Here is a 60,948-nt window from a genome sequence, read left to right as displayed (position 1 = left end):
AAAAATTCCTACACCTGTGTCAGTGCAGGGCAGATGATTGCTGATGTCTAAGGGCAGCGCAGGTAGCACCCAGTGGATTGGTTGTCAGGTAAAAGCATGAGGAGACGTTGATGATGCTGCAGGCGGAATTGGAAGTCACACACCATGGTTCATCTTTATGGCAATGGGAGACTTCTTCCACCATCGTGAGACTTCTTCTGCCATTACCAATATCATTTGCAGTTTCCCCAAACTTATCTGCAGAGTACCCCCATTGGTGCGAGTGCCCCAGGTTGGGAACCGCTGTATTAGAAAATCCGAGGATGATGCAGAAGGAAGACATTTCTTAAAGAGGTCAAGTGCAATATCATGAAGGCTGTTATTCGAGACTGTTTCAGGAATCTCACGTAGTTTAATGTTGTTTTGGCACGGTCTGTCTTCTAAATCGGCAACTTTGTCCCAAAGGGCAGACGCCTCCACTTTCAAAGCCTCATGAGAAACAATCAAGTCATTGTCAGAACTGACCAACTAGCATGTGAGGGGATGTGCACGAGAACACAGGACAATGCTAGTGACAAAGATGTGCAGGACACCATGGAAAACTGGATCGGTCAGCAACCCAGAAGTTTCTACACAGAAACCATCCACTGCCATCCTACGTGCTAGGATCAGTGCATTAAATGTCAATTATGGGGAGTTTGTAATGTTACACATGAACTGTAATTAAATATTCTTTAATAAAAATATTCTTTACATACAACTGTAGTCTCATTTTCATTTGGGCACGCGTTATAGAGTATATATAAAGTTAAGAAGCAATAAGAATCACCTGACACCCGCTATAAAAAAGGGAGGCAGGAGAAACAATCATACCCCTGTGCAGGCAGTACTGTGAGGCAAAATGGCTGCCTGGCATCTCATAGTGGGTGAGATTGGCCTTTGGTGAGTAGCCTAAGTACAAGACATGCCAAAGGGTGGAGAGGTGGTAATAGGGTAATGCGCCTCCTCCTCTGGCCAACCCCAGGTACTTGCTACCAAGCTAGTGCAGTGCCCAGATTGCAATACCTGTCCCTGGTGGTCTAGAAATAAATTTCTTTCAATAGAACCTTATTTACGTTCACATTTCAAATTTATAAAAATAAGTAATCAGATAGAGGTTGATGACAATTTTATTCTGAAGTCTCCACGATGCCAGCAACAGCCTTGGACCAGTTAGATGAAGTTGGACACATGAATGTGGCCAAGTCTTAAATTATGGAAAGCAGCACTGTTACAATGAGGCAACATGTATCATTCCTCCTTCCTGGCAGAAATGTCAAGTAAGGCAAGTACTGTGGTATATAAAAAAAAAAATAAACCAAAAAAAAAAAAAAAATAAACCCCGAAAAAAATAATAATAATAATTTGAAAAAAAAAAAAAATACATGCAACAGTAACAATAAATGACATAGGTGTGCAATAAATATTTTTGTCCTTGGTACCAAACACATTTTTGTAAAAAAAAAAACGAAAAAAAAAAAAACAATTTGGGCATTTTTTTCCAATATTAAAATTCTACAAAAAATTCATAAGTATTTTGCTTTGCACAGATCTATGAACAGCTTGCATGTCAATGTGAAATTACCACCTTCTCTGTAACACAAAATGATTCTGGAGTAAAGAGATTCTAAATATGGAACATTTATTTCACACCCAAAAAAAACAAAACAAAAAAAAAAATGCCTAAAATGGTAAATGTCATCATTGTTCAGTCTCTTCTTCTTCAGTAGCTGCGATTCGCCTGGGTCCATACAGAAGAACATAAGCTATGTGCCAGTCTCCTCCGCCTGACAACCGTAGTATATCTTCAGGAGACACAATGCTCACTTTGTCATCATCAAATTTAATCCATTCATCTGAGGATATAAAACACAAACAAACATTCTTATTAAATGACGTGTATGATTTGACACCGCAACCAGTCAGATTAAAGCAAAAGTGAGCAGATGTGACATTTTCATTTTATGTTGCACTGTGAGCACTTCCAAATGATCAAAGCCTGTATTAACCAGAGCATCTGCTGCCGAGAAGTTCAAGGGAAATCAGATGCAATACATTGAGGGTGCTAAAAAGCACCCACGATGTGCACCCCACAGCTGCACATACTAATTATCCTTTGTGCAGCACGTCCGACCTCCAACTCGCGTCAATTTTAGTCTTCATTCTAGCACCCTGCTCCTTGAAAAATCCTTGCAGTTCCTCCTTCCTGCCTGGGGTGTCACTCTCTGCTGTGATGTTTCTTCAACAGTCTGGTTTGTATCTCAACATTGAGATACAAACCAGACTGCTCTTGAAGTACCACAGCAGATAGCGACACCCCAGGCAGGAAGGAGGAACTGCAAGGGTTTTACAATGAGCAGGGTGCTAGAATGAAGCACTAAATTTGGATGTCGAACACATGCTACTTGGCCTGATCCGTTGAAATCGGGTGAACACAGGCCAAATCGGGGTCCTTTAGTCTAGGACAGATCAAGAGTGAAGATTTTATTGTATGAGGAAGTGGAGAACAGAGCTGAGGACTACTCAGCTGGTTGAGGCGTACAACTCTGTCAGGGGATGTCTTTTGTCCTCAGACACCTCCTGCAGTATAGAAATATTTTCTCACTGGTTGTGTCGAAAAAAGGCATAAGAACTTCACCTTCATATACAAAACTTCACACTGCTGGACAGTCAAATCATGCAATTGTTAGTGGTAGGATGTGTAGCAACCGTGCAGTGTTTAAATAAAAAAGGAGATTAAACAGTTTCATAGCAGTCATTTGTCTAGCAGAGGTGTGGAATAAATCAAAATGTTATAGTTTTGAAACGGTTTACCACAGCATATAATATTAAATAATATACACCTGGGGCCCACTAAGAGGCCAGACAACGGCAAAGAAACCTAAAAGCCACATACCGTCTTTCCTCTTCACCCAGGAAACATAGTGTCCTGAAGAGCTGGATCTTCCCTGGTGAGTGAGAACTGCCTGCAGCTCATAGTATCCACAGTTATTAGAGCCAACATCTACAAGACAAGCAACAAAGTACATACTGGGTTGGTGTAGGGAACATGAACAAGGGTTTTACATACCTGGATATGAAGGCGAACTGCAAAATAAAAGAAGCATGGCCGAGCTCCATGTCGAGGCCAAAGATCAGTCCAACAATTATAAAGTTTTGAAAACATTAATTTAGACCAGTTTCAGCATGGATAAATAGTAAAACTGATGCAGGGCATGCTGGGATGTAGAGTTCAACTAGTGTTCCCGCTAGGCTGTTTTTAAAGGGCAAAATGCGCCCTGCCCTCTGGAAGCACCCCGCTAAAAGTCTGTCTCCGACCCCTCTGGTGTGACCGGGGAAGCCAGGCGCCGCTGTAGATAGCGATGCCCGGCGCTTACCCGACAGTGTAGAGCCTTCGGGGTAGCCAGGCCCACCCCTTTCCATCATGGCGTGGTCACGCCCCTTTTGTGACGTTGGCGGCCAGGGACTGCCCAAAACGGTGATGTCGGCGGGCCCGGTCCATCCCCCTTACGCTGAACCCATGCAGCGGTGCCCTGCCCGCCCTAGTACCTAGAAGGAACACTAGTTAAACAACAGCTGGAGTGTCAAGGTTAGTCATCACTGAGTTAGACTTTCTGCTGGTATTTGGTTTTCTTAAACGTATAAGACTTGCTACAAAATTTATGCTTAAAATATTATTCAGGAGTGTTTTCTATTTGTGGCTACTGAACACCCTTAATGTACATGGTTGGAAGCACGTTACATACACATTAAAACTTAATATGTAAAAATGTATGCAATATATCATTGTAGAGCAGTGGCAGGCAATGTGCAGCACTCCTGCTGTGGAACTACCCATCCCAGCAGTATGAAAATAAAGGCACATGGATCACACAGCAAAATCAAGGACTGCCTCACACCATCCCCTCCATTACCCACAATACCAAATGGCGCATGCCAGAAACAGGGTCACGTAACCCAGAAACTGCATAGACTCCAGTGGCACGCTCAGAGGAAGCAGCACTCTGATATTAAGGTAAGGCTCTGTAAGGGAACTGAAGCACCAGCGAGGACCATTAATAGACCACCACCAGCATTGTCATCTCTAAGACTAGGACAGGCCCGCTGCAGTTTCATGACCCAGGTAGATACCTATGCAAAGTAATGCCCTGGTAAGTCCCATACCTGCAGAGTCCAGTCTCAAAGTCCAGAGCCCCCAGCATTCAAGTACTTAGCTGAACCCCTGACCCTAAAGCCTGAAGAAAGCGGTACAAACCCCAGAGTAACACAGGTGAAGAGGGGGCGGCATAAATCACTGAACAAACAGAGGATAAAAACAGGACTCTGCTCTCCACTCTATTTGTAAGACAAAACATTATATATTAAGGTCTATACCTGAAGCCTAATCTAACCATCTTGCAATAATTGATAGACACACAATACCAAATTGTTGTATTTTGAATTTAAATATCTGAATTGCATGCACGGTTTCATTCTATGTAATTCTATATATGCAATTGAAAGTCACATTTATGGGGGAATAAATTTAGTGCACAGGCGGTCCTATTTCTTGCGTGAACATATAAATACGGTTGCAAGACCATAAGAAAAATGGTAAAAAGTTTAACAGAAGTAACTCATCACTCTTCTATTGGACCTGATGTAGCACACCCCAGGGTTCGCAAATACGCGCTATAGCGCGTATTTTACCCTAAAACGGCCACCGGGGACTCGGTCCCCGAGGACGCGCTGAGCTGCGCCTGTGAGCCTCCGTTAGCCAATCACAGCAGCGGCAGCGCCGGGACCCAATCATTACACAGTGGCCGCCCGGCAGCCAATCATTGCAAGTGCGCGCCCTGCAGTTACTAAAGCCGCGCGCCTTGACATATTTTGTGAGAGCAGGTTCACCGCGGTCAGTGTCTGTGTATCCTTCTGCCGCCCCCCGTTCATTCTGCTGCTGAGAGCGGGGGACGGGATGGCTGTAACAACTGACAGCCACTCTCGGCATAAGAGGTGAGCGGGCTGTCAGCCCAGTGGGGGACTGGATGTGGCTGGAAGAGCTGACACGCTGCTCAACTCAAAGCAGCGTTTCAGCTCTTCCAGCCACATCCAGTCCCCCCGCCTCGCAGACAGCCCGCTCACCTACTCTTTCATCAGCTTCACCCATTGAACTGACTACAGTTGACCTTGCCCAAAAATTGAGCAGACTTAATGCCAGTCTACTAAAGCAGAGATTGCATATGTTGGGTATTAGGACTGACATAAGCATCAGAGCCGGTCATAGATTCTCCACTGCCACAGTAGGAAGGCAACATTAAATTTCCATAAGGAATTGTGTTACTGAATATAGGCTGAAGATGGATCAACACAGTATGTCAGGCAAAGCTCCAAAATCCCAAAATTAAAGATGCAATCAGTGCAAGAGGGCTCGCCCTTAAACTGCCATGCCAACACTTCATCCACTCTTCTTTAAGACACATTTACAGCAAACTGGGCACCAACAAATCACAGCTCCCTCAAGAATAAAGCTCTCTGTGCCAACTGCTTGTATTCCTTGATAATGTAAAAAACTTGTATTATCTGTATACCATAGTCAAAAAAACACACCTATTAGCATTTATATAGGTTATAAATATTGTAAAAAAGAAACAAAACAAAAAAACAATAAAGTCCATTGCACTAAAGGTGTGTACACACGGTCAGATGTGCCTTAAGATGCGATCCACGATTCTGATCAGATCGCAAGGCACATCCGATTTGCATACAATCTCGACTATATAGTGCAGATCTGCACTATATAGTCAAGGCAGCCAAGACTTTCTGGCTTGCGATACGTAAACGTGCATCGGAATCGGATCGGGATCACAAGAGTTAAAACCCTTGCGATCTGCATCCGATTCCGATCCGATGTTGACTATATCGTCAACATCGAAAGGGAAATTGAACTGTGTGTACACACTAATAGTCTGAAAAGGACGGAGGGGGTGGGAGTTTCCATTACAGTATTATTTATTTACAGTTTCTTATATAGCGCAGCAGATTCCGTTGCACTTTACAATAGTAGATGGTGATAAAACAAACTGGGTAACAACAGACAGACTTAGGGGTTAGAGGGCCCTGCTGCAAGCTTACAATACCAGCTGATGCAATTTGTAAGTAAAATGACTCTCTAAATCATGGGTCTTCGAACTGTGGCCCTCCAGATGTTGTGAAACTACATGTTCCAACATGCATTGCCACATTTTTTCTTATAAGAGCATGCCAAAACTGTCAGGGCATGCTGGGACATGTAGTTTCATCAACATCTGGAGGGCCACTGTTGCCCAGCCCTGCTCTAAACAATACCCAATGAGGGTTTTCTAATGCCGTAATAAAACGGTGGCTATAACAAGAATCAACAACTTTGAATTATTCAATTATTATTGTTATTAAAAATATCTTGTTTGTGAATATTATCAGATTTAAGCTGAACTGTAGAGAAATTCTATTAGCTACATTTAATTTTCCATTATAATCACCACCAATTAATTAACATAATAGGTTTGCTGACTTCATAAAAATCAAAATTACATTTGTGGATTGTTATACATTTTAACACTTACCATCAGGAAAAGCAAAAGGCTCATATTTAACTTCTTTTTTTGCCACCACTTTGACTACCTAAAAATATAAAAATCTAAGAATGTAATATGCTACAATATCAAGTGAAATACATCAACCAGGCAAATAAAATAATTATTAGTAACATACGAGGTCTTTGTTTAATCTATCAGTAAAACTGCAGAGTAATATGACTTCACACTAGGAGGATGTGGAGACGATACATTGGTTGTTCTGAGTTCCGTTCATCCCAGTACAAGCGATGTAAAGCGCACACAATAAGAAATCATCCTAGCACAGATACAATATATGGCTAATGCTCAAACAATCCTTATCTGAATGCTGGGAATGTACTGTAATGGGGAAATCACCATTTTCTTTCCTTGCGGTACTGCTTTCTGTTTGCCTGCCTACTGCTTCGCTTTATTTTACAAAGTGATTATTTCCTATGTATGAACGATGTTTTCCTCTTCCAAGCGGTGGTATCTGTGTATAAGGGGTTGCTCCTTGCAACACAGGAGGCAAGGAAAAGGAGAAGAGCGCAGAGATCCTGCTGGACAAAGCGGCGGTTGCTGGAGAGGGATTCTCTGTCTCACATGCCCCTGTAACTGGAGATTGGTGAAAACAACGGTACTCTTTACCTAGCACGGCGCCCATCGCGACCATCGCGACCATCGCATGCACTAAAAAACGGGTGCGATGCGATGCCTGCGATTTCCCATAGGGACCAATGTTAAAAATCAGATTGGTCGCGATTTTAGTGTTAAAAGTCAGATTGGTCGCGATTTTGACATAGGAAACAATGTTAAATGGGCCACAGAGCCCTAATAGTCCCCCCTGAAGTGTTAAATGGCCCCCACAATTTTTAACGCCACCCCACGATCAACGTGAACCCGAAGCGTGGCGAGCGCAGCGAGCCCGCGAGGGGCGGCGGTACGCGTCCTCCGACCTTTTCATACCCCCACTATCCACGTCGGCGTGGAGTTGAGAATAGAATAGTGTGGCGAGCGCAGCGAGCCACCGAGCCCGAAGCGTGGCGAGCGCAGCGAGCCCCGCGAGGGGACGCGGATACCTTCACAGGTAAACGCGTCCCCTCGCGGGCTTCACAGGTGTCCGCGTCGCCACGGACACCTGTGAAGCCCGCGAGGGGACGCGTATAACTGTGAAGGTATCCGCGTCCCCTCGCGGGGCTCGCTGCGCTCGCCACGCTTCGGGCTCGGTGGCTCGCTGCGCTCGCCACACTATTCTATTCTCAACTCCACGCCGACGTGGATAGTGGGGGTATGAAAAGGTCGGAGGACGCGTACCGCTGCGCTCGCCACGCTTCGGGTTCACGTTGATCGTGGGGTGGCGTTAAAAATTGTGGGGGCCATTTAACACTTCAGGGGGACTATTAGGGCTCTGTGGCCCATTTAACATTGTTTCCTATGTCAAAATCGCGGGCATTGAGCCAATTAACGCTAAAATCGCGACCAATCTGACTTTTAACATTGATCCCTATGGGAAAATCGCGGGCATCGCGTCGCACCCGTTTTTGATTTACCCGCGATGCCCGCGATTTTTTACCCCCGACACCCGCGATTGTAATCGCGGGCGCCGTGCTAGGTAAAGAGTACCAAAACAACTACACTACAGGAATTTCCTGTGTATGGATTATGCCACCTTTCAGTAGTCACTCCGTACATAAAGAGACCCGATACCAAGTTAAGGAGGGTCATGCCCGCTGAGGAGAGTCTGGTGGCAGACTGCCTGACTGGTCTCAACTTAGGTCTCTCATCTCCCCTCAAGCTTTGGGACACATACTTGAGACCTGTAAAGCCATAATTCACATACTAACGCAGCAGAAATTAAAGAGTAGTAAAAAGGAGTCTATTGTACTTTTTAATTTAACAAAACAACAAGAAACACAATTAGTACCATATACATCTCTGGAACAAAGTTTAATAACATTATTATACTGTTTTTTTTTTTGTGGGTAAATGCGGGGTACAAGCGGTGCGATTTGCACCATTGATTTCAGCTACATAGTCAAAATATCATAGCACAAATCACACTGTGCTACACAGAACCCAATCCAGATCTGCGGGATGGTCAAAGCAGCATGCCCCCCCACCTCCCTGATGATGCCTGCTTACTGTGTAATTGCAGGCATCAATCATAGGGAAAGAGCCCAAATTGCAGGTGAATGGAAGCAAGTCCAATGCAAAGTGTGGTCCCATGCACAACGAACCAAAGCCTGCGAGTCGCATTGGCTGCACAAGCAATTTCTTGGATTGCTTTCAAAACAGGAGGCTTGGCTGGGATCGCATGCAATAGATCACATGCAAAAAAACTGCCCTGGGGATTCTGGGCAACTTCTGAGGGGAGAAGTCACCCTAATGTATGGGGGGAGGGGGTAAAACCTACATTTCGAGATTGCACTGGTGCAGCAGTCATGAATCTCTTTACAACATGCGCAGAACCCACAGGCGTTTCTCATGCCATGTCATTTAACTTTGAACATGTTTAAAGTGAATTCCTGTATGGATAAAGTTGCAGTCCAGGTGGAGCAAATGTGCAGAGAGCGTTATATTTGAGTGGGGTCTGTTCAAACTGAAATCTAAATTGCAGTGTAGATGATAAAGCAGCCAGTATTTACCCTGCACAGAAACAAAACAACTCACCCAAATCTCACCGTAACTTATCATGTTTTTAACTTACTTTTGGTGCCTGATCTGATACTTTCTTATCGTCCACATCCTTAAACTTTGATCGATATGGGACCATCTTTTCCTGAAGCTCTGGTGTGCATAACTCGTAAATATCCAACATAAGAGGAAATTTCACATCCTGCGTAGTAAATAAGTGTGTAACGTTATATTGTACGGCTCTTTAGATTTCCAGAAAACCTAGCTTTCCCAAAAGGGCATGAGTTGCATGCAGCGACTGTTTTCCCAGAGCTCAACATTATTTAGCTGCTGCACATTTGGAAAAAGCCTTAAAAATTCTGACAGTGTCTGTACCCCACAGTGTGCGAGCACGGACCTGCAGTTTTGATTGGAAAGGGCTGATACTAGCAATACATACGAAGGCAAAAGACCTAAATCATTGTGTGAAACAATTAGTAAATGAAAGAGGTTGCTGTAGCTGCTCCAGCTCCCACATCACACTAATGACGGGCTGCCAACAAGGTAGGGCAGGTATAATGTTAAAAGGACCCATTTGGATTATTTTGCCTTAAAAAGTGATAAAGTGGAGAGTGATAAAGTATCAGCCAATCAGCTCTCAAACAGCATGTAACAAAGAGGAAACTATTAAATAGAACTGAATAGAAATACAATGCAAAGATGAAGCCCAGCAATTGAATGCATCCACAATAAAAGTGTGGGAGCTGCAGAGAACAGTGCGATCCCACCATTTCCTGTGCAGGATTATCGTACCAATGTGAATGCTGATATTAGATACAACAGTGGTGTGAGCATGTCTCTCTGGAAGAATATTGTGATGCTCAATGCAATAATTAGAAAAGTAGAAAAGGACAGACAGAACACTAAGTTGCTTTCCCCAAACACAACAAAACTCAAACCTTGAGAACTTTGGCATTCACAGACTCCTTCTCTTTATAAAAGAATCGGACCATCTGGATAGTCAGGTAGGCAGGTGAACGACTGATCTTAGACTGAAAATAGGACACAGAAGGGTGTTATAAATTATACATCTATATCTATCTAATAGGAGGTCCATACTTAAAAATTTCAGTCTCTGGATTCTAAAGTCCCATACATAATAAACGAGTCCTCGCTGGCGGCAACGGGGTGCCAGTATCGGCAAGTTCATACACGCTTGCAGATGCCAAGGGTAAAAGGGAGCGACGGCGGCGGTGGGAGACAGTCATGCCGTTAACAGTCAGACGAGGGGGCGCTAATGACGCGTGGGAGCACGCATCATTAACAACATGGTGTGTACACACTTGACTATATTGTACACAATATTGCTCGGAAAGACATTTCTGAGCAATATTTTCACATCACCTAGAGTGTATGGGGCTTAATGGTTTTCTTTACATTCCAAAGTTATCAATGTGTCAGAGATGCAGGCAATTCATTACCCATGACTACTTGGTGTTATTCGACAGTTCATATCTGAGCATTTGCGCACCATACAAAAACATGGTATATTGCACACCGATGGTATAGTGCAAATTGTAATCACACTGTAGTATTCCCGGCTAGGCTGATTTACCCGGACGCTGCGCCCTGCGTGATTTTTAAAGGGCAAAAATGTGCCCTGCCCCGCTAGAAGAGCCTGCTGCCTGTCCCTGCCGGTGTGCACGGGGAAGCCCTGCGCTGCCGTAGATGGCGTTGCCCAGTGCTTCCCCGGGAGCGCAGTGACTTCGTCGGGGCCCACTCCCTTCTTGTGACATCGCAGCCCAGGCACACCCCTTTTTTGTGATGTCAGCGGCTCGGGACCACCCACAACAGTGATGTCAGCGGGCGCGGTCCGCCCCCCCTTACAAATAATTAAAAACCGGAAATGTAATAAACCTATGCTTAGCATTTAATAGTTCTGAATATCTTGAAACACACAAATCACCCCAGCATTCCATTACACCATATACACACACTAGACTAGAGCAACCTAAACCCAATAGATCATTCCGATTTGGACGAAACAACCTGCTGTATATAGTGCGTGCCTGTGATTTGCGTGCTCCTGTGGTTGCTAGCAATGTCTTCTGGTCAATACTGAAGAGTCAACCAGGAGATATCGCTACCGTTGCAGCATAACATACGCAGTCTACCACCGGAACGGCTGGCTACACATTCTGTAATGTAGCCGGTATAACAGTACATAGTGGATCATACAGAATGTACAAATGACCAATAATATTTACACCAACACACAAAAAAAAAAAGGGGGGGGGGGGGACGCTAAGACTTACACATACTTACAGTTTTGTTATATAAAGCATTTCTTTGTAATGAAGGTGAATGTTTGGTAATTTCTTCTTGAAGGCGCTGAGAGAGGAAAAAGTTTAAACAGGCTGGTGTTACAATATAAGCAGTTACCATACAAGCACACACTTCTATCTGTTTTTGTTTATGAGAAAATGTTTTTCTTTCCAGTCCAAATAAACAGAAATAAAAAAAAATACATTGACAATATTTGTCAGACACCTGATGCATCTTCCACATCCCCTGGTTACAGACAGTAAAGAAATAGGGCTAGATTCTCTAAGCTTCAAAAGTGATAAAATGGAGAGTGATAAACAGCCAGCCAATCAGCTCCTACCTGCCATGACACAGACTGTGTTTGAAAAATGTCAGACAGGAGCTGATTGGCTGGCTGTTTATCACTCTCCATTTTATCACTTTTGAAGCTTAGAGAATCTGGCCCACAAACTTGAATTACTAGCCAAGATGGTTTAGAAGAGGGTTTGGGTTAAGAAATGCTAAAGCATGATTAATATACTCAATGGCAGCAATTCAATTAACTAGCGCATCTGCAGGAAGTAGAGAATACAAATTGGAACGCAAACCAATGACACGCATAACAGGAAAATGATACACCGACGGCATGAGCCGCAAAGCTGGAAATAGATACATGCGAGCGGCGTCCAGCGTGTATACCGCTTCCAAAAAAGGTATTTATACCGCAACAGCAGCAGCATGCCCCTCTTACTACTTTTTTCTCCCTGAGGAAGCCGCTGAGAGCGAAAGTAAGGTGGGGAAACGCGTTGGAATTTATTAAGTGCACAAGAGGGCTACCATAACTGACTTCTACAGCAGCCATGTCACACATCTCATAGCATACTCCGGATAAAGTTGTTTCACAGGTTAATTAGCACCAACAACTGGGAGGCATGAGAATGAGATGGTGACACCCTGTAAGGTACCTCTTTGAATTTGTCTGGCCAGACAAACAACTGGACATTTCTTTATAAATTTCTATCAATCCTGCTAATATATTAGTACAAAAGCCGGTGATCTTTATCAACACTAATAAATTAACATGGTGTATTTATGACACTGTACTGCCTACTAACAAATACAATTAACGTATTAATTCAAAACCACAGCAGCAATCAATGGTAAATTTGGTTATTCACAACAGAGTCTGGCCATATTGATATTTAATAATTTATACTGTATCGGCTTTCTATAGTGCAGGACCATATTCTTTTTTTTGTGTCAGATAAGGGTCCCCTTATCTGAGACCCATCGTAAACTGGGTTTGGGGGGGGGGCTTTGAATAAACATTCTAACAGCCACACCAGGAGTCACCTCTAGAGGGGTGAAGATGCTCTCCACCTCCTGTAAAATACTTAAGTTATACCACTTTAAGACAGAAAAAAACGTAAATCCTGAGTGCTGGTTTGTTTTGCAGGTTCCTGTCTGACCCCCTTTTACAAAGAAAAGCAAATTACCGTGTTTTTCTGTGTGTTAGGGGTATTACAGATAGTTAGGAGGGGGTTGATTCATTACAGGGTCCATTGTCCAGCAGTGAGCTGGTTAAAAAGCTAACACATGCCGGTCATGAACCGGCAAGTATAATTGGGTCTCTCACGCTCTCAATGGTCGGTGTTCACTGTGAGTGACCCCGCTTGCTCTCTGTGCAGTCCCTCGCAACAGATATCTAGTGTCTTTGTGAAAGTGTTTGGTTCTGAAGTTTTATGCCCCGTTTATTTTTAGATTTCTATGTGCTGTATTTCCTGTCTAATTATAATCATACCTTGCAATAATTTTGTTCGAATTAAAAGATCATTAATTCTAGCGTATTCTCCGTGTCCTTAACAAATCTAAGAGCCTGTGAGGCCAAGCAAAGAGATTTTGTAATTGGAAAGCCTGGTTACAGATCTATGCAAAAGAATATCCGATTTCCATATTTTTCTTGATTTTTATCGAGTTTCGGTCTTTTGCTGGTGGCAGTGATACAATTTTTAGAATTCACACATGCTGGAGGTATCCGTAAGTTTCTGGTGGTATCTGGAGAATCAGAGGGCCGGTTTGTGACAACTCTGGCCACAGTCTCTATGGCAGGCATGGCCAAACAGAATGCCTTGCCATAGTTTTAGCATTCCCTACTAGCAAAACTGTGGCAAGGCATGATGGGACTTTTAGTTTCACAACAGCTGGAGGGCCATAGTTTGGACATGCCTACTCTATGGACATTAATTTGGTGATGTCCATAGATCTGGCATATGCCTGCCACGTGCGTAGCCAAAGGGCTTGTCGAGCAGCAATGACAGACAACCCTAAAAGACAAACTGCCAAACAAAATTTTTGCCTCACCCGAGTATTTGGACACCAATCAAATGTTGTCCATTAAAGGCAGCAGCTTGGAATGTGATGAACTATTACGGTGCTCATTGTCTAAAGCAGGGATGGGGAACCTTACGCCCTCCCGCTGTTGTTGAACTACACATCTCAGCATGCCCTGCTACAGTTTTGCTAGTTGGCCAGGCTAAAACGGTTGCAGGGCATGCTGGGATGTTTAGTTCAACAGCAGCTTGGAGGGCAAAAGGTTCCGCATCCCTGTTCTAAGGCATCCAACCAGCAATCAAACCTGCTGAGAGGGCTGGTCTCAAGAATATACTTGTGGTAATAAAGGTATATTTAAGAAAACCATCTAGTTTCACATCTTTCAGTGAGGCTGTGTTAGTGGAGTAGGTTTTAATTATGCAGGAATGACATAGTTCCTTGCTATTCTCCGAAGTTTCATCATCTTTTTTTTTTATACCTCGCTGGATGGGAAACAAAATTGGCTACTACAAGCCAACAAGCTCTTAGAATGTCATGCGATGGCAGAAGGGAGACAACAAAAAGGATGGTTGGGGTAAGACATCAATCATACAGCCAATAGTAGATCATAAAAATGAGGTATTCCTACCAGTTTGAGGCCTGTGAAGAGATATTTCACTTCTTGGTTAATGAAGCAGCTGAGCTGGAGTTGGTTTTCTTTGCTTTTCGTTACTTCCTCCTCTTCAGATTCGGTACATTTCATCCTTAGTTTATCGTTAAGAAAACCACCCCTAAACTCACACAGCCAGAAACGCAGACTGTGCACTAACATACATATTATGAATGAGTTAGGGGAGAACAGTACGGTTTCACAGAATGCTGTCCACATATTCTGTTTCCATGGACAAATAATTATCTGACCCTTGTATCTCCAGATGGGAAAGGGCATTCCCTAAGTGCCTTATGGACTGTGAATGCCAGACCCCAGCGCAGTAATATTCTGATATAACATCTACCGCCCAAAGCTAGAGAATACTGCTCTGCATCGATTTATTCCTCAAGTAAAAGGGATATTAAGAAGATGTTCAGAACCGTCTGTGGTGAATATCGAGCATGGTGGGTTTATCTGAAGCTGAAACTTTACAAATGTATCGATTAGAAATGGTGCTTTGCCAGAATACCAATGACGGACTGCTTACACATGCTTTAGACATTAAAAATATAAAATATGGCACGTGATATCCAAAGTACATGTAATTTAACATTTTCAATAAAAATAAAATCCACATGTCCACAATTAAAATACACTACTCTGAATGCAACTTAGATTTCCAGGTAACATAGCGGTTTGCTTCATTAAAGGATACGATGACTCAAACTCAACGCTAAAATACTGGTCAATAAAGCTCTTCTTCTTTGGTGCAGCAGCGGCAGCAGCTCCAGAGTCAACCTAAAGGCAAAATGCATAGGCATTATGGCTGCTGGGAACGGTCTTAAGGCAATACACCAAGTGGAGTCTTACTGACCCCATATCAGGCCTAATGCAGCATGGATCACTGATCGGAGAATTTGCAAGCTGAGCAATTACTGGATGATTGCGCACAAGCAGCATTGCACATGCGTGGGGTCAATTAGTGAAAAGATATCTATAAGCATAGAAGGCGCAGTATGGTTGACCGTTAGCCAGCATTTAGTTGGCAGACACATGGCGCAATAGAAAATGCAGTGGATTGCAAGAAGAAAGCCACATCCCAGACATCAAAAAAATTAAAAGGGGGGTTAACTAAAACTATTGCCTTGGCTAAAGGACATATACTAATGTTTGCCATACGTGCTCTTCAGAGGGAAGAACACTGCTATGAAGGGGCAGCAGAAGGGATGGTTTGTAAAATACTTAATATCAAATACGAAGAGTACAACCCTAACATACACAGACAATAACCATGACCATACAATACAAGAATACTGCTGGTTCCCAAAACTTAATGCGGGGTAAATTGTTCTCGTTACCTCCATATCAGTGTCTCCTTCTGTGGCTTCTAATTTCTGCTGCAGCACCCTCATTACTTGTACCCAGCACTCATTAGCATCCTAGAAAATAAACACATTGGATGTACAAAATGAAACAAACAGAATACACAAGACAATGTATGTATGTATGTATGTATGTATATACATTATTTATTAACAGTTTCTTATATAGCGCAGCATTTTTCCGTTGCGCTTTACAAAGGGGACAGTGATACAACAAAACAGGGTATTTACAGACAGTCAAAATGTAGGAGGGTCCATACACATACACACACAGCACTCAAGCCTAACTAAGGGCCCGATTATGGCTCACTCGCAAAAGCAATAACAGTATTGCAGTATTTACCCTGCACAGAAACAAAAAACACCCAAATCTAACTCTGCACATGTTACATCTGCCCCACCTGCAGTGCAGCACATGGTTTTGTCCATTAGAGAAAGAATTTGCTTTCGCGAGTAAACCAGAATAAGTCCCCAAGTTCCATCAGTGATAAGGTGGCCATACATCAGAAAGATATTGTACCCAATCATACAATCTCAACTGATTGTAAGATGGATTGTATGCAGATTGTGTGCACATCTTATGTACATAATCATACAATCAATCAGCAGATGGATTGTATGACTGATTGTAAGATGGATTGTATGCAGATTGTGTGCACATCTTGTGTACACAATCATGCAGTAGATGGATTGTATGATCGATTGTGTGTAGATTGTGTGTCCAAAAACCACCAAGGACTGCCGGGATTTCAAGGGAAATTGTACACAATCATGAGCGCAATCGATCTTAAGATCGATCTTTCTGATGTATGGCAAGCTATAGGACAGCATTAGGAGGTCGTGCAGCAATATCTATTTTTTTTAAATCATATTCTACCACCTTCTAGAAGGTGCTAAATAAATAAGTAGAATCTGATTGGTTGCTTTGGGCAAGATCCCATCTTCAATAGAATTCCCATCTACGTAAATGTACCCCTAGGAATCATAGAGGACACTTTCCTATGGACATAAAGATGGGGATTAAGAAAGTGATTTTGCACGTAAAAAAAAAATTATATATATATATATATATATTTTTATTAATAATAAATATGAATCTGGTAAATATTGGAGGACAGCAACTTGTGCTACTGAACATTGGGAGCACTCAGGAGGTGTACACTACTTTATTAAAAATTCTGTGCAATTGAAGTGAGTGCTGGTGTCTATGGGCTTCCTGCTGGTGTGGAGAAATGTTTTACTTATATTTTTGGAATGACCCCAGCACCACGGTTTTGGATCTTCCATATTGAAGTAATCCTTACCATTTAAATTGTTAATGACTGGGGTAACTGGGATTTCTAGTATCCAAATGAAAAGCAAACTTAAATCCACTGCCAAAGTAACATGGGGAATAGCCCAAAAGCTATAAGCACATGGGAGGGCATGCATTTATCTTGTAATCACTTCCCTATGGATTGGCACTACAATGGGGGATCCTCATGCCGCCAACTATGGCTGCTAAAGCCTATTGGAATATCTTGGGGGAATTCATGCATAAAGAACTATGACTGTTTAACAATTTAGTGGGGTAGAGGAACCAGAGGCTTTAAGGGGCACAAAGCTTAGATTTTAGTAACAGATGCATCCCTCTACAGTGTGGCTGCGAGGCACACAGATGGTAATGGGGCCATACGTGGGTAATTATGAATGCAGAATAGAACACTGCCATACACAGCAAGGATGAAGCAAGACACATCTTTAACTATCAGTGCCAGCTATTTGCTTAAGCCCCTCTAAACCAGTGTCCACAACATCAGATAGTACACAGGTGACCGAGGTAATTACCTGTTGCAAGTACTGTCCTTGGTCACCTTTCTCTGCGAACTGAGGGAAGGCCATGTGCAAGAACTGGAGGAGGATGATGGGTGGAATACTGGAAGAGGTCTTATCCATAGACTCAAATAGATCTCGAAGGGCTGAAAAGAACAAATGTACAGTAGGTCACTGTGACAGTGTCCAACCAAAGTTCACAGCCCTGGTAATAACACAAATGTGGTCATTTCTAAGTTCTAAATTGTGACAGTGACTTATCTATACACAGGTAGAACAGCAATAATCCATTGTGCCGGATACCCAGTTTTGCTGGATTATGGGTACTGTCCCTGCATCGCGTCTGCCCCTCGCACCCGGTGTCCCGCCCCTCGCACCCGGTGTCCCGCCCCCCCCCCTCCCTCACAGCACGACTCCCCCACCCAACCCTGCCTAACTCTCTACCGCAGTCAGTCAGTTTCCCCAGTCTGCCAGCAGCACAGCTTCTACACACACGCCAGCAGCGCCCTTCTTCTACCCGCAGCACATCTCCCTCCCGCTGTCCTCTAAACCCTTCCAAATCCTAACTGTCCCTGACACTTGACGTATTCTGATTAAAAGAGATTCCAGACCATCAGTTGCCGGAAAATCTGTGTTGTACCTGAATAAATATATCCCAAAAACAGCATGTATGTTAATGTTCATCTCACTATGGGGCAGCTATACAGTACTAAGCTAGGGAAAGGGCAAACTACAAGCCAATAAATGCTGACATTTTCAGACAAAGCCCGTAGCATGGCAGTTAGGAGCAGATTGGCCACTACTTTATCGCTATCTGGGGCTTAGTACATCTCCCCCTTAGATTACTTCTCCAGTGACATTCTCAAAAAAAAAAAGAAGTTTTGAAATATACATTGAACATCAAGAGAAAAGACACAATGAGAAGGAGCAAACCTGCAGTAATATACTGTGCAGAGGCCATTTCACCAGATGCTCTTAAGGCTCCAGTATAACTACAATAAAAAGCAGAAAGAACGCATAAGCATCAAACACTAAAATACAGAACATAACCTTTGGGACTAGACATAACTGTATATGAAATATTAAGTAGGTCACTAATGAACATAGGCATTGCCATATAGGGTAGTATTCAATGCCGCGGCGAGCGGCCGACGAGGGGGTTAAACAGCGAGGATCGCAGAAAACCAGTGATCCTCACTGTTTAACCCCCTTCCCGGCCGCTCGCCCTATTCAACGTTCTGGGGAATCCTCGCCGTCACAGGACGGCGAGGATTACCCAAACAGGGAGACCCGCGGCTAATGCAGCGAACCCTGTGTATTTAGCAGTGAGTCTCCCTGCTTCTGGAGGCGCATACGCCAATTCCCCCTCGCTCAAAAAACAGAGCAAGGGGGAATTGGCGTATGAGGGGGGTGAGCTGAATACTGACAGGGCGAGTGATGGCAGTGAGCAGGAAGCCCTGCTCGCTGACTCCGCTCGTCCACGGCATTGAATAGACCACATAATTTTGCAGTAAACAAATAAGTAGAGAACCCCAAGTGGATGAACTTAAATCACAGCACCCAGAACAATGGGCCATGCAATAAATGCTATTAGTAAACTCTTTGCCATCCAGAAAATGTGCAATCCAAAATAAAGGCACAGATCTGAAAAACCATTTCCTTTGCAGGTAGCCAATGAGTGACTAGTGAAAAAGAAATACAAACAAACCAAAAGCCACCCGCCACTTCACAACAAGAATATTTGCCGCCATTATTTATCATATACGGGTGTAAGTGGAATGCCATCATTCTGTTTAGAAGATCCAGGTCTGTAGACAGTGACAGGCTAGGGAGCAAGGAGTCAAGCAACGCACACTTAACATTTAAGTCCTGTCTACTCGTACCGCTTAAGAGCCTCTTTTAGCTCAGGCACTGAGCGGATACACTGGACTGTGGCATTCATATAGCAGGTGTTCCCGAGGTTTGTTAACCCACAAGGCAATTCCATCTACAAGACAAGAAGATATGTACAGATAAATTATAAAATAAAAAGATTACAAAACAATAGAATCTATATAAAAAGCCATTTTAAGCAAAGCAGAAGAGCTTGAATAAAATCCACACTTCACAATGTGTCATTACCCCAATTTTTCCAAACTATGCGAAAATACAGATGTAGCTACAATCAACCATCCCATTATATGTCCGCATGGCAGCATGAATGGCGCAATTAGTATGCCCGCAGATGAGACAGACACACGCATGTGTACGACCCTGCAGGTCTTGAATTCCATTGTAATTACTATGCATAATATGATAAAAGGCAGAAAACATGTGAAACAAGCTATGTGCATAAAATAAATTCCTTATGCGTAATGGTCTGGATTCAGGTGTGGTTGAATTGTGCATCTCCGCTGCTTACTTGGCAGCAATGTAGTACAGATATGGTTATGTAGCAGCAATAAGTAGACACCTCCTGGAGGCACTTGTGATCCAGTGCTGCGTGCAATTGTAATTCTAGCTTAGCATCAGATCACCAGTGACACCTTGGACCAAATACGTAACCCATGGGGGTCATACAATCTGGATGCCGCACCTAATTAACCCAGAACTCCCCCAAAATAGAGTCCATCGCTGCCCCCCAAAGAGCTGCAGATTGTCAACCCTGTTTTTTTTTTACCAATTTCAACATGTAATAAAGCCAACTCGCAGCTATAACTCACAGCTGAGGCCAATTGTTCCTCCGTCATATCTTCTACAAAAACCGGTCTCACTGCAGGTTCCTCAGGAAGAGCCTCTGCCGATCCCATCATTAACAAGCTCATGCCCTAGACGTCAATGGACACAGAGATTGCACAATCAGAGAACGTCTACCAATATTCTACAGTACATTAAAGAGATTTATTTTAATTGCAAGACACTTTAAAAATAGGGTAGTATGGTAAAGAGTCCAAAAAAGATTACATGTCTATTTTTTGTGATAATCTTTAAAAAACAACCATAAATGATCTACTGCTTTTCAACATTAATTCACAGAACTAGAACATGAACATGCAAACAGAAAGTACTTGAGTGCTGATGTATTTCAGTGGATCGAATTTTCAAGGTATGTACTCCCAAAAATGGCATTTTTGGTCTTAAGCCAGCCATACATCTACAGATCGATTGTCAGATCTGGCTGGTTGGAAAAAAATCCTGGTAATGGATGAGAGCAAATTACAGTTGACCATTTGCTTTGAAATGCTGGAAAACTGCCATTCAGATACTACCAGGTTTTTGTTCCATCCAGCCAGTCTGACAATCCATCTGTAGATGTATGGCCAGCTTTACCTGTAAAATTGTTTTTTTCTGAAGCAATGGTGGATGCTGGGACTAGGATTATGCTGGTCTAGAGAACCCGGGCACCAAGGAAAGAAATTCTTGAAGAAGTGCAGCCTGTTCTCAGGAATCAGTTATTGGAACAAGCGGTGGAGTAACATAAAGGAAGAGTAACACGCAAACAGGAACACACATTCAGCACATGCATACACTTGCTGACAGTGTCCCTAGGCAACCCTGCACTACAAAGGAGCGTTAAGATGGGTGGACCTCCCAAATCAGTCCCTTTAAGGGTGGGAACACTCCCGAGATGCACTTAAGACACCTTGCCAGAAAGCAGTATCTGCCAAGGCAAAGGTGTCAAACTTGATCAACTTGTGCGCACAGGATCACATAGCTGCCCTGCAAAGATGCTGAGCGCATTGCCCAGGACGTGCCCACCAATCTAGTAGAGAGGTCCCTCACAGAAACCAGCTTCCTAGCCTGATGGATGGCTAAAGCGCCAAAGTCTGCTTTGATGCCGACCAGCCTCTCTTATGGGCATCAGAGGAAAAACAACAAGTTTTTTTTTTTAAGAAAGGGGGCAGTCCTGCGACCATAAAAAACATATTTAAAATTCGCCCTTACCTTACACAAGACACTGCAAAAACTCTAATCCATGCTCTCATCATCTCACGCATTGATTATTGCAATAGTCTCCTTATTGGCCTTCCCCAATACAGACTCTCACCACTACAGTCCATTATGAATGCAGCTGCAAGGCTAATCTTCCTAGCCAGACGTTCATCGTCTGCAAAGCTACTCTGTCAGTCACTTCATTGGTTACCTGTATTCTACCGTATTCAATACAAAATGATTTTACTTACATACAAAGCCATAAACCAAACTACACCAACATACATATCTTCTCTTATCTCAAAATATCATCCAACCCGACCTCTACGCTCCTCCCAAGATCTGCGTCTCTCATCCACACTCATTACTCGCTCCCATTCCCGACTGCAGGACTTTCTTCGGGCTGCACCCACTCTGTGGAATGCCCTCCCAAGCACAATAAGACTCTCCCCCAGTCTCCAAACCTATAAGCGTTCCCTGAAGACTCATCTCTTCAGGCAAGCTTATCAAATTCCAGAACCAGTCATAGAACCTTGCATTCTGGTGGAATCGATGCAATAAAGAATACAGTATCTATCCTTATGTATCAATGCCTATTTCCCTATAGATTGTAAGCTTGCGAGCAGGGTCCTCCTACATTTTGACTGTCTGTAAATACCCTGTTTTGTTGTATCACTGTCTGCTATTGTAAAGCGCAACGGAATATGCTGCGCTATATAAGAAACTGTTAATAAATAAATAAAATAAATAAATACGCTGCTCCCTAACCACATCCAATGTCGCCAATGAATATGAAGAGAAAGAAACAGATGCGTTTGGAGCAAAAGTTGGCAGACACCACCTTTGGAATATCTTCCTAACGAGTGTGTAATCCACCCTACCTTCATAGAACACCAGAAATTGTGAACAATGGCCACCAAACCAGACACCCTGCGGGCAGATGCAGTGGTCAGTAGGAATATTTTTTCCATGTGAACCACAGGAGATCAACAGATTCCAACGACTTCCTTGAAGCTTTCGGAGCACGAGGGGCAACTCTCAGGGCTGCCATGGAGGAAGGACTGGAGGTTGTAAGTGTAACACTTCCTGTAAGGTGGTGTGAATAGTGGACAAGGCCAACACTCGCCATTGAAAAAAAAAAAAGAACAGAGGGGGGGAGGCGGGGAGCCAACACTCATGAGAGCAGTAGACCTTTGGAATGTAGTGCTGCATTTCACACCACTGAAAATATATTACCACTAAATTACCATGATTTAGGCATGCAACAGCAGTCGCATTGGCCGTCTGGACCTTGACTGGCCAGGCGTGGAGTAACATGCCTTCCTGACAGAGAGCTCAGAAGATGGCCCTTAATTACAGACTGCTCATGGACAGGTGAAAGAGTCCTCCAATGACCCTGAATGGATTTGCCCTGTACCACCGCTCCCCAGACCCGAAGGCTAGAATTTTTTAGTCAACAGAACCCAATTGTGTGTGGAAAAGGAGCGTCCCATGCTTAGGTGGGACAGCTTGAGCCACCACAGGAGGGAAAAGTGAACCTCGTGGGATATGTCTGCGACCTGAGGTAGAAGGGTGAGCGACTCCATTGTCAAAGTTGCAACTGTCTGGAATCAAACTGAACGCATTCCCCAATTTCAAATGAGGATACCAGTTTTCCCAAACACCCGCATACAGAGATTAGAGGAGACTCTGTGGCGTTTGAGGAAAGACTGAACCGTGTGTTGAAATTCTGACCTCTTTTTCTCTGGAAGGAAGACCCTCAGGGCCACCATGTCCAACAGGGAACCCTGGGGTCTGGGATAGCAGTTGTCCATGTAAGGGTGAATACAGACTCCCTGTTGGTGAAGAGTTGCCGCCATGACCGTCATCTCCTTTGTGAAGACACAAGGTGCTGTGGACAGGCTGAATGGAAGTGCCCGGAACTGAAAGGGACAGCCTCCCACTGCAAATCAAAAGGAACTGCTGGTAAACTTGGCAAATCGGAATATGGAGGAAGGCGTCCTGTATGTCCAGAGATGCCATTAGGTCACCCAGTTCCAATGAAAGTAGTATGGATCCATGCTGAATCTCGGCACCTGTAAGAACAGATTCAGCTGTTTGACATGGACAATGGGTTGGAAGGATCCGCTGGGGCTTCTGTTGGAATAAAAACCATGTCCTCTTTGTGAAATAGGAACTGGGGATATCCCTTCCGACTGCAAAAGACAGGATGGCAGGAGCTATGAAAAGACATGATGGCAGTAGCCTTGACAACATCTGCCGGTAGACTGGTTGTGAAAAATTGTGTTAGTGGATGCTTTCCAAAGGATAGGGTGTAACACTCGGACACAATTTCTAAGTGTCTAAAATAAAAACAGACTCAAGGTCCCACTGGTAACTTCCAACAGAGTGGTGTCATGGGTAAAGACCTTCAAATTCCTTGGGACAAAAATCTCTCACAACCTCAGATGGGAACCCAACATAACTTCCATTGTCAAAAAGGCCCAACAGCAGCTGTTCTTCCTGAGGCAACTGAAAAAATTAAACATTCTGCAGGAGCTGCTGCAGCTCTTTTAAATTGCTATTGTGGAGCCCGTTCTATGCTCCTCTATTACAATCTGGTATGGAGGGGCCAATGAATCTGACAAACGAAGCCTGCAAAGAGTGGTGAGGACAGCAGAGAGGATTATTGGGACGGACCTCGCCCCTGTAAGGGAACAATACTTAAGTAGGGTCAAGAAGCGAGCGGAGAAGATTGTGGTGGACAAACTTCACCCTGGCCATAACTTGTTTGATATTCTCCCATCAGGTAGACGCTTCAGGTCCATTCCTGCCAAGTCGTCACGGCCCGCAAAAAGCTTCTTCCCAACAGCTATTGAACAATGTACTGTAAGATACTGCTAATCTAAACACCTAACTGCTCTATCTAACCTTGCAGATTATAACATGTGAATTGACATTTGTATGCGCAACTGATGCTATGCATGTATGTCCTGTTATCCCTCTTGTACCATGCTTGAAGCTGCACTGTATCCACAAAGAATTCCTAGTATACGAGAGTATACATGGCCAATAAAGGGATTCTGAACTCATGTTACTGAAGCTAATAATAAAGTTAGGCAGTAAGCATATAGTGATATATGAAAAAAATAAATGTAGAAGCAAGTAAATATACTTCTATAAATAAAAGATAGGCACTATGGACTAAAAACAAGCACAAAAGAGTGAGGTGAGGGTAGTCTAAACCTGACAATAGGACAGTGGAGGCACAAGGGCACACTGGTCCGCTGAGCTGTGAGGAGATCACAAGATGACCACAGAGGGAGGAGATTTGTCCCCAAGGTGGGAAACCCTAGACCAGGATGCAGCCAACAGGACAGGGGCGAGACTACAGAGTCCACATCACACCCTCCTGGGACCCCAAGGACATGCCATAATGGCACGAAGTGGCCTAAAAAATGCCCTGGTGGTCTAGTGGATGCTCAGAAATGACTGAGCGTGGCCAGGTCCGCTGGTGCTAGCCACATTACCGGGTATCCGTGAACAGAGACCTGTCCCAGCTATGGCTTCCTCCACCGGCCGTTGGGAGAGAAAGTCAGTAGCCATGCAGCATGACATGGCATTGACAGCCCAAATTGTTAAAGAAAAACGAATGTTAAAGATTATCATTATGAGGGAGGAGAAGCCATGGGTTGAAAAAGTTAGTAGTAATAAACCAGCTACTTGCACTCTTTTAGGGTATTGAGAAATATATGAGGGGTGTGAACAGTCTCGGGTCCACCTGCCTGAGAATAATTGTTCTGCTACCACACTATGTAGGGGTAAAAGATGAAGGGATTACTGTATGCATTGAGTAGAAATATTTTGGACCGTGTATCGGGGTCCAACGTGGATATGTAGTAATCCCATTTGCAGTGAAAACATTTGCTGCCTTGGAATGTGGTAAGGGATATGGCCTTACAGTCACAGTACAATCATTGAAGAAGCATCTTATGTAATGCTGATAGGTTAGGTGCAGATTTGGACACCCAATGCTTTAGGATGAGCTTCTTGGCAACAGTGAACAACACACTGAAGAAGGGATATAGGTGCTTAATATTATTCGATATATGGTCCCAACTACTAAAATTTATGCATATATAAACCATGGGGGACGGTGTTAGAGATAAGGAAAAAGCATTATTCAAAAAGGAGAATATCTTATTCCAGAACCTACGTACCTTATAACAGTCCCAGAAACAGTGAAAGAAGGATGCTCGTGTCTTACTGCATTTGGGGCAGCGGTCGTCAGCAGGAGGAGTAAAATATGCCCTGATCGCGGGAGGCAGATACGCTCTATGAATAGATCTAAAATGCACCTCCTGCAGGGATGCAGGTCACAGTACTTATATAATGGAGGTATAGCGGACACATAAGGAATCTGCGGAAGTTACCTCTGGTATATCCGCCTTCCATTTTTCTACCCCCTGCCCCCCGCCCCCCTGGTGATCAGCACCCTGCCCTAACATTAAATTACATGTTACTGCAGGAGAAAGGTTTTAAGCACTTACAGTTTTTATTTTGAGATTACCCCAATCGTCATCCTGTGATAGGAAAACAAAAAAACAATGCGTTAATAGTATTTAAAGTTAACAAATTGACACAACTACATACAATCATATCATTGTATTATGACATGCACAATTTTGGAGTTCCTCCAGGGTAGCAAACACATGGGTAGATGTATGAAGCAGTGATAAGGGAGGAGAAGTGACCCATGGTAACCAATCGGCACTGAACACCTAACAGCTGATTGGTTGCCATGGGCCACTTCTCCCTTATAACTGCTTCATAGATCTACCACAGTGGGCGCAAAGTTACATAAGTACCTCATGTGCGAATAGAATAGGGGATTTCTTTCCCTGTGTACCTGCAATGTGCACATGTGGAATATTATACCCCTTTCACACCAGAAGCAAAATACCGGGTTAAAGATTTTCCACATGGGAATTTGCTGAAAAACCCAATTTTCAGCAAATTCCAACCCTGCTCTTGACCTGGGTCGAAGTGCCGGGATTTAAGACCCATGTTGACCCTTTCACACCACAGAAAAATCTGAGTTTTCAGCAAAATCCCAGGTTGAAAAGCTTTAACCCGGTAATTTGCGGGTGGCGTAAATTGGGGTCAGGCTGCACCTGGCAAAATGACACGGCACGCAAAAATCTTGGGTAATTGACAGGTGGATTATGTGAAAGAGGTATCATTTAAATAAAGTTCCACATTAAAAAAAAGCTGTGACTAATGAACACACATAAAAATGAAGAGAATATTTGTATAGTATCTTTGGTATATTCATACCTTTAAAGTTCCTCCTTTAACCATCACTTTCTGCCTGTCCGGCTGCACCCCAGTGAGAGCAAAAAGCTGGGCCTTGAAAACCATCGGTGGCTCCTCAGTGTTCAGCTCCACATTATCAAACTTCTCCTTTCCCCACTTTACATTTACTAATAATAAAGAGCAGCAGAGTTAGTACCAGTGAGGGACCGATATTGCTAAATGCCATGGAAATATACACTAAGGAAGTCCCAGAAAACACCTCTGCTAATAGCAGATTTTAGATTCCACAATATTAAGAAAATGAACAGTACTAAAATAAAAAATAAATTAAAAAAAATGCGTGAAACTATTTTTTGTATTTAAAATAAAAAAGCAGTAAGCAGAATATAGTAAAATAGCATATACAGATATAGTGTTCACTCTAGGAGTGACAGCAGGCAGGGCGCTGGGGGGGGCGGACCGGGCACACCGACGTCACAGCTGGGGGCGTGCCCGGGCCGCCGATCTCATGAAAGGGGCGTGTCCGGGCTGCCGCCTTTGTCAAAGGGGGCGGCCCGGCTCCTCTGAAGCCACCGTACTGCCGGGCATCGCGTCTGCGGCGACGCTGGGCTTCCCCGTGAGGCTGTTTTAGCGGGGCGCTGTGAGAGGGGCAGGGCGCATTTTGCCCTTTAAAAATCAGACAGGGCTCAGCGGATATGTCCTCATACGTCTTTGCTGCAGTCACGCCAAAAAGCACCTCTTGGCAGGCCAGGTCACGTGAGAATCTTCTAGGGTTGAAAAAGTGTGATGAAACTAGAGGGCTCAAGTAGAATATGCTGATTAATGTGATATATGACACTTATACCACATTCACACCAGCCATATTTCCCGGGTTGGCCCCGGTAACAACCCGGGTATAGTGCTGATGTGAAAGGGTCCCAGGCCAAAATCCCCAGGCCCCAAGATTTCAACCTTGCCATCTACTAGGGTTGCTCTCTGGACCTTCCCGGGGTACTGGTCAGTATGAATGGTGCAGGGACATGCCCCCTCCTTCCCATGTTCCACTGCAGATTCTGATTGACTATGCAGGGCACCTTCTGTTCTGATTTTTCAGAGGCGTCACACAGCGAGGAAGATACTGTGCAAGCTCTGTAGCACAACAGATCCCAGCAGTGCTTTTTAACATCTGCACTGTGTTGGACAAATGATGAGGTGAGGGAGCATCTAAACAGAGGGGAAGAGGAGATCCGGCACCAGATTATAGGTATCGAGAAGATCCTCAATGCCTGCAATTTAACAAGAGATACCTGAAGTTAACAGAGCAGCATGGGAAGTGGCGAACCACCCATGCCAGTCATCTCACCCTGCATGGGGTATTGCGGCTAGGTGCCTGATTCAGACCTGAGCGCATAGCTGTGAATTCACACAGCGGCTAATTATCAATGTACTGTGCATGCTTATGGGCCGCGATGCGTGCGTGCGATGCCCAGCTGCGATCAAGTCCTACCAATCTTTCTGTTCACCTTTCGTACACGAGTGTCAGGGAGTGGATGTTTGGGTGTGGGAACCGACCGTTTCATGGGAGTGTTAACAAAAACTCATGGCGTTCTGAAAAAGACGCTGGGAGTGTCAGGGAAACTTGCCCTATTAGATAAAATCAAGACATGGGCCATGTTTTTCACACCAGATGTTTCTTTGTAGCTAATTGAATACTGACCATATTCTTAAGGCTGTGGGAGGTGTGTTTATACAGTAATCAGCAAAACAACCACAATATAGTAATTTATATGCTAACAAAGTGGTTCTCAAACTGTGTGCTGTGGCACCCTGGGGTGCCTCGGGACACTGTAATGGTGCCACAAGTTGGTGTCCCTCACCACATAACTGAACCGAAGGATGACACAAACACAATCTATTTATGTTTTCTACATATTCTTAATCTAAGGGTCTGATACTTTAGAGTGCAGTGAATCAAAAAAGATTGGGAGCCACTGAACTAACAAAATCTAATGAGAGATGGAAATTAGTATTTCCAGTGGACGGATTCACACCAAATCACAAGTCAAAGTGTAAAAATTAAAGTAGAGTTCACTCTGCAGTAGCAACATTGTGCTCCAAAGCCACCAAGAATGGTACTTGTTTCCTAGCACGGCCACAAATCTTGGCCATCGGGGGTAATTTGAGTGGCCTGCGACGCGACCGACGCGATGCCCCCGATTTTTCCATTGAAAACAGTGAAAAAACGGGTCGGTCGCGTCGTGTGCACCTAAAAATGCTTAAATGGTCCAGACGCGATGCCCCCGATTTCCCCATAGGGAACAATGTTAAATGCTTCAATTTACCCGCGATGACCACGATTTCCCATAGGAAACAATGTTAAATGGATCAATGTACCCAAATCAGCATAGGAACAATAGTAAATGGGCCAAAAACACCCCTGAACATTGAAATGTCCCCCCAAAAGTAGTTCACGCCATCCCACCATCAACATGAACCCGAAGCGTGGCGAGCGGCGGCGGTGGCGCGAGGGGCGGCGGTACGCGTCCTCCGACCTTTTCATGCCCTACTATCCACTAGGGCGTGGAGTGAGAATAGAATAGTGTGGCGAGCGCAGCGAGCCCGAAGTGTGGCGAGCCCCGCGAGGGGACGCGGATACCTTCACAGGTAAACGCGTCCCTTCGCGGGCTTCCCAGGTGTCCGCGTCGCCATGGACACCTGGGAAGCCCGCGAGGGGACGCGTATAACTGTGAAGGTATCCGCGTCCGCTCGCCACGCTTCGGGCTCGGTGGCTCGCCACACTATTCTATTCTCACTCCACGCCCTAGTGGATAGTAGGGCATGAAAAGGTCGGAGGACGCGTACCGCTGCGCTCGCCACGCTTCGGGTTCACGTTGATGGCGGGGTGGCGTCAACTACTTTTGGGGGGACATTTCAATGTTCAGGGGTGTTTTTGGCCCATTTACTATTGTTCCTATGATAATTTGGCTAAATTGAGCCATTTCACATTGTTTCCTATGGGAAATCGTGGTCATCGCGGGTAAATTGAGGCATTTAACATTGTTCTCTATGGGGAAATCGCGGGCCCATCGCACCCGATTTTTTAGCGGCCGCGATGGCCCCGATTTTACCCCCGATGACCGCGCTAGGAAACAAGTACCCCAAGAACTCCTGATGTGTGCTTCAGATTAAATAGCTCCTGGCACAGTCTATCAATTAGCCATGCTGTAAACCCCTAGCTTAAAGGTGGCCATACACACGCAGATTTATCTGCAGATCTGTCTGGTTGGAACAAAAACCTGGTTATGGATGAGGGCAAATGACCGTTGACCATTTGCTTGGAAATGCTGGAAAACTGACAAACTGTCACACATCCATAACCATTTTTGTTCCAACCAGCCAGATCTGCAGATAAATCTTACTAGTGTATGGGCACCTTTAGGCGTGCTACTGCATCTCCTGATTTAAGTGCTGTGTTCAATGAAGACAGTTACATACCTCCAGGCACTATTCAACACACATCACTTAATTGAATTGCTCCAATTGCAAGCAGGGAAAACCCTCTGATTACAAACTGGCAGTGTCATCCAAATTGTGAAAGTCATAACCACCACAGATCACACCCCAAAACCAAACGTGATTCCTGCAGACATTTTTCCTTAGAGGTGCCACAGATAAACAATAGGAACTTAAATACAAATGTGCCAATATGACTGATGAAAACTCGTCTGGGGCAATGAAATTGTTTATTGTGCCCGACGTCTTCTGATTATGAAAAATTGAATAGATGTAACTAATGTTTTATCCTCATCTATGTCTTGTTGGTCATACTGGGCTTCACTTGTGTCTCAGGTTTTGGTTCCTGCTAATAATCCAGTGACTACAATAAGTAAAATAACGTTGATACTAAATAAAAGAGGACGTTTGTTGGAGACCTATCTGGTCTATACAGTACTAAGATAGTCATATTAAGATTGAACGCACAAGACCTGTGTGTATAGGTAGTCATTTCATCTCATTTGTATTCGGTCATAAGCAAGTACAGTACAAAACCAACATACAGCAATCCTATTCATTTTGTGAGCAAACAAGTATTTATATATTTGCTAGATGAAAGTTAAGACAGAAGGCCAGACAAGTTCCGGATAATTATTTCTAGCTGACAGTGATATGCATCATTTTCATGAATAGTACGTTAGACCACAAATGAATGCCTAGCCTGCGTGTATAGGACAGAGCCACATTACGTGTATAGATAAATGCAACAGAGGTGTCAAAAAAGTTTCCTAGCCACAGAATTCAGCTGACATGTGCAAAGTAGAGACATTCCAGCCGTCTGACAAAACTTGCAGTCTATTAAAAGAGGGATGCAACTTACTGGCCAGTAAAACAATATATACACATTACAGATATGAACAATTTTAGCAGCAGAATGAAATAAGTACCCATCAGTATGCTATCTGGCCAGTTTCTTACAATAGCTGAGCTGCAAATGAAAGTTCACATATGGGGATTTCAGAATAATCCCCTGAAAATATTATACATTTCTTAAAAGGAAAAATGTTATTTAAGCAAAACAAGTATACATTGGACCTCAACACATTTCTGCACAGTAACTTATTACCTCAGTGATCCGTAGACAAAGCAAAATAGCAATATTTAACCCGGATACATAATTCTACATAGTCCAGAGTAATCTCGATGATTTATAAACATTGAAGCACATCACACGTACTCACTGGAATTTATATGTATTGCTGTGTCATATCATTTAACCCCAGTGAACTTTACAAACAGCTATGAAGTAACATGTAACTTTAGTGATCCATACGCATTGCAGCATGGTAACCCCAAGTGATCCATACGCATTGCAGCACGGTAACCCCAAGTGATCCATACGCATTGCAGCACAGTAACCCCAAGAGTACTATTTGCTTTGCTGCTCAGTAACCCCAAGTGATCTCTACGCATTGCTGTGCAGTAACCCCAAGTGATCTCTACGCATTGCTGTGCAGTAACCCCAAGTGATCTCTACTATTGTAAAGCGCAAGGAACCTGCTGCGCTATATATAATGTGGGGTACACACCAGGACGATTTGGCCGAAAATTAGCCAATTTAAATACAATCTCGACTGATTGTATGTAAATTGCCCATGTTTTGGGCCATTTCACTGCCGTTTGGATGCGATCCCGATCCGATGTGTGGACCTGCGGGTCGTTAGGTCTTTTCTGAGATCCTACCTGCAGCAAGTAGGATCTGAGAAATGATAATTGTAGTGGGTGCGGGTCGCGATCACACAGGTGCCTTTTCTGTGCGGGTCGGCGGCTCCGTCAGCTCGTATGTTCCTCACGAGCAGCATCGTGCTGGTGTGTACCCAGCATAAGAAACTATAAATAAAAGCTCTACGCATTGCTGTGCAGTAACCCCAAGTGATCTCTACGCAATGTTGCGCTGTAACCCCAAGTGATCTCTACGCAATGCTGCGCTGTAACCCCAAGTGATCTCTACACAATGCTGCGCTGTAACCCCAAGTGATCTCTACACAATGCTGCGCTGTAACCCCAAGTGATCTCAACACAATGCTGCGCTGTAACCCCAAGTGATCTCTACGCATTGCTGCCCAGTAACCCAAAGTGATCTATACACATTGCTGCCCAGTAACCCAAAGTGATCTCTACGCATTGCTGCCCAATAATCCCAGTGATCTATACACATTGCTGCTTAATAAACCCAGTGATCAGTACAAATAGCTGCCCAATAATCCCAGTGATCTATACACATTGCTGCCCAGTGAACTATACATATGGCTACCCACTATCATGTAAACCCCATTATGCTACACTGACTTTTCGCAGCGTAACGCAGCCACCTGTAGCCTGTGACGTGCAGCGCGGTAACAGATATCCTCAGTGAGACACGGCCATTGCTGCCGCACACAACTAGTATGCCCCACGTAAATGATGTGAAGTGCACCGAATGGACCAGTAGCTATGGGTCTACGATACCTGAGTACACGGGCATGGTGCGTGTTAGGGGCGCACAAACAGCTCGCCTAGCAGCAGCTTTCTCCCAGTCTCATTCAAACAGGGCCCCGCACGACAGTGACGCTGCGAAATCACACGCTACACCGTCAGTCCAGCCAATCGCCCTGCGCCTCCAGACAGCCTCTCCAATCAGGGACCAGTCGGGTGATATCGCAGCCAATCAGACGTGACGATTCTGACAGCCCTGCCAGTCAGGGTAAACTTTCATCTTACAGTAACCCGGAAGTTTAACCTCCACACTTCCGCATGAGTGACATGTGTGGCCAGAGCGCCGCAGTATGCTTCAGAGAATGTGGTTACTGGTTGCGCAAGTACTTCAGGACTCTTCGTTTTCCGCTGCCCGTCATTGGCGGATACAGTACATACGCCTGACAATCCCGCTCTGAATGATGTAGCCTTTGCTGCGTAGTCTGTAAATTACCGATTAACAGAAAAGTGAAAGGATGTATGTGGCCACAGCGCCTCCTACCGGAGGAGGGCTTAGGTGCATGTAGGAAACGGTTATAGTGGTATTCCTTAGTTTTCTTTTTATGTTATTTTTATTTTATATAGACATAGGGGTCTATCATATTAGCTCCTACATGTTTTAACACTGGCAACAGCACCCGAATCAAGCCGATCTCACAGCCTCTGCTGGGCTAAAATTGCTCACAACCCTATGGAGGTGCAAGCGCTTTTAGGCGAATTCTGTCTGCCGCAAAGTGCGCCCAATGCGGTGATTATTTGTACTCGTGAATCATCCGCACCTAATAGAATCGTCACCATAGTTATTAGTGCAGTTATTTAATCATATAACTTATTTTGTAGTTTCTTGGTAGTTCTTTCTATTTCTGGCTATTGGACTGAGCAGGTGCACCTGGCGAGCTCTCCCAAGATCATCTGGACTTACCTGGTTAGCCCCTACCGCAGGGCTCGACAAATTTCTTACAAATCTAGAAGCCAGGATGAAAATGTAGGAGCCAGATAAACTTATAACAGTGACAGTCTCGCCGAAGGTGTGCACCAAAAATGTCCATTACATATACCACACGCCATAATATTCATTACATATAATACCACATGCCGGAATTTACATATGCCACATAAGTTTTGCTTACCTACATTCTCTTTGCTATGGGTTTCATGCTTGATGCCAGGGGTTAACATGCTCAGCCAGGGGTAAATGCTTGTTGCTGTGTGGTTACCATGCTCTGCCACTATGGGGTTAACTTGGTGTCCCACTATGGGGTTAACCTGGTGTGCCACTGTGGGGTTAACTTGGTGCCCCACTATGGGATTAACTTGGTGTGCCACTGTGGGGTTAACTTGGTGTGCCACTATGGGGTTAACTTGGTGTGCCACTATGTATTTCTCCTGCAGGCAGGAGATGAGTGGGGGTATCATGCTGCTGCGCCGGCGGGACTGCTGGGTGGGGGTGGCCGCAATGGCTTTCAGCAAGGTGACAGCGGCGGCTCCAGCAACCGCAGCGCTGAACATAGACCGCAGCTACTAGTATGATGAGCCCTGTGCAGGGAGCGGGAGAGCCGGCACCCGAGTAGTGCACAATGAGGAGCATTGGAGCTGGAGACCAGGGCAGTTGAAGGCCCCCGTATCACAGCAGGTACAGCGGGGCTATGTTAAACCTCGCACCAGATCAGAGCCAATCAGGAGCCGAGTTACCACTGCCGCTCCTGATTGGCTCCCAAACCACTCACCGCGACGGACCTGCTCTTGCCCCTCTCTCTGGCTCTTATACAGCCAGTGGGAGGGGGTGTTGACGACCGCACCACAGGGCACAAGCCCACCCGGCCAAGACAAGATTCTGCTTCCTCCCGCAAAAAATCTGGTCGCCAGGGAGCAGAATCTGGTCCCCCTGGCGACCGGGGTTTGTTGAGCCCTGCCCTTCAATCTGCTTCTCCCTCCACCTGCCCGCTCGATCCTATCCCCTCCAATATTATCCGTCGTCTCAGTCCTTCAGTCTGCTCTCACCTGGCTCACCTCTTTAATCTTTCCCTATCCTCTGAGATCTTTCCTTCCTCCTTCAAACACGCTCTTGTCTCCCCAATTCTCAAAAAAAACAAATCTGGACCCCAACTCTCCATCCAACTACAGGCCCATCTCCCTCCTCCCTTTTGCCTCCAAGCTCCTAGAACGTCTGACCTATAATCGTCTCCTAAGCCACCAACTGCTAACTCCATTCTAGACCCCCTCCAATCCGGGTTCCGCCCTTTACATTCCACTGAAACTGCCCTGACCAAAGTCACTAACGATCTACTATCGGCTAAATCCAATCTATCCTCATCCAGCTTGATCTGTCGGCTGCCTTTGACACTGTTGACCACCCTCTCCTGCTCAACACCCTCCGCTCCTTTGGCATCACTGGCACGGTCTTCTCCTGGTTCACCTCATACCTCTCCGATCGCTCCTTCTCCGTCTCCACTCTGAGCTCCTCCTCTCCTACTACCCCGCAGCCAGTCGGTGTTCCCCAAGGGTCAGTCCTTGGCCCTCTTCTCCCTCTACACCACCTCTCTGGGCACCCTCATCAGCTCCTATGGTTTTCGTTACCACCTTTATGCTGATGATACCCTAATCTATCTCTCCTACCCCGACCTATCCCCATCACTCCTGTCCAAGGTCTCCGAATGCCTCACAGCCACCTCAGCCTGGATGACCCAACGCTTCCTGAAACTAAACATGGCTAAAACTGAACTTCTAATCTTCCATCCCCCGAACATCCCCTCTTCTCCCACTATCTCCATCAGCATTGGTGAAACCGAGATCACCTCCACCGACCAAACGCGCTGCCTCAGTGTCATCATTGACTCCTCCCTCTCTTTCACCCCCCACATTCGTGTTCTCTCACAGTCTTGCCGCTTTCACCTACGCCACATCTCACGCATCAGACCATTCCTCTCCACTGACGCGACCAAAATTCTCATTCATTCTCTTGTCATCTCCCACCTTGACTACTGCAACATCCTTCTCTCTGGGCTACCTCTCACCCGCCTCGCACCTCTCCAATCAATTCTTAACGCTGCTGCTAGGCTCATCTTCCTCTCCCGCCGCTCTACCTCCGCCTCCCCCCTCTGTCTATCTCTTCACTGGCTCCCCATTCCTTTCTGAGTTCTCTTTAAACTCCTCACCACCACCTACAAGGCTCTCTCCTCCTCCACCGCTCCTTACCTCTCTTCACTGATCTCTATCCACACTCCCTCCCGTCCTCTTCGCTCCATCGCTGACCGCCGACTGACCTCTCACCTAATCACCTCCTCCCACTCCCGTGCCCAAGACTTCTCTCGCGCTGCCCCCCTGCACTGGAACAACCTCCCGCCACCCATCAGGCTTTCTGATTCGACTAGCCTATCCCTCCTCCTAACCTCTTTTGATCCTCCTATCCTGCCTCCGTTCCCACTTATCCTGTTGTTTTTCATTCGTCCACCCACCTATTTTTAGTATGTTAACTCTTATGAGTAGGGTCCTCCTGCCTCACGTACTCACCCTACCTCATTACCTCACCTGTGCTCCTGTCCTGTTCTTCCCTTCCTCTACTTCATCTTCAGTCTCCTCGACAATTTTGACACCTACTTCTGAACTGATGCTGATTTTAGTTCTACCAGCTATACCCCTATTCATACTGTATTTCTCAACACACCCTGTACGTTACCCTGTAATTTGTTTTTTGTTTGCTATGTACGGCGCTGCGGACACTTTGCGGCGCCTTATAAATAAACCTACTACTACTACCGAATCCACCTACCTGTCCCAGTCCCATGAAACGTGAAAAAAATTGCGCATTTTTTTTTCTTTTACGTGCCTGAATGAAATGTATAAAATGTGCTAGAATAACATGGTAGCCCAATGAGTCGTACCATTTATGGAAAATTGACGAACTAACACATCAAATGAGGGGATGCCTGTTTTTATTGATGACCTTTGGAAGAGAAGCGCACATTACATTACAACAACTTGTCACTGTGTTTTATACTTTTTACACACATTAGTCCATTTTGTAGCTGAGTAATGGGAACCGGAGATACTGCCAGGCAAAGCTGGAACGTTTTCCCTATAGGATAACATGGGACCCGCTAATTCCGACCCCCACCCAGTTCAACGGATGCCAGTTCCCCCTTCAGCATCACTGAAGCTCAAGGTTGATCTCAGTCGAACCCAAATCGCTGGGCCTTCAATCTGATACCAGGCTAGATCCATGTGGGTTAATTGGTTCCAGGGATATTGAGGTTAAACCGTTTTTTTTTTTATTTTTTAAATGTAATTTCATGACTGTTTATGTTCTTTGAGGGCAGATTTCTCTGGAACCAAACAGCCCAGTTTCACGGGACAAAAATCTTTCGAAGCCAACTCAAAAGTTCTTCAATATGATACTGGTCTCATGCAAATGGAACAGTTGGTTCCGAAGATATAGCTGGTTGGTTAAAGACGGGTAGGGAGAGGGGAGTGTCCCTGCATGATCCTGGGACCATATTACCGGGTAAATCCCTGCATTTTCTGTTGTGAAAGGGGTATTATTTCAAATAGCCGTGACCTGCAGTGCTCTGAAAACAGCCAGGCAGCCCCCTGCTCTCTGCCCAGCTGTCAATGACTGTCACCCCTGCAGCTTCCGCTCTAATTCTTCTCCCCGCTTTCACCTCAGCCCGCCCCCCCTTTAATCATGTGGTGCCGGCGCCCGGCGTGCTCCCCCGACGTCACGCATAACAACAGCGCGCACAATATTTCAAATGTCCACTCGGCTAGAGGGGACACCAGGAGGGAAGTAGGAGCGTGCTCTGCGCTGCGCTCTGCTCCTCTCCCCATAGAAGCAGCTGCACCGCTCTCCATCTCTCCCTGCAGCAGCAGTGAAGGCTCATATAAAAATTTACAGTAAGTGGCACTTTTGGGGGCATTGCTTAAGGGATGCTATAAGTGGCGGTATGTGGGGGCATTACGCATAATGTGTGGCTTAATGTTTGAGGGGCATTACGGTGTGCAGCATCATGTGTAAGGGGCATTATGTGTAATGGGTACTATGGTGCGCGGCATCATGTGTAATGGGTACTATGGTGTGCGGCATCATGTGTAATGGGTACTATGGTGTGCGGCATCATGTGTAAAGGGTACTATGGTGCCATCAAGCAAGAACCCCCTAGCAATGAGCACGTAGGTAAGCAGCACTTATGTGCCAAATATGTAATGGGCATTACGGTTTGTTATATAGTATGTAATGGGCATCATGATGTGTGGCACAATGTGTAATGGGCATTATGGTGTGTGGCCTTATGTGTAACTGGCATTACGGTGTGTGGCTTTATGTGTAATGGGTATTACGGAGTTTGGTAAAATGTGTAATGGGCATTACTGTGTATAGTCTAAAGTGTAACACCACACCCCTTTTTGTGATGCCATGCCTCTTTTCCTGTTTTGTGAGGCCACACCCCCTTTTTGCCAAGCGGCTACGCCGCACAAAGGTCCCCCTACTGTTATGTCTAGATCTGGGACCACCTATTACCATAATTCTAGATTCGCCTATGTAGGGCTCTACTGTCGAGATCAATAGACGATAAGGACTTAAAGAGCATACTATTTGAAACATTTCCCTTTCAACCCATGGAGCATTAGAGTAGATGCCAAAAGGGGGGAGAGTGTCCATTTTTAGTGCCCTCTCTTATTCTATCATTTATAATCTTATTCAAAAAAGCATCCCTCCTCTCCCAAAGGTAAGCTAGTTGCTGCTGTCACATTGGGCCTTATTCTAGTTCACTCTTAGAGGCAAATTCCTTCTCAAATGTACAAAACCATGTGCACTGCAGGTGGGGCAGATATAACATGTGCAGAGAGAATTAGATTTGGGTGCGGTTTTTCTTCAAATTGAGATCTATATTGCAGTGTAGAAATAAAGCAGTCAGTATTTTCCCTGCACAGAAACAAAATAACTCCCCCAAATCTAACTCTCTGCACATGTTATATCTGCCCCACCTGCAGTGCACATGGTTTTGTCCATTTGAGAAGGAATTTGCCTCTAAGAGTGAATCCAAATAAGGCCCAAAAAAAAAACCAGGGTCCACCCCGGGATATTTGTATGATGTGAAAGGGGTATTATAGAGTAGGTTAGTTGCTGGGTAGTCTAGACCTTGTCTTTACATCTGCAGCAGGGATTCCCAAACTATGATCAACGCACCTTTTATAGTTCAGGTTTTAAGGATATCTGTACTTGTGCATATAATTAAACTGACTGGGGTACTAATACAGTCACCTATTCTTAAGCATGGGTACTCTCAATACCTGGACTTTTAGGGTGCCTTGAGTACAGAGTTTAGTAATTACTGTCCTAAGGTATTCCAGTCCTGGCCGGTGTTCTGGGGACAGTTACATCTTATTTTCTCTTGTGGAGTGTCACTGCTGTCTGTTCAAAGCAATAAGTCACCGATACTGCCTATTATGTGGAAACAGTTCCCACTTCCTATCTCCTATTCTAAATGTCCATTGGGCTTTTCTTGCATTCTGCTCTAAAGGGGACAATAGCCACCCCCTTTAGCTGGGTTTCCACAGATTCTGTATCTTGTTCTATGTTTTGTGGTGTTAAATCTTCTGAGGTATGCCAGTCACCACCTCCTGGTGTCAGGCCGTTATTTCCTCCTCATTCTGGGCATTGATGTGTTTACCATCGATGGTTGCAAGCCATTCAATGGGTGACCATCTATGGTTTCACCAACTGATGGTCATCTCTGTTCTTTCATGTGCCAATCAGAAACTGATGTTGGGGCTTTGTGTGTGTGGTGGGGGCAGAGATATGAAAAAAAGAAACAACAGAACCATCAGTGGTTCTGTACCATCGATGGTGGCAAATCATCCTTTTCTCCCTATCAACAGAAAAATTATTCACCATTGGCTATAAACCATCAAAGATTTGTATTCTTCAATGGCCATCTGTACTTTATCCTTCTTATGTACAGTTTTTTCCTTCTCCCCTGAGGTAGTCTAGTATAAGTTGCCATCTCATCCCCTTGAGGTAGATTAGCCACTGTCGCCTCCTCCTCAGGAGATGGGCTAGTCACTGCCACTGCCTCATCTCAATATGGCAGGCTAGGTGCCACCTCCTTATCCCCTGGTAAATTAGGAGGATCACGCAGCTTCATCCTCCTTCTTTCCTTAGTTTAAAGTATAATTAAAGAATTAATTTCACTCATCCTCTACAGTAAAGGAGTTAAATGGGTAGCAGATGTTCATGTCATTTCTAGCTAACTACTTTTATTTTGTTTAATTCAATGTTTTATTTGAGGTTAGCATCAACTGGATTTTATTGACTGAGCCAAAGAACTGTATTCTTTATCTTGTAGAACATTTTAACACATTTACAGAAAAAAAATCTCTTCTCCAGCATAAAAGTAGCTGTCTGCTTCCCTGACACCCTGACTCCTCTACATGATAATCCTGATTTTCTACCAGGTTCCTCCAGTTGTTTGTTTCACAACTGGACAGTACTGGGAGTCTCTAGAGTTGGGCAGCTGGTGGAATCTGGAAAGATTTTGCATTTCGATACCCTCAGGACCAAATGGACCCTGCCAGCTGCCGAAATTTGGAGATAACTACAACTCAAACACTTTGTGCAAAGCCAAGACGTGCACTTGACCTGCAGTAGACCACTGACTACTTTTGAGAGCCTGTGCACGGCTACTCTCCCCATCCCCTCTCTGTAGGTTATAGGTTTCTGATTGCGAATGCTTATCGACTGAGAACGTGACTTGCAGGTCTCCTTTACCCCACATAACCAGCTTAAGATTTTTGACAACTCTTGCTAGCTCCATTAGTTATTCGGTACTTGAAACACACTATAAAGTAATCTCCCATTTGTATAGATGTCCCAGTGTATTGGCTAAAATGTTTCCAGCTGTGTCTAATAGTTGCTGGCATTGCAAATCTGCTGTTGGCTCACCCCTCCATATTTGGTGGGACTGTCAGGCTTTGCATTTTTTTTGGGGAAAAGTTATTACCGTTTCAGCAGTAGTCTTGGACAGTGTAGTTCCCTTGGACCCCTCTTTTTGCCTATTGAAGATATAGTTTTGGTCGTCTGGATAATACACTATTTACCACTCCTCCCTCCATCTCTCCTTGTTTATTTTGTTTAGTGTGTGTGCATAGGCGAATCTAGGGGGTGTACCGGAGGTGCACCGGACCACCCATTAGCCCATTTTGTAGCTGAGAGATTGGGCTTTTCAACGAGCCCAGCCCTGTGTCTCTAGCCCCCTGAGAACCGGAGATATTGCCAGGCAAAGCTGGAACGTTTTCTCTGTAGGATAACATGGGACCCGCTAATTCCGACCCCCACCCAGTTCAACGGCTGCCAGTTCCCCCTTCGGCATCACTGAAGCTTGAGGTTGATCTCAGTCGAACCCACCCAAATCGCTGGGCCTTCAATCTGATACCAGGCTGGATCCATATGGGTTAATTGGTTCCAGGGATATTGAGGTTAAACCGTTTTTGGTACTTCTTTACTTTCACGGTGCCAGCATGGCGCCGCGCTACTTCCGGGTTACGGTCGCCACAAACTAAGTAAAATAAACGAAGTTAACGCCATGCCAACATAGATAGTTCATACCTCCACTATCCATGTTGGCATGAAGTTGATTTTAATTAGCGTGGCGAGCGTAGCGAGCCACCGAGCCCGCAGCGAGGGCGAGCGAAGCGAGCCCCGCAAGGGGACTCTGACGCGCGGCGCCATGCTGGCGCCATGAAAGTAAAGAAGTACCCCGTTTTTCATTTCTTAAATGTGATTTCATGACTGTTGATGTTCTTTGAGGGCAGATTTCTCTGGAACCAAACAGCCCAGTTTCACGGGACCAAAATCATTCGAAGCAACTCAAAAGTTCTTCAATATGATACTCATGTAAATGGGTCCATTGGTTCCGAAGATATAGCTGGTTGGTTAAAGGGGGGTAGGGAGAGGAAAGTGGTTGTCTCTCCCCCTCACACCAGAAAATGCAGGGACTAGGCTGATGTATAAGGGGTCAGCCTGGGAATGTCTCTGCATGATCCTGGGACCATATTCCCGGGTAAATCCCTGCATTTTCAGTTGTGAAAGGGGTATTATTTCAAACAGCCGTGACCTGCAGTGCTCTGAATACATCCGGGCAGCCCCCTGCTCTCTGCCCAGCTGTCAATGACTGTCACCCCTGCAGCTTCCGCTCCAATTCTTCTCCCCACTTTCACCTCAACCCACCCCCCCTTTAATCCTCTGGTGCCGGCGCCCCCGGCATGCTCCCCCGACGTCACGCAAAAACAGCGCGCACAATATTTCAACTGTCCACTCGGCTAGAGGGGACACCAGGAGGGGAGTGAGAGCGTGCTCTGCACTGCGCTCTGCTCCTCTCCCCATAGAAGCAGCTGAACCGCTCTCCATCTCTCCCTGCAGCAGCAGCAGCGAAGGCTCATAAAAATTTACAGTAAATGGCGCTTTTGGGGGCATTGCTTAAGGGACGCTACAAGTGGTGGTATGTGGGGGCATTACGCATAATGTGTGGCTATGTGTAAGGGGCATTACGGTGTGCAGCATCATGTGTAAGGGGCATTATGTGTGCAGCATCATGTGTAAGGGACATTATGTGTGCAGCATCATGTGTAATGGGAACTATGGTGTGCGGCATCATGTGTAATAGGTACTATGGTGTGCGGCATCATGTGTAATGGGTATTATGGTGTGCGGCATCATGTGTGTAATTAGTACTATGGTGCCATCAAGCAAGAACCCCCTAGCAATGAGCACGTAGGTAAGCAGCACTTATGTGGCAAATATGTAATGGGCATTACGGTTTGTTATATAGTATGTAATAAGCATCATGATGTGTGGCACATGTGTAATGGGCATTATGGTGTGTGGCCTTATGTGTAATTGGCATTACGGCATGTGGCTTTATGTGTAATGGGTATTACGGAGTTTGCGAAAATGTGTAATGGGCATTACTGTGTATGGTCTAAACTGTAATACCACACCCCTTTTTGTGATGCCATGCTTCCTTCCCATGAGGCCACGCCCCTTTTTGCCACGTGGCTGCGCCGCGCAAAGGTCCCCCTTCTATTATGTCTAGATCTGGGACCAGCCATTACCATAATTCTGGATTCGCCTATGCCTATATGGGATTGGGCATCTCCTCTTCTCCATTTGTATGAAATAAAGTGTGGCCAAAATCGATAATCATCTGACTATACCACTCTCCAGTGGTGTGTACATAAGGAGAGAGATATGTGTGCCACGTGTGCTGTTCATCAAGGCTTGTCGGCCATTTTGTATGCTGTACACTGTATTGTCAGGACATAATTACCCATTTCCTTGTCTGCACCAAATAAGTGCTGGACTAGAAGTGTTCAGAAGAAGCCTGCTGTGTCTGTAAGGAGGATATTTATCAAAGATACTGTATGCTTACAATTGGTAATGGTAATGTATGGCGAGGGAGGCACCATACGAGGGTACTTGGTACACTAATTGAGGGTCCATGTCGACTGTTGTTGACCTAGGCACTAAAAATCGTAAAAAGTCATGTCGACTTTTTGCTTGTCTCAAACTTTAGTCCATGTCAACAATAGTGCATGTAGACCTTTTCACTGTCGACCAATAGTGGTTAACCTAATGACTGTTGACCTAGTTATTGTCGACCTAATAATACACTTTTTGACAAACAGCAATGCTAATATTGCATTGTGTTTATTATTTTAGCACAAACTTGTTAGGAAGATGCAAAATATCAGTCACTGTGAACTAGGGGCCTCACTGCAGCGCTTTGTGAAGTGGCCATTTTGTTTCCTGAGGTAACTTTTTGAATGGGCCGCAACCTACTGTATGAACTCACCAGGCATTTGTAACATTACTGAAATTACAGGATTTTAATGGCTATTTTAAATACTGAAAGGAACCCTCTGAGATGTGTGTAAACAGGAGAATGATGGGGTAATGGTTATGTCTCATCCTAGACCAAGGAACCCTCTGAGATGTCCTGTATGTAGACACAAGAATGATGAGGTAATGGCTGCATCTCCTCATAGACCAAGGAACCCATCGGAGTTGTGTGTAGACAGAAGAATGATGGGGTAATGGCTATGTCTCCTCATAGATCAAGGAACCCTTTGAGATATCTGTAGATAGGAGAATAATCGGGCAATGGCTATGTCTCCTCATAGACCAAGGAACCATCTGAGATGTGTGTAGACAGGAGAATGATGGGTAATGGCTAGGTCCTTCTCATAGACCAAGGAACCCTCTGAGATGTGTGTAGACATATTTTAAAAAGTAAATGTACACATGATTTATTTTACATATTCTGACACTGTAGCTGCCAAGCATTCGCCCAGCATGGAGACGCTCCAAATGAGGAAATAACCACAGAGATACAGTATTATTCAACACTTATTTTATTACCCAAATAATTGTTGTAAATAACAAATGATGGGGTATAAGATGGGAATTCTGTTGGAGATGGGATGTTGCCCATAACAACCAATCAGATACTATCTAGTATCTCCTAGACAATACTAAATAAATAAGTAGTCTATCTATTAGATGAGATGTAGTGTGACACCTCTACATTGGGAGTGCATGCCATTCCGTGATGGTGACAGGGGTGCATACCACTCCTTGGATGGCGTATGGGGTGCATGCCACTCCAGTTACAGGGACGCTTGCCACTCCGTAAATGGTGACGGGGGCACATGCCACTCCGTGGATGGTGACGGGGGTGCATACCACTCCGTGGATGGTGACGGGGTTGTATACCACTCTGTGGGTGGTTACATGGGGCGTATACCACTCCGTGTAGATTTCTTGGTTCTCCTTCCACTCCGTGTAGGTTTCCTGGTTCTCTTGCCACTCCGTGGATGCTTCCTGGGACTCTAGCCACTCCGTGGATGTTTCCGGGGGCTCTGGCCACACTGTGGATGTTTCCGGGGGTGAATACCACTCCTTGGATGTTTCCGGGGGCGAATACCAGTCCCTGGATAATGGGTTCTCATGCCACTCCGTGGACTGGAATGGGGGCTCTTGCCTCTCCATGGATGGTGATGGTGGTGCATACCATTCCGCTGATCGTGACGGGGGCTCTTGCCACACCGTGGATATTGACGGGGGCGAATTCCTCAATGGTGAGGAAGCTTTTCTCTCCCGCGGTGCCGGTGGGGCCTGTCTTTCCCTCGGTGCCGGTGGGGCCTGTCTTTCCCTCGGTGCCGGTGGGGCCTTTCCCTCGCGGGGAGGCGGTGGTGCCTTTCTCTCGCGGGGAGGTGGTGGTGCCTTTCTCTCGCGGGGAGGCGGTGGGGCCTGTCTTACCCGCGGTGCCGGGGGCATCTGCCTCTCCCGGGGTTCTTCTTTGGCTTGGCTCTGTGATGGCATTTGGGCCATTTCTCCTCTTGTAGCAAGTTTGACTCACTGCCTCACCTTCATTAAAGATAAAATAGAAATATTCAATAACAAATAAGCTATAGACAAATATCCTTCTAGTCATAATGGATGGAAACACAACGAACAGAGGAAAAATCATTAGATGGTGAACGCTTACGCATGAATGTGTAAGCGTACACGTTGCAGCATAGTGCGGGTATTTGTGTGGCGGGGTGAGCGTGCCTTTGGAAATAGGCAGCCAAGCGAGCCCTTTACGCTACTATACGCGACCTCTCTGGGCACCATGAAAAGTAAAAGGTGAATATGGTCCCCGATCTCCTGTCACAATGTTACAATTCATTTCATATTAATACGATTATAATCCGGAATCACAATGCTCCACTAGTAAAATCAGTATAAATATGTGTTACACAACTGACCACAGAAAAGCAGGTATCAGCGAATACAATACCATAATGGAGTAAGGGGGGAAATAAAGGGCTTTATTATTTAGCCCATATAGCAACAAATCAACAACCTCATTTGCAGTGAAATGTGGGCATAATATCGGTGCCCATTTGTCACATGCAAATTGTGATTATTTAACCACCAACAGAAAGAAAGGGTTTAAACCAAAATTAAAAAGTGTTTATGTGCGTGTGTGTGTGTGTGGGGGGGGGGGGCACGAACCCACTGGGATCGAATAACCATTTTAGCTCATATTGAACGCCCAAAATTTTGGGGGTCATTGGGAACTGGCAGTGATATAAATAATAAATAACCCCTCAGGTTTGGGCAAAGACCCCCTGAAACACCCACTAAATTGGGACATAACCGCCTTCTATGCTATGACACGCCCACTTTCAGGTGAGCCTCGCCCTTTAAGAAATCCATGAAGAACCCTAATTGCTCAAACAAAAAAGTATGAATAGAAATAAGAGCGCACTTACCTTGCCACTATGGAACGGGACGCAGCGCACGGCTGCTCCCGTTTTGTCTCCTCCTTCCTTCTCTCTCTCCTTGCTCCTCTCCAAACACAATATATGAACTGAAAATGCTGAATAATCAGACACGTTCAAAAGCTCTGACTGCACAAGTCGGGACCAGGCAACAGAATGACTCCTAGTGTTCCGTCCAGGCTCACCAGGCATTGTGACATCATAGAACCACTGTGATGTCATCACACAGGTATTAGCAGCAGCCATACAGGCAAATATATGTATACAAAATAAAGTGGTGCCCATACACTAGTAAGATTTATCTTCAGATCTGGCTGGTTGGAACAAATACATGGTTAAGGATGAGAGACAGTTTGTCTGTTTTCCAACATTTCCAAGCAAACGGTCAACTGTCATTTGCTCTCATCCATAACCATGTTTTTGTTCCAACCAGCCAGATCTGAAGATAAATCTGCGTGTGTATGGCCACCGTGTGCTGTTATCAGCTCCCAGCATATTATTCCACCCTTTGAGGATTGGCAACGCAGCGTTGGGTTCCCAGACTCTGCGTTATAGTTCTGTATGTTGTGTGGATTCGATTCTAGTTGGAGCAAATCTGCCCGCACAGTCAGACATTTGTAAGAATTGACCGCGCTGTGTGTACAGACGCAATAAAAAAAATCTAGTTAAAAATAATTAAATACAAATAAAATAAGTTTTGGCGTGTGTTCATAACATCCTATGCAATTCCTTTGTACGGTTAGTCTTTTACAATGTGGGGAAACCTTACAGGGTTAATATTTGCTGTGTAATTTGACCGCTACACCTATCCGGCTCCAAAACTGTTCAGCCGGTCCGCTAAAGGCTTGCACCAGCAATGGCCACCTGCTTAATCATTATTACCACACAGGATGAACATATAAGAGTTAACGTTTTCAATGTCTTCTCACAGAATCACAAGTGAAGTAATTGGGTCTACCTGTGGATCTTTTCACATGTGTCAGTGAGTAATGAGTGCACCTGTGCATCTGCCGGGTGACCTGCAAAACGTGAACTGTTGTGGGGTCCTGAGGACTGAGGTTGAGAACCACTGTTATAGAAGATAATGGATAGAATCTGATTGGTTGCCCGTAGCAACATCCCCCTCTTCAACAGAACTCCCATCTGGTTGCTATGGCTAGTGCAGTTCGAGGTTGGCTGGTACATCTGCTTGCAGTCACCTCAGGCAGATTTTTCCAGCAGTTGTGGGTTGTGTCTCGGTCAATGATATTATGTGCAGTTGGCCGGTATGTATGTATGTATGTGTCTATACTGTATATTTCATGCATAATTTGGTATCCCTCCCCTTTAGTCTTTGCCAATCTGCTACAGATATGGGCCCTTATTCAGATCTGATCCATGTACAAATTTGTTCTCAAAATGGGCAAGACCATGTGCACTGCAGGTGGGGCAGATGTAACATGTGCAGAGAGAGTTCAATTTGGGTGGGGTGTGTTGAAACTGAAAACTAAATTGCAGTGTAAAAATAACGCAGCCAGTATTTACCCTGCACAGAAACAAAATAACTCACACAAATCTAACTCTCTCTGCACATGTTACATCTGCCCCATCTGCAGTGCACATGGTTTTTCCCATTTTGAGAACATATTTGTACTGCGTTCAGATCAGTTTGTACTGCACTCAGGGATGTGATGAGGGTGAGGAGTGGGTGCTTAGGTTCATGGTTTAAGCACTGACTATTGGTGGCAGGCGTTCCAAGCTTAAAAGACACCTTTAATGAAGTTATAGATACACAGCAGATTTCACCTAACGAGCGCTGTCCTGGTTATAATGCTGATTTTAAAGATGCAATAGTGGAAATAATGACTCAGGGCCTTTTTAAGCATATTTCATATATAATCATTTAAAGAGGGTTGCCTTTCTGTAGCACAAAGGGCCTCATCCACACGTGCCTGCGTGTTACACAAGCAGGTGAATGCACAGTACGATCTGCCATTGCCTCCAATAGGAACCCTGCCAACAACTCCATTTAGCTACTTATAGGGGGGGTATTCAATCTTTGTCGTGCTCCCGCAGCTGCGGGGCCCTATTCAATGCTATCTTCCCCGACAGCATTGAACAGGGGTTCTCCGCAGAACGAGCCCGACATCACAAGCTGCCGGGCTCGTTCTGCCGAGAAAAGCCGGAGCTCGTCTATTTCCGTCTTCAACTCGCGGCCACGCCCCTTTCTCGCCGCTCAGTGGCCGGGACATTGAATCCCGACCGCTGAGCTCAAGTTGAGCAAAGCGAGAATGGGACAGGGGCACGGCTGTCGAGCTTGCTGACATTGAATACCCCCCATAGGCTTAATGGAGTTATTATAGGGAATTCTGCTGTAGTGAAGGACTTGGGGGTCATCATAGATGAAAAATTGGGCAATAGTGCACAATGCTCAAGTGCAGCAGCAAAAGCAAACCGGACACTGGCATGCATGAAAAGGGGAATGGATTCAAGGGATGCCAATATGATAGTGCCTCTATACAAAGCATTGGTGAGACCACACTTGGAATATTGTGTTCAGTTCTGGGCACCGCACCTTATATAGGACATAAATGAATTAGAACAGGTACAGAGAAGGGCGACTAAGCTAGTAAAAGGTCTCAAATCACTAGAATACAAAGATAGGTTAACCAGGCTGTATATGTTTTCACTGGAGAAACGGAGGTTGAGAGGTGATATGATTAGTATGTTCAAATACAGGATTGGGAATCATATGGAACTGGGAGATGATTGGTCAATAACAGGCCTATACTTAGAACACGCGGACATGTACTGAGGCTCGAGGAAAATAAATTCTGTACTGAATTAAGAAGAGTATTCCTCACCATTAAGGTGCATACACACAGGCTATAATTGCTGGCAATATGGTCGCTGAGCGACCATATTGCCAGCGATTGGAGTGTGCACCGGCGATAAATTGCCTGGCGCACGCTCCCGTTTTTGGCCTCTTATGGTCGCAGGAGCTTGCTCCTTACGACCAGCTGATTCCCTCTGCGGCTCCCCCGGCAGAAGTTCTGTTTCATCAGTGACCATCACTGGTTGCTGATGTAAAGGAGACACTGAACAATATATCTCCCCTGTGTGTACACGGCTTTAGAGCAGTAAAATTCTGGAACTCATTGCCAGTAGGGATGGCTACAGCAACTTCTGTTAATGAATTTAAATCAAAACTGGATGCATTTTTGGCCACTAAGGGAATCCTATAGATATGACTTACTCAAGTCAGTAGTTACAAGTTAGATAGGTTGAACTTGATGGACTAACGTCTTTTTTTCAGCTTAATTACTACGATAATAAGACTATATAAAATATACCATGGGGCTTATTCTGGGGGTAGGGCTTATTTTATTCTATTCCTGGTTTTATCTCCGTCATGCCCCCCCCCCCTCCCACACCTTATACTTTCAGCACAACTACAGCTTTCCGTCTGTGTTTTTCAGCCTTTCTGCCACTGCTGTCAATACACTCCCGCTTGTGTACCATACAGACACCGCTTGGATTGCGCAATGCGTCCCTGGGACCAGGAGGCTTCAGCAGTACCAGGGTTGCTACCGTACCACAGCAGCATCCATTTCTCTATTTCATGCAGGGCGTGGGTGAGGGGGATAGCATGGGTATCGGTTGTTTAGCGCAGGGAATCAGGAAAATGGGGATTTCGGTAGGGCTTATTTTCAAGGTAGGGCTTATTTTCTACTGCTGTCCAAAAATAAGGGTAGGGCTTATTTTCGGGATAGGTCTTATTATCGGGAAAACACGGTATGTTACTCTTTGCAATGTGAAGCGGTTTTCCTTGTGATAATATGTTAGCCGCATGGAACGTGTTCAGGACACGTCACTAAAACTCTTCCAGTGAACAGGGCCAGTCCTGATGTCTGACTTTGGACCCAATCATTGATGTAACAAGGTAACTGTTACTTATTTTTGGTATGCGGTCCCTGGGTCGACAATGTCTATGTTGACAGTCACTACGTCGTCCACTAATCGTTGACAGTGACTAGGTCGGCACCTAAGAATGGTCGATATAGACAGAAGGTTGACACAAGCTTAAGGTTAAGGAGCTGCAAAATTCGGCTCCTGATTGGCCGCTAGGCAGCCAATAGAATCATTCGGAGGAGAAGCGCTAAAGATTAACCTTCAGCGCTTCTCCTGTTCGCTGGTGTCAGCTTATCGATCTTATCTACGGCGAAGAGAAGAGGACGCGATCTATGCCTGAGGAGACCTGTGAGTAGAATTTCCTTCCACAGGTCCCCGATCGATTTCTGCGAACCCCTGGATCCCGGAGCCGGACCACGGAGACCCGAACCCCTGGACCACGGAGACCCGGACCCTGGGACCTACCGACGGGATAAATATAGGTAAGTATCAGTATGTATGGGCTTTGGATGTAATAAAGCTTTATTTTCTTGTGTGTCAGTGTGTGTTTATTTTACTATTTTTAATACTGTGGAACTACAAGTGCCAGCGGGCCCTTTAATGCCCCGCATGCTGGGACTTGTGGTTCTCCAAGTCCCAGCTTGCGGGGGAGGCTTGCTGGGACTATTAGTTCCACAGTATTAAACAATAGTTTTATCTTTCTTTTACACGGAATTCAGCCCGGTGACCACCGCACAGGGTCACCGGGGACAGCACCAGGCTTCAGCCTGGTCAGGTAAGTCCTGGAGGGGGGGGGGGGCTTTATTGGTGGGGTCCCCACTCCCCCAGGGCCCCTGGCCAGGCTGACTGGTCAGTAGGGTGATGTTTTGGCCGCGGGAACTTATATAAAAAGTGTCCCCCGGCTGTGACATTACCCAGCTGGCTGGTTTGGCCTGGGGCTGGTTCTTAAAATACGGGGGGACCCCTAGTCATTTTGTCCCCCGTATTTTGGGAACCAGCCCCGGCCATGGAGCTTGGGGCTGGTTTAAAAAAAATCGGGGAACACCTATTTCTTGGGTTTCCTGATTTTTTTTTTATTACCAGCCCCGGCTCTTTCAGCCTGGTGCTGGTTACAGCTGTGGGGGGGGGGGGAGACCCCACGCCGGTTTCTATAATTATTTATTTTTCTATTTTTTTAACACTGAAGCCTGCACGGATCTGACTGATCCGTGCAGGCTAAAGCCAAATACGACAGGAAAAGAAAGTATATTTTCCTGCCGTATTTGGCATGCAATTTGCGGCCGTTTTACACCAAATAGTGGCCGTATTTTCAATACGGCCGCTTAGTAAATCAGGAATCACCATTCTTTTGAATGGTGATTTCTGTCGTATTCGATCGATGGTGTATTCATTCGTATTGTAAATACAAATACGAATGTCTCATCAATATGAATACAAACATTTGTATTTTTGGCATAGTAAATGCCAAAAATAGGTATACGCCAAAACAAGTCGTATTTTCGTTTTCCACTAATTTTTGTTAGTAAATTTCCCCCAATGTGTGTAACTATAGCAGCCTACCCATAGGCGAATCTAGGGGGTGGTCCGGGGGTGCAGCGGACCACCCATTAGCCCATTTTGTAGCTGAGGGATGTGGCTTTCCAACGAGCCCAGCCCGTGTCTCCAAGAACCGGAGATACTGCCAGGCAAAGCTGGAACGTTTTCTCTATAGGATAACATGGGACCCTCTAATTCCGACCCCCACCCAGTTCAACGGCTGCTAGTTCCCCCTTCGGCATCACTGAAGCTCGAGGTTGATCTCAGTCGAACCCAAATCGCTGGGCCTTCAATCTGATACCAGGCTGGATCCATATGGGTTAATTGGTTCCAGGGATATTGAGGTTAAACCGTTTTTTTGTTTTTTTTTTCATTTCTTAAATGTAATTTCATGACTGTTTATGTTCTTTGAGGGCAGATTTCTCTGGAACCAAACAGCCCAGTTTCACGGGACCAAAATCATTCGAAGCCAACTCAAAAGTTCTTCAATATGATACTGGTCTCACGTGTGAAGGGTCAGTTGGTTCTGAAGATATAGCTGGTTGGTTAAAGGGGGGTAGGGAGAGGGGAGTGGTTGTCTCTCCCCCTCACACCAGAAAATGCAGGGACTAGGCTGATGTATAAGGGGTCAGCCTGGGAATGTCCCTGCATGATCCTGGGACCATATTCCCCATATTCCCGGGTAAATCCCTGCATTTTCTGTGAAAGGGGAATTATTTCAAACAGCCGTGACCTGCAGTGCTCTGAATACAGCCGGGCAGCCCCCTGCTCTCTGCCCAGCTGTCAATGACTGTCACCCCTGCAGCTTCCTCTCCAATTCTTCTCCCCGCTTTCACCTCAGCCCGCCCCCCCCCTTTAATCATGTGGTGCCAGCGCCCGGCGTTCTCCCCCGGCGTCACGCACAACAACAGCGCGCACAATATTTCAAATGTCCACTCGGCTAGAGGGGACACCAGGAGGGGAGTGGGAGCGTGCTCTGAGCTGCGCTCTGCTCCTCTCCCCATAGAAGCAGCTGCACCGCTCTCCATCTCTCCCTGCAGCAGCAGAGAAGGCTCACATAAAATTTACAGTAAGTGGCACTTTTGGGAGCATTGCTTAAGGGACACTACAAGTGGCGGTATGTGGGGGCATTACGCATAATGTGTGGCTTAATGTGTAAGGGGCATTACGGTGTGCAGCATCATGTGTAAGGGGCATTCTGTGTGCAGCATCATGTGTAAGGGACATTATGTGTGCAGCATCATGTGTAAGGGACATTATTTGTGCAGCATCATGTGTAATGGGTACTATGGTGTGCGGCATCATGTGTAATGGGTGCTATGGTGTGCGGCATCATGTGTAATGGGTACTATGGTGTGCTGCATCATGTGAAATGGGTACTATGGTGTGCGGCATCATGTCTAATGGGTACTATGGTGCCATCAAGCAAGAACCCCCTAGCAATGAGCACGTAGGTAAGCAGCACTTATGTGGCAAATATGTAATGGGCATTACGGTTTGTTATATAGTATGTAATGGGCATCATGATGTGTGGCACAAAGTGTAATGGGCATTATGGTGTGTGGCCTTATGTGTAGTTGGCATTACGGCGTGTGGCTTTATGTGTAATGGGTATTACGGAGTTTGCTAAAATGTGTAAAGGGCATTACTGTGTATGGGGTCCTGTGGAAACCCAGCTGAAGGGGGTGGCTATTGTCCCCTTTAGAGCAGAATGCAAGAAAAGTCCAATGGACATTTAGAATAGGAGATAGGAAGTGGGAACTGTTTCCACATAATAGGCAGTATCGGTGACTTATTGCTTTGAACAGACAGCAGTGACACTCCACAAGAGAAAATAAGATGTAACTGTCCCCAGAACACCGGCCAGGACTGGAATACCTTAGGACAGTAATTACTAAACTCTGTACTCAAGGCACCCTAAAAGTCCAGGTATTGAGAGTACCCATGCTTAAGAATAGGTAACTTAATTAGTACCCCAGTCAGTTTAATTATATGCACAAGTACAGATATCCTTAAAACCTGAACTATAAAAGGTGCGTTGATCATAGTTTGGGAATCCCTGCTGCAGATGTAAAGACAAGGCCTAGACTACCCAGCAACTAACCTACTCTATAATACCCCTTTCACATCATACAAATATCCCGGGGTGGACCCTGGTTTTTTTTTTTGGGCCTTATTTGGATTCACTCTTAGAGGCAAATTCCTTCTCAAATGGACAAAACCATGTGCACTGCAGGTGGGGCAGATATAACATGTGCAGAGAGTTAGATTTGGGGGAGTTATTTTGTTTCTGTGCAGGGAAAATACTGACTGCTTTATTTCTACACTGCAATACAGATCTCAATTTGAAGAAAAACCGCACCCAAATCTAAATCTCATTATGGTGTGTGGCCTTATGTGTAATTGGCATTACGGCATGTGGCTTTATGTGTAATGGGTATTACGGAGTTTGCTAAAATGTGTAATGGGCATTACTGTGTATGGTCTAAACTGTAATACCACACCCCTTTTTGTGATGCCATGCCTCCTTCCCATGAGGCCACGCCCCTTTTTGCCACGTGGCTGCGCCGCGCAAAGGTCCCCCTTCTATTATGTCTAGATCTGGGACCAGCCATTACCATAATTCTGGATTCGCCTATGCCTATATGGGATTGGGCGTCTCCTCTTCTCCGTTTGTATGAAATAAAGTGTGGCCAAAATCGATAATCATCTGACTATACCACTCTCCAGTGGTGTGTACATAAGGAGAGAGATATGTGTGCCACGTGTGCTGTTCATCAAGGCTTGTCGGCCATTTTGTATGCTGTACACTGTATTGCCAGGACATAATTACCCATTTCCTTGTCTGCACCAAATAAGTGCTGGACTAGAAGTGTTCAGAAGAAGCCTGCTGTGTCTGTAAGGAGGATATTTATCAAAGATATGCTTACAATTGGTAATGGTAATGTATGGCGAGGGAGGCACCATACGAGGGTACTTGGTACACTAATTGAGGGTCCATGTCGACTGTTGTTGACCTAGGCACTAAAAATCGTAAAAAGTCATGTCGACTTTTTGCTTGTCTCAAACTTTAGTCCATGTCAACAATAGTGCATGTAGACCTTTTCTTCTTTTTTTTTTTTTTAATCCTTTTTATTTGAAGCCTTTTTTTTTTTTTAAATACACAAGACATACATTTAACAACAGCAATGACTAAACATTACAATCCACAAACATTACACTACTTGCAATACCATAGCATATTAATATACATTCCTTCGATATTTCTTTTCTTTTAGGCCCTCACATTCACTCTCCTATCTTCTATTATTTAGTTACCTTACTATACTTAAGCCAACAACTTTGCTTTATTCACCTCTGATTACAATCTAGATCCTAATTTAACTGTTTTTTACTGACCAATCCGGTCTTACTTTACCATATGTGTTTTATTGATTTTTCTATTGGTGCGTTTTTACTTGTGTTAAACATGTGTTGTTCTTTTCCCTATGTAAATTTTTTTTTTTTTTTTCCTTTCTTTTTTCCCCTTTTTAAAGTAACCACGTCCTTTATTTTAACTCCCGCTTCGTGTTTATTCTTTAGTGCTCTTTCTTTCCATCAAATTTATTCATGCTATTTCTATCAATCCCTTAGACTTTATTTAGTATATCTCAGCCTGGATGACCCAACGCTTCCTGAAACTAAACATGGCTAAAACTGAACTTCTAATCTTCCATCCCCCGAACATCCCCTCTTCTCCCACTATCTCCATCAGCATTGGTGAAACCGAGATCACGTCCACCGACCAAACGCGCTGCCTCGGTGTCATCATTGACTCCTCCCTCTCTTTCACCCCCCACATTCGTGCTCTCTCACAGTCTTGCCGCTTTCACCTACGCAACATCTCACGCATCAGACCATTCCTCTCCACTGACGCGACCAAAATTCTCATTCACTCTCTTGTCATCTCCCGCCTTGACTACTGCAACATCCTTCTCTCTGGGCTACCTCTCACCCGCCTCGCACCTCTCCAATCCATTCTTAACGCTGCTGCTAGGCTCATCTTCCTCTCCCGCCGCTCTACCTCCACCTCCCCCCTCTGTTTATCTCTTCACTGGCTCCCCATTCCTTTCCGAGTTCTCTTTAAACTCCTCACCACCACCTACAAGGCTCTCTCCTCCTCCACAGCTCCCTACCTCTCTTCACTGATCTCTATCCACACTCCCTCCCGTCCTCTTCGCTCCATCGCTGACCGCCGACTGACCTCTCACCTAATCACCTCCTCCCACTCCCGTGTCCAAGATTTCTCTTGCGCTGCCCCCCTGCACTGGAACAACCTCCCGCCACCCATCAGGCTATCTGATTCCCTTACCTCCTTCAAGCGCTCCCTCAAAACCCACTTTTTTCGACTAGCCTATCCCTCCTCCTAACCTCTTTTGATCCTCCTATCCTGCCTCCGTTCCCCTCCGTTCCTACTTATCCTATTGTATTTCGTTCGTCCACCCACCTATTTTTAGTATGTTAACTCTTATGAGCAGGGCCCTCCTTCCTCACGTACTCACCCTACCTCATTACCTCACCTGTGCTCCTGTCCTGTTCTTCCCTTCCTCTACTTCATCTTCAGTCTCCTTGACAATTTTGACACCTACTTCTGAACTGATGCTGATTTTAGTTCTACCAGCTATACCCCTATTTATACTGTATCTTTCTACACACCCTGTACGTTACCTTGTAATTTGTTTTTTTTTGTTTGCTATGTACGGCGCTGCGGACACTTTGCGGCGCCTTATAAATAAACGTACTACTACTACTACTAGTATAACAACGTGAAGCACAAAATAAGATAATAAAAAAAAAATAAGAAAAGATAAATAAACAGAATTACAAAACCACAAGAAAAGACAGTGGGGGGAGGAGAAAAAAATAAAAATAAAAACCTATAAAGGGGATTATCCCTTTCTAAATTCTCATTACCCCATTTTCCCTCCCCCTATATATATCCCTTATTATACCACCCTCCCCAAATCCTATAGAATTTTGTTACTGTTTTCCTTGACATGTGAATATATTTCTCGTGCTCTATTGTGATGTTTACCAATTCTATCCATTTACCAATATCTGGACCTTCTTTGGCCATCCAGGATCTTGCAATACTAACTTGTCTTGCCATTTGTCTTATTTCTAGCGTGGTGTTTTCCTGAGGCCAAATACCCAAGATACAGCTGCTTGGCTGCACACTATGATGTGGGATCCCTAGATCTATCAGTATGTCCCTGACCTTTTGCCAAAGGGTTTGCACCTTTTTACACTGCCAAAGCAAGTGAAAAAGCGAGCAGCCTGGTTCTCCACACTTTGGACAATTATCCACTTTGTGTCCCGCAAATCTACTCAACTTCACAGGGGTTATGTAAGTCCTATGTAATATATTTATTTGGACCTGCTGGACTCTAAGGGAATTGGTCGCACCCTTTGTTGATGCCATGGCCCGTATCCAGTCCTCATCACTAATCTCTGGGATGTCTGTCCTCCACTTGGTTCTCAATTCTGGGAGATCATTTTCTTGTTTGAAATTTAAGAGGTATTTATACATTTTAGAGACTCTCTGCCCACTACTAGTCTTGTTAATAAAGCTTTTTACTGGTGTTTCAATAATTATTTGTGAGTTCTCCCCCCCAATATATTGGGAGAGTGCACTCCTTATTTGCAAATATCTGAAAAACATTGTTCTAGGTATCCCATATTCATCCTGCAGTTGTGAGAAAGGTTTTAGTATGTTATTGTCATATACCTGCCCCAATACATTAATACCATAATTATTCCATAGTCTGCCCCCTTGTTCTACTTTCAATTTTTCCATGTGTTTAAGGGAAAAGAGGTGCATATCAGGATCAAATCCTTTATGATTAGTAACTCTACCCACTCGTTTCCACACCTTAATTGCCTGGACCAGTATCGGTGGTGTCCTCCGGCCACACCTTCCCGCCAATACTTCTTGTAGCGGAGTGTGCCCAGGGGCAACCACCCCTACCAGGTCCAGCAGCCCGGGTGGCTCTTCCCCCTCCCTGATCAAATTACTAATGTGGGCGAGCTGAGTAGCCAGATAATAAAGCCCAAAGCTTGGCATTGCCATCCCTCCCCGTTCTTGCTCTCTAATCAGGGTATCATTTTTAATTCTTGGGCGTTTGTTTCCCCATATGAAAGATGTAATTATACTATTAATTTTCCTAAATGTATCTTCGCCAATAAATATTGGGGATTGCTGAAAAATGTACAAGAACTTGGGCAGGATCACCATTTTTCTGAGATTTATGCGCCACATCAAAGTTAATGGAAGCTTCATCCAGCATTTACACTTAATTCTAATGTCATCAATTAAAGGGGTTACATTATCTACATAAAAACTTTTAGGGTCCTTAGATATAACAATCCCCAGGTATTTAAATTTTTTGGACACTAGAAGAGGGGTATCCACCCTAGAGTCTCCCCTACATTCCTCCCCCACTATCAATAGATGGGATTTATTCCAATTTACAGTAAGCCCAGAAAAAAGCCCAAACTCGCTGAGTAGGGCTATCACGTTCGGCAGGTCCCTATGATAGTTTGCTATACCGACTAGCAGGTCATCTGCATATAATGATACAATATTATAATTTTTTGTCCTTAAGTTCCTCTCTATCCCAAGAGCCTCTCTTATTTTGCATGCTATTGGCTCTATTGCCACTGCAAACAGCAGTGGCGATAAGGGGCACCCCTGTCGTGTGCCTCTTGACAAGGAGAAGGGCTCTGACACAAATCCATTTATAGCTACTCTGGCTGTTGGGTTTCCATACAGCAGGAAGATCCTTCTGATATATTGTGGTCCAAAACCAAAGGCCTTCAATACTGCACGCAGGTATGGCCACTCAATCGAGTCGAACGCCTTATTGGCGTCAAACGACGCCACTGCGGCCTCCGCCCCTTTAAAGTCCAGTGTCTGGAGATATGTAAAGAGCCGTCTAAGATTTTCCGAGGTAGCTTTCCCACTCATGAACCCTGTTTGATCTGGGCTCACTATATCCTTGATTACCCGATTCAGCCTGTTAGCCAATATTTTAGCATATATCTTCGCATCGGCTGTAATCAAGGATATTGGCCGATATGAATCTACATACATCGGGTCCTTGCCACTCTTCGGAATGACCGTGATCACTGCCTCCGTCATTGAGTCTGCTATTTTCCCCTCTTCCTCCATTTCCTGAAACAGGTACAACAGTCTAGGTATCAAGGCAGAACCAAATTTCTTATACATCTCCCCTGGCAGCCCATCAATACCAGGCGCTTTTCCATTCGCCAGTGCTGCGACCGCTACTTCTATTTCTTCTAACGAGAAGGGGGTCTCCAAACTGTTTGCTGTTTCGGGGGTTAATTTTGGTAGTTCAATCTTGCCCATATAACTTTGAACATCCTCCTCCCCTCTGTCTTTCAATCTAGACTGATATACCTCTTTAAAATGTTTCACAAACACATCAGTAATCTTGGCAGTGTTAGTATGAATTTCTCCAGTGTTAGAGATTATTTTACTCACTATGTTCGTGGGTCTGTCTACTTTGGATATTAAGGCCATATATTTCCCTGTTTTATCCATGTTTATATACATTTGATGGGAGCTTTTAAGTATCCTGACTTTGGCCATATTTTGCAAGTGTTCTACCCATTCTTCCTGCGCACTAACCCAGGCCACTCTATCACTTTCAATTTTACTTATAATATATCTTTGTTCGTACTCTTTCATTCTAGCTTCCAATTCTAATGCCTTTTCTTGAGCCATTTTTTTAATCGTAGCTGTTTTCTTGAGCATTTGGCCCCTAAAGAACGCCTTGAATGAGTCCCATACATTAGTAAATTTGGTTGTACCTATATTTATTTCAAAAAATCTCTCCATTTCTTCTACTATCTCCTCCTGTTTTCCTATCTGCTCCAGCCACCCAGCTTGAAGTTTCCAGTACCTATATCCTACCTCCTTTTCTAATTCTATTTGCATAACCACCGGGGAATGATCAGATATTCCCCGGGCATTATATTCTATCGAAGAGATACTGTTCACCATATTCCCAGATGTGAGTATCAGGTCTATCCTGGAAAATGATTTTCTGGCTGGGGAGTAACATGAATATTGTCTTGCCGCAGGGTGTCTATCCCTCCAGACATCAAACCATCCTACTTCTCTGATAAAATCTCCTATGCCTCTCCTTACATTGACCAACACCTCTTTATTACTCCAACTATCTACTGCCGGATTCATAACAGCATTGAAATCCCCTAAACAAATTATATTATTTTCTGGGCATGACGCCGAAAAATCCACCGCCATCCTCAGTACCTCATACGTGAATGGGGGAGGTACGTACACTGACATAATACAGAACCTAACAGCATTGATAAAACAATCCAGAAATATAAATCTACCCCCCGGATCTATTTTGGAGGTAATACATTCAAATGATATGCTTTTTTTAACCAGAATTGATACCCCCCGAGAAGAAGAGGTAAACGGGGCATGGAAAGAAGAACTAATCCAGGGACGCTTTAATGAGAGCATTTTATCTCCATACAAATGCGTCTCCTGGAGACATATGATATCCGCACTTAGTGATTTACACTGCTTAAGGACAATTGACCGCTTAACTTTTTCATTCAATCCTCTCACATTCCACGTCATACATCTAACCATTGCTGTTTACTTTGGCATACTGTATGTTTTCAGGTAACACCGTGTTCACGTTATCATCCTCCATTAGGCCTAATTTAGAGTGTATTTTTTTCCTTTTTTTTTTTCCTTTTGATTGCAAGCTACAAACATGATTCACATTTACATACATCACATTTAACACATACCCCCCCCTCCCCCCACCCTGTATTACCTACCCCCTTAGGCATACCTACTCCCAACATAACCCTTTCAACTAAGAACTAACCAATTTACCCTTCTTTACCAGGGGGTTGATTAATTAATAGCCACCAAACGCCCGGCCGGCTCTCCAACTTTTATGCATATTTAACTTCATTATATTTCCGTCCCCCCCCCCCCCCCCTCCCCTCCACCCAGTTTAGGACTTTTTTTTTTTTCCCCAATGCTTTTTAACTTTACTGGATTTTTATACCATCCTTTTCCCCCTTGCCCCCCTTTTATATTTATTCAATGCAGACATACAGATGGGTCAGGTCCCATCTTTGCAGGGGATGGCGCTGGCGTCGCCAGCTGCCATCCCCCGCCAGCGCCATGGCGATGGTGAGAAGGGGACGCACACGCACGAGAGGGCGCGCGCGTCCCCTTCCGACGGCGCTTCCATCAGTTCCCCGGGGTCCCCGCCGCCTGCCCGCA

At 44.9% G+C, this 60,948-nt stretch overlaps 1 protein-coding gene across 1 annotated transcript; it reads right to left on the bottom strand.

The window, feature by feature from the left end:
- Nucleotides 1-1,132: 1,132 nt before the first annotated feature.
- USP14 (ubiquitin specific peptidase 14) lies at nt 1,133-33,242 on the bottom strand. Its single transcript, XM_083187544.1, has 16 exons — nt 32,853-33,242; nt 26,892-27,037; nt 26,105-26,137; nt 20,366-20,470; nt 19,547-19,650; nt 18,597-18,655; nt 17,679-17,809; nt 15,828-15,908; nt 15,185-15,267; nt 14,467-14,581; nt 11,529-11,594; nt 10,163-10,255; nt 9,298-9,426; nt 6,600-6,657; nt 2,915-3,022; nt 1,133-1,874 (listed from the first exon to the last, which is right to left on the bottom strand). Exons 1-16 carry the CDS (start codon nt 32,866-32,868, stop codon nt 1,720-1,722), a joined length of 1,482 nt encoding a protein of 493 aa, XP_083043670.1. The 5' UTR covers nt 32,869-33,242; the 3' UTR covers nt 1,133-1,719.
- Nucleotides 33,243-60,948: the final 27,706 nt, after the last annotated feature.

This window comes from Crinia signifera, chromosome 5 (genome assembly GCF_055691185.1).
Source record: "Crinia signifera chromosome 5, ASM5569118v1, whole genome shotgun sequence".
NCBI classification, from domain to species: domain Eukaryota; kingdom Metazoa; phylum Chordata; class Amphibia; order Anura; family Myobatrachidae; genus Crinia; species Crinia signifera.
This window is presented reverse-complemented; position numbering and strand designations above follow the sequence as displayed.

Bases quoted from the DNA above. Each gene is read 5' to 3' on its own strand.
- USP14 (XM_083187544.1), bottom strand. The intron at 19,651-20,365 runs GTGAGTTATAGC...CTTGTCTTGTAG, and splicing joins AGGAACAATTGGCCTCAGCT to ATGGAATTGCCTTGTGGGTT. The intron at 18,656-19,546 runs GTACGAGTAGAC...TTTTTATTGTAG, and splicing joins CTAAAAGAGGCTCTTAAGCG to TTATACTGGAGCCTTAAGAG.